This window comes from Cantharellus anzutake, assembly GCF_015039405.1.
Source record: "Cantharellus anzutake strain C23 chromosome Unknown EI90scaffold_27, whole genome shotgun sequence".
NCBI classification, from domain to species: domain Eukaryota; kingdom Fungi; phylum Basidiomycota; class Agaricomycetes; order Cantharellales; family Hydnaceae; genus Cantharellus; species Cantharellus anzutake.
Window position 1 is genome coordinate 321,572 of NW_024066977.1, and position 63,163 is coordinate 384,734.

General features: G+C 50.4%; 14 protein-coding genes across 14 annotated transcripts; 8 read left to right on the forward strand and 6 right to left on the reverse strand.

Annotated features, from left to right (window-relative positions):
- Positions 1-10,023: 10,023 nt before the first annotated feature.
- On the forward strand, positions 10,024-11,904 carry EI90DRAFT_3154990 (NAD-binding protein). Its single transcript, XM_039065964.1, has 6 exons — positions 10,024-10,512; positions 10,588-10,604; positions 10,671-10,703; positions 10,757-10,891; positions 10,980-11,093; positions 11,192-11,904. The coding sequence occupies exons 1-6, from the start codon at positions 10,211-10,213 to the stop codon at positions 11,605-11,607; spliced, it is 1,017 nt and encodes a 338-aa protein (XP_038915457.1). The 5' UTR covers positions 10,024-10,210; the 3' UTR covers positions 11,608-11,904.
- EI90DRAFT_3016812 (uncharacterized protein) lies at positions 11,791-13,580 on the reverse strand (the record flags this gene model as incomplete). The annotated part of the gene is made up of 5 exons (XM_039057036.1): positions 11,791-12,471; positions 12,538-12,761; positions 12,909-13,193; positions 13,312-13,321; positions 13,386-13,580. 5 exons carry the CDS (start codon positions 13,578-13,580, stop codon positions 11,791-11,793), a joined length of 1,395 nt encoding a protein of 464 aa, XP_038915458.1.
- A 131-nt stretch (positions 13,581-13,711) lies between these two features.
- On the forward strand, positions 13,712-14,686 carry EI90DRAFT_3145768 (MRP-like protein; the record flags this gene model as incomplete). The annotated part of the gene is made up of 2 exons (XM_039065340.1): positions 13,712-14,132; positions 14,196-14,686. The coding sequence occupies 2 exons, from the start codon at positions 13,712-13,714 to the stop codon at positions 14,684-14,686; spliced, it is 912 nt and encodes a 303-aa protein (XP_038915459.1).
- On the reverse strand, positions 14,624-15,771 carry EI90DRAFT_3060508 (uncharacterized protein). The gene is given in 6 exon segments (XM_039060495.1): positions 14,624-14,755; positions 14,825-14,908; positions 14,919-15,259; positions 15,324-15,456; positions 15,525-15,634; positions 15,645-15,771. 2 exon segments carry the CDS (start codon positions 15,357-15,359, stop codon positions 14,966-14,968), a joined length of 330 nt encoding a protein of 109 aa, XP_038915460.1. The 5' UTR covers positions 15,360-15,456; positions 15,525-15,634; positions 15,645-15,771; the 3' UTR covers positions 14,624-14,755; positions 14,825-14,908; positions 14,919-14,965.
- On the forward strand, positions 15,418-16,491 carry EI90DRAFT_1184998 (uncharacterized protein). The gene is made up of 5 exons (XM_039051553.1): positions 15,418-15,444; positions 15,574-15,969; positions 16,031-16,094; positions 16,270-16,325; positions 16,407-16,491. The coding sequence occupies exons 2-4, from the start codon at positions 15,728-15,730 to the stop codon at positions 16,291-16,293; spliced, it is 330 nt and encodes a 109-aa protein (XP_038915461.1). The 5' UTR covers positions 15,418-15,444; positions 15,574-15,727; the 3' UTR covers positions 16,294-16,325; positions 16,407-16,491.
- A 614-nt stretch (positions 16,492-17,105) lies between these two features.
- EI90DRAFT_3060516 (uncharacterized protein) lies at positions 17,106-18,161 on the forward strand. Its single transcript, XM_039060496.1, has one exon. The coding sequence runs from the start codon at positions 17,195-17,197 to the stop codon at positions 17,825-17,827; it is 633 nt and encodes a 210-aa protein (XP_038915462.1). The 5' UTR covers positions 17,106-17,194; the 3' UTR covers positions 17,828-18,161.
- A 217-nt stretch (positions 18,162-18,378) lies between these two features.
- EI90DRAFT_1185508 (uncharacterized protein) lies at positions 18,379-18,929 on the forward strand. The gene has a single exon (XM_039051555.1). It carries the CDS (start codon positions 18,513-18,515, stop codon positions 18,795-18,797), a length of 285 nt encoding a protein of 94 aa, XP_038915463.1. The 5' UTR covers positions 18,379-18,512; the 3' UTR covers positions 18,798-18,929.
- EI90DRAFT_1185082 (uncharacterized protein) lies at positions 18,735-20,113 on the forward strand. Its single transcript, XM_039051554.1, has 2 exons — positions 18,735-18,758; positions 18,812-20,113. The coding sequence occupies exon 2, from the start codon at positions 19,062-19,064 to the stop codon at positions 19,794-19,796; it is 735 nt and encodes a 244-aa protein (XP_038915464.1). The 5' UTR covers positions 18,735-18,758; positions 18,812-19,061; the 3' UTR covers positions 19,797-20,113.
- A 124-nt stretch (positions 20,114-20,237) lies between these two features.
- EI90DRAFT_3060519 (uncharacterized protein) lies at positions 20,238-21,143 on the reverse strand. The gene is made up of 2 exons (XM_039060497.1): positions 21,017-21,143; positions 20,238-20,968 (listed from the first exon to the last, which is right to left on the reverse strand). The coding sequence occupies exon 2, from the start codon at positions 20,962-20,964 to the stop codon at positions 20,359-20,361; it is 606 nt and encodes a 201-aa protein (XP_038915465.1). The 5' UTR covers positions 20,965-20,968; positions 21,017-21,143; the 3' UTR covers positions 20,238-20,358.
- A 3,538-nt stretch (positions 21,144-24,681) lies between these two features.
- EI90DRAFT_3280956 (uncharacterized protein) lies at positions 24,682-27,793 on the reverse strand (the record flags this gene model as incomplete). Its single annotated transcript, XM_039066792.1, has 10 exons — positions 27,446-27,793; positions 27,224-27,316; positions 26,892-27,028; positions 26,657-26,806; positions 26,325-26,424; positions 26,099-26,178; positions 25,716-25,808; positions 25,444-25,600; positions 24,836-25,239; positions 24,682-24,795 (listed from the first exon to the last, which is right to left on the reverse strand). The coding sequence occupies exons 1-10, from the start codon at positions 27,465-27,467 to the stop codon at positions 24,682-24,684; spliced, it is 1,350 nt and encodes a 449-aa protein (XP_038915466.1). The 5' UTR covers positions 27,468-27,793.
- Positions 27,794-29,646: 1,853 nt separating this feature from the next.
- On the forward strand, positions 29,647-30,522 carry EI90DRAFT_3060526 (uncharacterized protein). The gene has a single exon (XM_039060498.1). It carries the CDS (start codon positions 29,921-29,923, stop codon positions 30,383-30,385), a length of 465 nt encoding a protein of 154 aa, XP_038915467.1. The 5' UTR covers positions 29,647-29,920; the 3' UTR covers positions 30,386-30,522.
- Positions 30,523-31,665: 1,143 nt separating this feature from the next.
- On the forward strand, positions 31,666-34,316 carry EI90DRAFT_3060528 (uncharacterized protein). Its single transcript, XM_039060499.1, has 4 exons — positions 31,666-31,888; positions 32,227-32,329; positions 33,823-33,853; positions 34,207-34,316. The coding sequence occupies exons 1-4, from the start codon at positions 31,882-31,884 to the stop codon at positions 34,264-34,266; spliced, it is 201 nt and encodes a 66-aa protein (XP_038915468.1). The 5' UTR covers positions 31,666-31,881; the 3' UTR covers positions 34,267-34,316.
- Positions 34,317-34,782: 466 nt separating this feature from the next.
- Positions 34,783-35,294, reverse strand: EI90DRAFT_3060533 (uncharacterized protein). The gene is made up of 2 exons (XM_039060500.1): positions 34,910-35,294; positions 34,783-34,852 (listed from the first exon to the last, which is right to left on the reverse strand). The coding sequence occupies exon 1, from the start codon at positions 35,148-35,150 to the stop codon at positions 34,947-34,949; it is 204 nt and encodes a 67-aa protein (XP_038915469.1). The 5' UTR covers positions 35,151-35,294; the 3' UTR covers positions 34,783-34,852; positions 34,910-34,946.
- Positions 35,295-35,550: 256 nt separating this feature from the next.
- EI90DRAFT_3060534 (uncharacterized protein) lies at positions 35,551-36,308 on the reverse strand (the record flags this gene model as incomplete). Its single annotated transcript, XM_039060501.1, has 1 exon — positions 35,551-36,308. A coding segment is annotated over exon 1 (532 nt), but the record flags the coding sequence as incomplete, so codon positions are not given.
- Positions 36,309-63,163: the final 26,855 nt, after the last annotated feature.

Here is a 63,163-nt window from a genome sequence, read left to right on the forward strand (position 1 = left end):
TAGCTGTCTCACCTATGTGCTCCGTTGAGCCTAGATCATGAGCAGTATTTCCGAAACACCGGACACCCCACCACAACCTCCCCATACTCTTTCCGTCACCTCCGGACCTAGTTCCGCTGGTTGACCCGTTCCCTCCGTCCTCTCTCTCTGAGTTAGGATCCCATCTGTTGACGTTCCCACGTCTCCCCATTGGATAAGTTTGTGCTCAAGTATCTGGCTAATGTCTGCTCACCCTGAGACTCCGTTGAGTAATGGACCTGAGTAAACATTGTCTAGGTATGAGAACACTTCCTTTCCTTCCACCCTCGCCTTCCCCTGTCACCTCCGGACCTTGTTCCGATGGTTGATACCCTTTCTCTGTCTACCTCTACCCTGAGGAAGACTCCTACACCATTGGTAACCTTGTATGCTTCACCAAAGCTTGCTACCGGTTAATATCTAACCTTTGCACATGGTATGCACACATCTCTACTCCACCTACTCTCTTGCCTCCGGGCTCACCTCCGAGAGTTCTCTGGACGATCGCTACCACGATCCTCACCCTCCCACTTCTCCTTGGAAGTATCCCGGAACCCTCCGGTTACTCCACACTCCTCTCTTCCACCTTCCCTATGATGTTCCGCTTCCGCTTCCGGATGATCCGACTTTAGCCTGTAGTGTCGATTAGATGCTGGGACGTCTAATCCTAAGAAGGGGATATGGACTCCGCTTCTATCTACCTCAGCGCTATACATCGGTCTCCACCAGGAGTATTCTCGCGTCGTCCCTACAGACAACCCTAGCTGCTCAAGTTCCCTGAGTTAGCTCTACCTCCGATGCCGAAAAAACCCCACCTCAACATCATACCCAACCTCCTTTTCGCCATCCTGTGCCTCGCACACCCTCGGACCTCCATCATTTCCGACATTCGAGACTTCATCGATGCATAAGACCCATTCAGGTGGGCAACCAACCTCTCCTCCCTGACATCGACTACCCTCGACCCTGTATCCATGATACACCCCCTTCCTCCGACAAACCTTACCTGGACAGTACCCCGAGTGTCTACTCCGGACCTTCGGACCCCCCCTCGCTGTTCCACGGTACCCTTCTCAAGCCTTCGGCTTGTACCCCGAACAACCCCGACTCCCTTACGACCATGGTACCCCACTCTTGTGTTGTAAAAAACCTTGAGTTCCTCCCCTTGCCAGTTCCGAAAGGGATGCCGAGTTTGTTCTCCGACCTCCCACTGTCCTCTGGTTTTGGCCTCCTTAGGTATCTGTCCACTCCGGTACCCATTCCGGGAAGACAAACATGCTGAGTGTTCGTATGAGTTGCTAAGTAAGCACCTCCACTCTTCGCCATAAGCCTCACCACATGGACCTCTACTCCTCCTGAGCGAGCTCCAGACCCACAAGTTCCTCGGAACTCCACGGACTCGTCTCATCTCATCATTCCTCCTGTGACTGAGTTGTACCATGCACGGCACAATCCCATCCTTGAGATTGTTGTCGCAATTGGGAACTCCTTCACTTCGTTCCTTCGGATACATCGGAGCTGACTTCGGTCCTCCTTGTATCATCACATGGACCTTCGGTCCCCCCAACACACTTTGTGAGTCGCCCATCCAGCCTCCATCGTATCACCCCTGGATTCCTCCATTCCTTGAGGACCTCCCAACCCACCAAAGCCTGGTCTTGGAACAGACCTTGCTCCGGACTTTCCACCACGACCCCCGGACCTCGACTCTTAGGAATTCCATGGAAGTCAAGACTGAAACTCTCCTCGAAGACCGCGTCTACATGACCCCTTCACTCACCTTTCAGCTCTTACTCGCCAGACGATGACCTATATCTGTGCGACCCAACCCTTCCTATTACCGCTTCCCTATTCCCGATTGAGTCCTTGCCATCTCCGTACCCGACTCCGCCCCTCCGAGTCTCCCCACTCTCCCTAGTTCCTACTGAAGTCCTGACGGACCTCACTCCTCCCGTCCTTCCTTCGTCGATCGAACACCATCCCCAAAATCCCGAGCTGGTCGTTGTAAGTCTTCCTTGTTCCACTTCACCACGCTCCTCGTGTTCCATCACCACCTTCGTCGGTATTGCAGCAGGTATATCCAGAGACCTATTCTAAGGCCTTCAAGGGTTCAGGCCTAAGAAGGGGATACTGTCATATCCGTGCATACCCGACCCCGACCCGACTTCCGGACCTCCACCCTCTTCACCTCCGGAGTCATAACCTACCGCTGCCTTTCCGATACTCACCTTCGGTCTTGGCAACACACCCCTCCTCTTACCTCTCCGACCCCTTCTCCGTCCGTTCCGATACTCATCTCGGACCGAACACCGCCCTACTCGCCACCCTTCCTACAACTCCGCTCCCCCTCACCACACCTCCACCCTCCCGTCATCCCCTACGCTTTCTCCGTCCGTTCCGATATCCACCTTCGGACCTGACTACTCTTCCTTACCTGTCCCCTCTCTCATTCCTCCGCCACCCTTCCGCCAAGTTACGACCATCCACCGCTGTTCCGTACTTCACACTCGGACACCGTTCGTACCTTACTCCGAGCCTCCGTCATAGTCCATACCTCGGACTTTGACTCCACCTCGGTCTTAGTCCATTGCATTGGTGACCTCATACTACGTGAACACCATTGCCAATATTCCTCGGACTTCCAACCCCGCCTCCGTAACCTCCGTAAGCTCCGCAACCCCCGAGCTTCGCGGACCACCTCCGGCACTCTCGCCGTTTGTAATGTATTTCTCGCAATTCCCCCTCATCCCTATTTGGACTACTGCTTCTTTCTATTCTAGCCAGTTAGTCATCACCCCCACTTCCCCTCATCCTCCTGCCCCTCTGGGCCTCGCCCACTCTACCTCCTTTCGGATGTATCACAGGTCTTGCCCTATGACCTTCGGTACCGCTCCGCTCCCTCTAACCCTTTGTTCCCGTTTGGACGTCTTCGTTCCGATTCGGTCACCCTTTGTTTCTCCTTGTGCTTTGCCCCTTCCTTATATATATCGGCGCTTGTACATACTCGTCTGGTTTCAGTCCGAAATCGACCTGAAATGCCCCCAAGAGACTTCCTGCTCACCTACTGTGAAATTAAGGACCAAATGGACAAACAGCAATGGCACAGCGCTCCGCTTGAGTTGCTGAGGCCAAGGTCCCTCCACGCTAAGTCTCCGATTCCACTCCGGAGTCGTCCGTTTCCGCCCATCTCTAACAGGAGGAGAAACAGGAAGAGAGGAAGAAGAGAAGCGGAGAGAGGTGGATCGATCTACGGAAGTAGTCGGAGGGGGCGGAGGAGAGAGTGGTACATCAGCAACACTATCTACAACGGGTAGAACATTGCCCGAAGGGTCAACATTGAAAGGAGAAAATAGACCATTTGAAAGAGAAAAGGAAACGGGAATGTGGAGGGAGGATAAGTCGGAAATGGAAGACGCGTTTAAACGCACTTCTTTGAGCGCACGGAAGGAAGGATCGCAACCCCCGGTCCGTGCGGAGTCCATGGGGGTGCAGACTAATTTTTTGCTTCTGCGGAAGCGGATCCTTGCTCCTCGGTCTGGGCCGAACGGGCCTTAGAGGCGCGAGAAGAAGATTTTGGGCAATCCTTGACCATATGGCCAGACTGACCGCAGAACATACACAGTTTCTCGTCGAGACGACGCTTACGCTCTTGTGGCGTGAGCTTACCGTTGTCTCCGAGTTTAGACGAGAGGTCCGGTTTAGCGGAGCTGGCCTCAGACTTCTTATTGTCCTTCGGAGGCCTACTACCGGAAGCGGAGTTAAAAGAGGAGGAAGAAGGGACGGGGTCGGAGCGAGAAGCGGCGGTGGGCTTGTCGAAAACGTTGGAGGAAGAGGGTTTTGCGTGACGTGTAACTTCCGATTTACGCTCCCAATAGCGTGCATCGAGAGTTTGGGAAAGGGTGCGAAGCTCAGAGAGAGTAGAGGGTTTACCTACTCTGGCAATATCATCCTTGATACGTTCCGGCAATCCGTTATAGAAGAAACGACGAAGCGCGGCTTCTCCGTAACCGTGAAGTTGGGAGGCGTGTCGATTGAACTCGACGACGTATTTGTTGATGTGGTGCCCATCCTTCATGTCCAGTGTCATCAGTTGAACCTCGGCATCGCCCACAGGATCGTGAGGGCCGAAGTTAGTTTGAAGTTCATTCACGAACTCTTGATAGTTGTTCATCCATCGCGGACGAAGCGTGGAATCCTGGTCGAATAACAGGTCCGGCTCGAACCAATCGAGGGCCATTCCCTTGAGGTAGGACTGCGCAAATATGACTTTAGCGCGGTCGCTAGCGAAAGCGAGGGGACGGTCCTGGAAGTTGAGCTCGCATTGGACCAAGAATACTCGGAGTTCTCGGGGATCCTTTCCGTTGAAGGAGCGGAGCTGGATCACCTTATGTAACCAGTTTCCTACGTCCAATAACGATATTAGAGTTTGTGCTGATTTGCGTACTGACCGTGTTTTGGTTGCCAAATATATGATTGTTCACTGTCTAAACAACAATAAACACCCCCCAACGATCTCACCTGATGTATAGATCGTCTACGGATAAAATTCTATATTGACTTTACTATGATTTCTAGTCAATATTACACCTATATTTACCACTTTTCAGTAGGATGTGATTTTCCTGATAATTTACTGTAGGAAAACTGCTAATAAAATAATTCCGCAATAAATGTTACTCAATACAGGAGTGACCAAACTGCTCTTTCTATCGCTTAGAGTGCGTGCTAGTTATCTAGCAGGTTCAGGATCGCTCACTTTTCTCCTGTGGTGTGATAACCAAGTATTGCTGAGAGATTATTCAATTAAGAAGTCCCTCCACCAAATTCTCACTAATTCTCACTATGACACTTTTGTTCAGCTGTGTCTAACTGACCCTAACTCACGCTTAGAGTGACGTGTTAGTCTTATATTAGCTAACAACTAATATTTGCTTTTATCTTTTGGAGCAAACGAACCAACCACTGGTGAGGAGAATTAAACTTTTATTTCTACCTGAGGTTTGAGAGGGGGCAGAAGCGGTGGCCTTTTATGCTTTTCAGAGGCCTCTCTACTCCCACACCTCGCACTAGTTACATGTGCTACATTTGTATTATAGATAGTTCTAGAATGATATAGGGGGTTGGGCTGTGTAAGCTTAATAATGGACTTAGGACATGACTCAGCAATAAGTAATTCATTTCTTTGTCTTTTGGGCCGATCTCAGCGGGATCTTGTAGCGCTGAAGCTATGCTCTACACCGCCTTAATTACGAACGGTTATCTTTAGAAATGACTCGGCTATAAAGGAACTTTCTAGACTGTTCTCTAATTGACCCCTTGTTGTGAAGCCACATCATTACTAATGTTCTAGAGCCTTCCCAATTAATTAACTGATCCGCGGACTTCTGAATCACTTCATGCTTATGATCCGAGATCCAGATCATCAATCATTCCTTTGTTCCGATTTATTTGGGCTTAAAATCAAAAAGTTTTGATGAATCATGGGAAAATATACAAGATCCGGTTTTTTAGCATTTTCTCCTCTTCTGATGCGATCAAAAACTGTCCGCCCGCGCCGGGAATACTCTATCATATGGTATTCGGTCCGCCAGACTTCCGGGCGCCAATATATTTCCCTTGAGTCACATTACCTTTTGTAAGAATTAGCAAATAAATATATATGAATTATAAGGTGTTTCGCCGTTTGAGCGATATCTCCGTCAGTTTTGAAGCTTTTAGAATGAAACAAAACCGTGGATAAAGTTAAGAAACAGTCCTTCCAGATGGTAAAAAGATTACAGTCAAAAGTTTACTGGTTCCCGAGATATTTACATTTCTTTCCCAATGTTCCTTCTTATTCTGCCATCTATGTGCTATTTCTTGTTGTAGGGATATATTCTTTGAATATTACACCTATGTCAAGTTCTAGGCATGATTGTAGTAGATTAAATCTCATACTACATGGGTGTAGATATTTTATAATGATTTCTAATGTCTGTCCAGTCTCATAAAGATCATGAGATCTGTTAAACGTCTGAACTTGTCACCTGTTCGTTGACTATTCTGATAGATCATTGTTTTATTCTTTGAATATTATTTCTCCTACACCGTCGAACTGTTCGGGTTCGCGGACCTTGGTCCGGAGAGCAGAAGATGGTCGTCGTCGTCGTCGTCCGGTGTGACGAGCCAGACTGGCAATGGCTTGGGCCAATTGTGTAATGGCCACGTTGGAGGTGGGTTCGGGATCGTCGGTGGTTGGGACAGTGGGAATGGGAGGATCAGCAGGAGGAGGGTCGACGAAGTCGGGGACCTCGGAACCGAGTCCAAAGAAGTGGGCGGGATCTATGGGTTGTTCCGTGGTGTCTCCGAAGTCGGAGTCTGCGACTGGTGATCGATTCCTAACGGGGCGCATGATCGGAGTCGATGGGAGGGGGGTTTCAAGGTTAGAAAAGCTTCGAAACTCAACTGGGTTTCTCGCCAATCGACTAGGACCAGGCTGAGAGGGTTCTGGGGAAGGTGAAGCGGAGTTGGGGACTAATGTGCGTAGTTGCGAACGAGTGCGAAGGACTTTTGGTGCCATACAAGACGTGTACTAGTCAGGGAGTAGAAAAATACTGTCAGAGACCAGGGTCGAGACGAAGGAATGTCTCCGTAATGGAGGGCTTCGGCCTCAGCGACTTCTGCCAAGAGCGCTGTGCCTAGTGACATGTCTGTGCCCTAACTTACTGACTGGCAATTAGAACCTAGGGGGTAACTCTAGTTGATTTTTCTACTGGGGTGTAACCTATGTACAAGTGGGATATATATATGGTTACAGCAGGGACGGGTCCGCAATTGGCGGAGCCGAACGGAGCGGAGCTAACGGGGTTTAAGCATTAGCCGACTGAATATTACCGACGAGTCGGTTCGCGGGGTTAGCAGAAAGGCAGGCGTTAACCCAGAAACGGAAAGGAGGGATAGGCCCGAAGGTGGGCTCTGCAGGGCAGGCGAGTGTATTACCCAGCGGAGGTGGGGGTGCGCTAGCGGACGTCGGAGCTGTCCGGAAGTCTTCGGGGCTCCGTACTTAGGGAGGCGTAGGTAATAAATTGAAATGAGGGGGTGGTGACCATCGAGGGATGCCGAGAGGATTGCGGGATACGGGGCTCCGAGGTTAGTGAGGGAGGAGCGGAGTTGGATCGGAGGGATCGGAGGGAACGGAAGTCGATGGCCGGGGATGGATATGACAGGTTTGGCCAGTGCAAAGGCATCAACTACTCGGAGACGTTCGCAACTGTCGTGAAGTCGGCATCCCTCTGCATCTTTCTTGCCATTTGTGCTCGCCATGGGTGGAGAGTGCAACAAATGGACATCAAATCTGCGTACTTAAATGGGACGCTGTCAGAGGATATATACATGAGACAGCTGAAGGGTTACAAGGAAAAGGGGGAGGAGCAGAAAATCGCAAAGCTAAAGAAAGGGCTCTATGGGCTAAAGCAGGCAGGATGCGAGTGGTACGCAACACTGCACAACTTTCTGATTCAAATTGGTCTCCAGCGAACACATGCTGACCACTCAGTTTTCGTGTTTAAACAAGGACAAGCCATCATTATCATCCCTGTTTACATCGACGACAAGCTCCTGGCTGGCAATGATGAGAAATTATTAACCTCCATTCAAGACACTATCGGTGCATGATTCAAAGTCTCAAGCCAAGGAGAGGCTTCATGGATCCTGGGCATTCGACTTCGCCAAGATATATCTTCTGGAACATTGTCAATCGATCAATCTCAGTATATTAAGGACATCCTTGCCCGTTTCAGCATGACTGATTGCACACCTGTCATTACCCCTTTGCCCTCAGGAATTCATTACAAGTCAACTTCAGCAGAAGACCACTCAAAAGTCTCCTCGTACCCATACCTCAAAGCAATTGGGTCCCTAATGTATGCTGCACTGGGGACACGCCCAGACATCTGTGCATCAGTTAGGGCACTGGCCTCATTTGCCTTGACTTTCGGACAAGAACATGTCGATGGAATCAGGCACATCATGAAATATCTCACTGGAACCATTAATCAAGGTATTGTATACATGACAGGAGGGGGAGAACTCATAGGGTATACAGATGCAGATTGGGCAAATGACATGGTCAACCATAAATCCATATCTGGGTATGCTTTTCTTCTCTCAGGAGGAGCGGTCTCGTGGATGTCCAAGCAACAACACAGCATCACCTCATCCTCAACACATGCAGAGTATGTTGCCGCAGCTGAAGCTGCCAAGGAAACGATATGGCTTTGACGATTACTCAAAGAATTGCATGAAGGAATCACTGGACCCACTACCCTACATATTGACAATCACGCTGCCAACCTGCTTGCCTGGAATCCAGTAAATCATGCAGCCACCAAAAGCATAGATGTCTGCTACCACTTCATCAGGGAATGCATCACAGATGGGACAGTTGACCTCAAGCTCATCGGGATGAATGACATGGCCACAGACATCCTTACGAAGTCGCTAGCTAAGGTAAAGCATGAGCGCTTCTGCCTAATGCTAGGGATGGAGTTTGTAGGCTAAAGGAACATGTGGATGTTGGACTGAGGGGGAGTGTTGAAGTTAGCAGTCCAACGCCACAGGCGGTGTAACTGGTCTATCCAACTAAACTCGTGGCTCAGGTCTAGGGGGGGGGTAGGTCTCTCTCTCTAGTCAGGTAGATGTGGTCCTTCGAGTACGGTGCTGATACTCTGTCTAACCTCTAACTAACTGTCTGTACAGTTGTCATGGAAGAGTCCGATACAAATATAAAAGGAAAGTCACATGCGTGAATGAATGAAAATAGTAATGAAAATAAAGAACAAGTCATATCTCCTCAACCACTCCACCAAATCCGACGATCTTGGACTTGTCAGAACCACCTCCACAATCTCTACAACTCCTACTATTACCACGACCCACCAATCCTAGTTCCTGATGCAGTAGGGGGTGAAATGTGTGATAAGTGTTGGTTTGACCTGCACGGACTTGTCCCCACAACAGCGGTCAGGGGCAGTAATCCACCTGGTACATCACTGCCTGTCAGGGTACATACCCTGACTTAGCCCGGACCCGGACCCGCATCTGGACCCGCTCCACTTCCCACACATGCTTCCCACACTGCATGATCTGTGTGCTGCATGCTCCAGTCCCTGGATCCTACCTTCATGTGACTTCCGGGTATCCCCGGAAGTTTTCGCCATATTGGGCCACTGTGGGAAAGTGAGAAGTTAACCTTCTTCTCACTTTCTTACCCACAGCAGTGTTATGCCCTGAGATGGGCTGCTGTTACAGGTTAGCCTGTGGGCCATAGAGAGGGGTCATGGGGACCCGGGGTCCGTCCCCTGACACTGCCAGATTGGAGGAGCTCGGACCGGACAAATTGAGCTTTGGGAGAGGCATTGGGGCGCTCCTGCAACTTGGTACTGGACCACAGAGCGTCCAGTTACCTTTGTAGTTCATTTCCTTTTGTCTCTCGTGTATCACTGTTGCCACTCACGCATGTATTTAAGGGCAAAGCCTGCAGATGCGGATACCCAACTTATCGACAGTATCCGACATCTCAGTGGGGCCCATTAACACCTGTTTCGGGGACATGCATACCCCACAATTGAATTGGTTCTCACGGAGATGAAGGTGGTCAAACGGGTCAATATTTAGTGGAGGTAATACCCTTTTTTTATTCTTCCTTGTATGCGAGTTCTGATTGTATTTACAGTCCGCGCATTAGGTAAAGGAATAATAACTTAGATCTCTCATTCAAGACTGAGTCCGCGCATTAGCTTATTCACTTTAGTCAGCACAGTAATGTTCTTGTATTTTCTTGGTACAATTTCTCTTAATTTCTTGCAACCAATACTTCTTGTATTTACGCCTGTATTTTGTGTCCAATGAAAGGCTTACTACCATCCGTGCGCCAGAGGGTGGTCAGTGATAGCAATGGATGTGCGACTTCTGTTTGAATTGCAAAGACGTCCTAGGACGTTGATGCTAGGGAAATTTGAATTGAAACTGAATTGTTAGGACGTCCTAGGATGTTCCCATACAATAAGAGCCTCTAGGCCCTCATCAAACATCCTGAGAACCCCCCTCTATAGGCCTAGATATTGGTTGTCCAAGGTGATCCCCTCGGCGTGACTTCGCATTCTACAATAACACTCGCGAGAATCCCGAAAGAACACCAGGGTTCCCTGCGTCGATGACGCCTCCTCCAGTTGTACTCGTCACAGGAAGCTCAACAGGTGGAATAGGCGCATCTCTCTCCGAAGCTTTCGCAGCTCGAGGGTGCATCGTTTATGCCACAGCAAGGAGACTAGATTCACTCCAAAGACTGGAACATTCCATCCAAGGTGTCACTGGCGATGATTCCTCAAAGCCGGTCGCCGGGACAGGTGTCGTGAAGAAGTTTCGGTTGGATGTCACTTCTGAGGACAGTGTGCAAGAGGCTGTGAAGGAGATCATCACTGCAGAAGGTAGAATTGATATTTTGGTGAACAATGCGTGAGTAATGATCCTGGTTCGCCTTTCCCCACTGCTGACGGATCTTACAATTGGTTTCATATCATGTTTAAATAGAGGTATACATTGCATAGGTACGTTCTCATCGTTTGCGCGACTATGAAAGTGAATAATTGACATGCTTGCATTAAACCAATAAGGTCCAGTGCTAGATGTCTCAACGAAAGAAGCCGGTGTGTAATCATTACTCATTTTACTGTACTGACCTTGTACTATTCAACAACAGAAGCGGCCTTCCAAACGAACGTCATAAGCGTGATGCGAATGCAAAGTGCTATCGTACCCCATATGGCAACCCAGAGGAGTGGACTTGTCATTAACATAGGCAGCATCACTGCAATAGCCCCAATACCGTTCGCGGGTACGTCAGACTTCTCTCACACCGCGATTGTGGTGTGCCTTCGCTTCCACATTATGGGTGCCTTATTGATGAGAATTCCCCCCCAAAGGTGTTTATGCCGCGACGAAGGCTGCATTACGTTCAATCACCGAGACTTTATATCTCGAATGCAAGCCTTTCAATGTAGATGTAATGCTGATCGAAGCAGGCGGCGTACGAAGCAGTAAGTATATCCCACTGCGCTCCTGCCGTTCGTTCCCCTGTTATCACATCGAATACTAACACACTCTAAACCAATCACGTTTATTATTTTATTATCAGACCTATCCCAAAACGCGGCTCCAAGGTATAACATCCCTGAAAAATCACTTTACAAATCATACCTCTCGAAAATCATCGGCAGGATGCATGCTTCACAATCACCAGGTGCGATGGATACCGACGAGTTCGCCCGAGCCGTCGTATCGAAGGCTCTACCCAAGCGAGAAGTCTATACTCTTGCTGCTGTCACCCCTCTCAATAATGATCCCGGGGCAGCAGCAGGGATCACTACGAACCCCACTGCCGTTGTATTTCCCAAACGATATGGGACTCCAGCAAGATATCTGAGTATTGGATCAAGTGCATTGTCGTTTTGGATCATGAGCTGGTTGCCGAGAGGATTCTTCCTTAATCTACTTTGGAAAAAGGCACAGGCGTTTAGACCTCCACCTGGCGTTGAAGTTCCAGAGCTATAGTGCAGACAGACAACCATCGCTTTTGTTGCCCGTTTCTGTTCAACTCGGGGCGTACCTTGATTTATGTTTAGAACAAAACATTCTACACGAGAGTGGCCAAACCCGTACTTTCCCATTCTCGAGAAAGGAACGATGATGAAGAGTTATTCTGCTTCTACGCTAGCCTCTGAACGCCGCATCTGATCAACGAGTTCCAACCACTCGCCAACATCTTGCCAGAACTGTTTTTGCTTCCGTTCCAAACCATATTGGCATCACACTTCCGTGATTCGTCGACCCTTCAAGATGATACACGTGAAAGATCCCAGGCTTGAAATGAGGTCCCAGACTGGTATCAGCACCGCGAAGTGATGTTGGTGCATGTGAGGTGTGAATAGTGCTGGCAGTTATAGGTTCGTCTAGTAGGGACTTCATCTGAATGGGAGGGGATGGAGGTGGTGACTTATCCGTCGAATGGTGAATACATCGTGAAGTTGAGCATTCACCCGGATGCCATTGACTGAAAAGTGGAACAATACCATCATTTGAGTAATATTTCTCGGATAGGGCGTTTGGTACGCTCGAAGACAAAGGTCCTGAAGTGTAGCCCAGTTCGTCATCGTCATCGTCCTCATCAGAGTCGGATAAGAGAATAAGCGTCGATGACCGAAGTGGGGATAGGTACGGAGTAGATGCGGGAGTAAAGTATCGTGTGGAAGGAGGCGGAGGGTCCGAGCTAGGTGGAAATAAGAAAGCTGGGGTAGGCGAGATAGACGAGAAGTCAAATCGACCAATCAATCTGGCTGAGAAATACAAAGCAGGTGTAGGAAAGAACTTCGATATGTTCGGAGTGTGGAATGGTGTATCCAAGGACTCCCTCTCTGTCTGAAAGACTTGATTGTCAGCCAGGGGCTCAACAGGAGAACTGGGGTAAATAAATGACTGGCTTACCATAGAGGCTGCGTATGACCGAAACCATGTCCGTGATGGGTTTTTCTTGGCGTTTAACCAAAAGAGTTGACTACTCTCTTCAGCCGCTTGGAAAGTGGAATCCCATGAAGCAGTATCTTTGCTCTCCGTCCAACTGGAGCGCTGTATTTGTTCCCAAAGCTCATTGAAAGGGGTTTCAGCAAAAGTCATTTCCCTCGATTCTGCGTGTAAATCTGGAAATAATCCTGAAGGCAAGAGAGGAGAGACATATGCCATAGCATGTATGCTTTTGGCTAGGAATGATCGGACCTACAGTGATCGTTTTTTAGTCCATCTCGCGAATAGGTGCAAAGTCGAGGATTGGACAGAGGCGCTAACCGATAGTCGCGGACCCTCACACGAGGAATCTCTGTTTTCTCCTAGATGATATACTAACTGCGTTCCTCGGAACGGCGTTGATAGGGTGGTGACAGATAAGACCATATCGGCATAGTTGTGCCGGCCGAAGAATCCGGAGCGAAGAAGAGTTATCAGTGTCGTGATAGTTGCTCCTCCCATACTCTGGCCGATAAAATGTAAAGGGAAGTGAGAAGACCAGTCCGGGTAGAGTCCCTTTGGGTGGAATCTTCCGAATCGACGATGTTTGTGTGTGCGAGCGTGCTCCTCTCCATAATCGACTGCATATAAGAATGAAAGTGTGTTAGCGAGCTATCACCGAGACGGCTAGGTCGACGCGCCTGTACCACCCTTCAATGCATAAAATAGCTCGCATGCTCGATCGTGTAACGAACTTACGGGTCCGACGCTGAAGACAGAACGAGATAAGGAAGAAATAGTCTGGGACATTCGGCTCACGATGAGAAAATAACTTTTCTCCTCTTATGTATCCCAAGTTTTTCGCGGTGTGCATTCAAGTACGTTTCGAATTTACCCCAGAGCAAGGCGGAGCCGGCAGTCCAGCTTAGAAAGCCTTCTACGACAACTAGAGGCGCTACATCCGTAGACTCTATCACATTTCCCGCACCTTGCTCCCAAAATGGAAGATTGAGCACCGAGAGAGCCATCGTGGTCGTAGGGGCGGCCTTGCCACCATATGGTCCCGCTGAAGAAACCTGCCTAGCATGCTGGCTCCTTGCGTGCCCCGGGCCGGGCGCAACCGTTGTACTGAATTACATAAATTTGCTTACTCTCCACCATGCAGATCTTAGACAGTCCAGTGGCGCGCAGACTTGCTAGTGTGAAAAATGTCATTATCGTCCTGGCTGGCAAAGGTGGGGTGGGAAAATCATCCGTTTCGACACAGTTGGCCCTCTCACTTTATGCGCACGGTCCAAGCGCTCGGGTGGGAATACTAGATATAGATCTTACTGGGCCGTCTATTCCCCGCATGCTTGGCGTGGATGGGCATAGCGTTCACCAGAGCACGGATGGATGGGTTCCAGTGTATGCCGACGGGCCCGAACGGCGACTTGCTTGTATGAGCGTTGGATTCCTATTGAAAGGAAAAGGAGATTCGGTTGTTTGGCGTGGTCCAAAGAAGAATGCTATGATTCGCCAGTTTCTTAGTGATGTTAAATGGGGAGATCTTGACTACCTTGTCGTAGATACGCCGCCTGGCAAGTATTTTTGTATTTTGAGTCAAAGTTTACTTTCGCTTGATGACTTTGGTGTGCGGGTAGGAACATCGGACGAACATCTATCGCTCATGGAACACCTTGCACCTCTTCATCCCCACCTTTCCTCGATAATCGTGACAACTCCACAGGCTGTCGCTCTAGCGGATGCCTTGAAATGTCTGTCATTCACTCGAAACGTCAACCTGCCCGTCCTAGGCTTGATAGAGAATATGAGTGGATACGTTTGTCCATGCTGCGGGAAAGTGAGCAATGTTTTCAGTACTGGTGGTGGAGAAGCCATGGCACAGCGCGAGTCGCTTAATTTCTTGGGGGCGTTGCCGATTGACACGAATCTGGTTTCTTTACTTGACCATGAAGAAGCTGACTCGAGTTCGACGGAGGAAAGAGAGATCAATGCTAACGCCGAACCCGTTGCTTTTCCCTTACTGGAACGTTACAAAGAAACCGACACGTTTCCACTGTTTCAGACAATGCTTGAGAGGACTTTATTGCGCCTGACTTCTGCTTCGACCGATCAAAATCCACCTCCTTAGCGAAGCTGAAACAACTCTACCTACTCATTCCGAATCACATCACTTTGCTCACGACTCAATCCGTGACGTGTGAGTCGCACTGGCACTTTGATGGCGGGGTTTGACGTCGGTTCTCACTGTTCCCCCTTCCCGTCATAGTTTCACAGACTAACCACCCGGTGTATCAGGTATCATATCTCTGTATCAAATATAATATGAAAGGATGCTTTCCCCCCCTCGCCCCTTACTGCAATGAATCGCAGTTTCCGCATCGTCGGTAGCTTTTTATCTGAAGCGTAATTAAAACCATCCGATACCCGATTTGAGTAAGCAGTGTGATCCGACTACGAGGTCGCGTCTACGGAGGATCGATTGCGAGAACTCCGCGGGCGTTGGGAAGAGACGCGAGGAGGATGCATACGGGTGTGGATCGTTGTCGTCGGCGTCCCGAACGATGCGATAAATTGCAATTGTAGCTTGAGTCCTCGCTTTTGCTTCCGAGTCATAATCCATGACGGGAACACCTGTGAACATGTTAGCCTCGTGGACCCAGTAAATAACGTCTAGCGCCCCCGCTACAGACACCCTGCAACCGTGTGTTCCGTTTCTTTTGGCCTTGGGTGCCTACTTAACCACCCACACCCACCTGTCTCTGCAGAAGCGCCCACCACCGACAACACCACCAACAACTCATAGGGACGCGGGCGAATCACGTTCAGGCAGTTCCCTTTTCTTTGCCATTCAAGCCCTTTTTTCATTACACACGTGTACGACAGGCCGTAAGAATTTTGGTGGGTCTAGTCTTCATTCCTGTGTTCTGTCCTCGTTCCTCCCCAAGCACTCACCAGGTCCCTGGCAGATACTTTAATTCCACTCAATCAAGGACAATATTGTGCAACCATTTCCAGGACTTAGCCCGTGATCGGCCTTTTACCTTGTGGCGTCAACTCGTCTTGTGCCAACCTTACGTTCATCGCGGATTATCATCAGCCCCGAATAACGAACCATCCACCAAATTGCCCTCTCGACGAGCGATCCGCCGTCGGCTTGCCCTAGATAACGATGGGCGACGACCCGCGTTCCTTTGAACACGAACAATATCCAAATAATCCTCAGGAATATCCTACGAATTCGCCATCACGTCCGTACCCAGATGTATACCAGCCTGCTCCGCCCCACCAATCCATACCCCACCATTCATCGGCGCCAGCTGGAAACCAACAACAGCAACATCGTCCATTGGCACAAAATGCACAGCAACAATCTCAGGTCGTTCACCAGCAATCAGACCACCAATCCCTCCAGTACCCGCCTCAGCATCGGGTCCCCCCTCGTCCACACTTAGCCTATATTCCTCATCCCCAGCACTATGGTCCCGAATATCCAATGCACACTAATAATGTCCCCGGCTATGAGGCGGCCCAATCAGGTAAGTTCTTCCTCGTTGTTGATGATGGTTCCTGACAATCAATGATGCATCGTTCTGCGTGCACGGAATCGCGTGCCCTGGAACTCGCTATTGCCGATCGACGCCTCGTGAACGCTTCTTTATGGGGTTCAATGGGTGCCCGCTCTTCGAATTGACTTGTTCGTGCTATCATCAGGTCAGTCGTACGACGTTCAGGTGACTGTCAACCAGTATAGCGCGTACGATGCCCATGCATCTATGAACAGCAATGGGGTCGGTATGCAGAGTGCCGGCGGGCCGCCCACTCCTGGCGCAATGCATTCCCCGTTGCAGTATACTACTGGCTCTTCCTCGTCTCGTGATAGCAGCGCGAGCACTGGAACCTCATCACCTGTGACCCCTAATTCTGCCCATTCTACTCTTGCGTCGCTACCTATCCGAATGGGACCGCCTCGGTCGCACGAGCAGTCACGGCCGCCGGTCTCCCATACTAGAACGACCTCGGACTCATCTCATAGTACTGCTACATCTTCCCATGGTGCTAATCAGAATGGTGGAAGTCTTGTACATAGGACGCCTCGTCATTCTCATACGTCCTCGACTGATGGATCGATGTCTGGACGCAGTACCAGACGAACTAGGCGCTCGAGCACAGCCAGCGCAGGGACTAGCACTGCTAACAGCAACGATAGTGATGACATAGAGAATGAACTATTGGAGACAATCACAGAGTGTGTTCCTATCCTTTTCATCTTCGTAATTGCTGATCATTTCGTCTAGCACTCGTGCTCAGCGTCTTGAAGAAGCACGTTTGCAACGGCAGAATGCTGAGCAGCAGCGGAGGGACCACCTCAGAGAGGGTTATGATAGGCTACAAAATGCATTGCCTAATGCCCGAGAGAAAATGAGTAAAGTTCGCTTGATCGCGCACGGTATATCGCCCCCTCAAATTGTTGATGTATAAGTGGCTTAACAAGGCCACCTTTATAGCCACGCAACACATTCAAGCCATGACTATTACAAACGAGAAATGCCGTGAGCGCGTCATCGCGTTGGAGGCAGAGCGTGATATGCTGCGGCGGTAAGGTTCTGTACTGTTTTCCGCTTGGGCCGTGGCTGATATGCTCTGCAGGCAGAACGAGGAGATATCCCATCAGTTGAGTGGGTTGCCGCCACCTCCTCCACCCTTGGTCTCCTCGATGACTTCCTCACCGCACGGCGGTGTTACGACGAATATCCCTCCCCCTCCGCCTTCCTCACTTCCGACCGCAATCCCGAATATAGGATTGCGAGTAACCCCTTCGGCCAATCTCCCTGTCCCCATCGCAGGAACTGGCCCTCCTGGTCAACAACGCCACAGTCACAGCCAGTCACCATATGTCTCTTACACCGTTCCTCCCTATCACCCACAATCAGGTCCACCCCTTTCGACAAACACTCAACTAGTGCCACCAGGGGATCAAGCTCCTATCGCTGTTCCTGGACAGCAAACTGACCAGCAGGCTCCACAACCCCAACTTCAGCCGGGTCCACAGGAACAACATCCCAGCACCCCTGTGCCGATCTCGATGCCAATGCAGATGCCGGATCCTGCACTGGGTATGCACACCCCGGGGCAGAATGGGTTCACTCAGGAAAATTCGGCAGCAAATGGTAACGGGCAAACTGCGCGCCCCGAGAGCATGAATTCCTCTGGGGGTCAGGCGACACAGGCTGAGAATGGAGGTTTGTCCGAAAGTGGACTTTTCAGTTAATACATGTTATCCGATTGTCTGAATTCGAGGCACCCCGGAGAGGGATTAAAGTACAAATCACTGGTGTTGTCTTCAAGCACGGTTGACTCGTGATCACAATCCTTTTGTTTGCTTGATTTTATTATGGCTTTCTGCTTACCGGGCCCATCTATTATCACTCCTTCCGCGGGGCTACCGTTCACGGTTGTCGGTGAATGCATGATCTCTTTTTGAGTTCTTTGGTTGTCCATTCCTCATTCTTATTCCGACCGTTTGGGTAATTTGGTGCAGGCGACCATAGTTTCGTTCTTCAAATGTGAATTTCTCCCTCTCACTCCTTATCTATAATCTTATGGTGATTCTCTGCTTCCAAGCAAGTTGAACGTGATCACAAACGAGCCCTGACACATTTACAGATTTGCATCCGGTTGCTCTTTGTGTGTAAGTGGAGCAACGCTTGTCCGTCCTACCGTTCTCTCTATCCCTCCACCTGTCTCGTTCCTTCTCCAACGTCCTTGAGCTGAGCTCTTTGGGCCTTGTTCCAACATTTTTGCTCTCGTATGTTACAATTTCCCTTTGTTTACGTTGTCGTTTGACTGATTCCCGTGTTTGTTCACTCGTTCACCACCACTTTCTGGGCGATCGTGGGCTTGTTGAATTTTAGACTCCCTCAGACTCACCAAGGGGCTATTATCGCGTATTAGCCATGACTAAGATTATTCAGAAATCTGCTACGTTCCTTTTGGCGGTTACGCTGGCCGCCATTTTGGTGCCCTCTGTGTTTGCTCATCAGGGATCACACGGTATCAATATTCACCAGCACAACAGGATGATTAAGAAGAGGATTTCAACTAGTGGGGGTGATGTTAGGAAGCGTTCTCCTGATAAAAAAAAGCCGGACGTGCCCCTCCTCACTTTAACCTCGCCTGGAAATCCAACTAGTACTGATTCTGTAAGTTACCTGCATCATCATGCATTGAAGCCTGTCTAATGTCCCTTTTAGAGTGGTGGCAATACCAATACGCCCACCTCTGCGCCGTCTTCCACCACCACTACTTCTACCTCGACCGTCTCTACTCCAAGTTCCACTTCTATTCCTTCAACATCGACCTCATCCACTTCTACTTCTCAGACTTCCACTACGACTTCTAGCTCGACTACTTCTACTACGTCTTCTACTACGTCTTCTACCTCGTCCTCGACCTCATCATCAACAACGACATCAACGACTCAAGCTCCAAGCACTACTCAGGGTATGAGCACCGCAGTGGTTTTCATCTCGGGCTCGAGTACCACTACTACTAGCCAGTCCCCTACAATGACCGCGATTGGTGCTGCCAAGTCGATGACAGTTGCAAAGAGGACGGTCATCGTTCTGGTTGCCATTGCAGGCTCCATCGGCGTGACGTTCGTTATTTGGACCGTCATTCGTAAGTGGAAATTCAGACCTTCGCGTGAATTTGAGGATCGCCTCAATGGCAACATCGACTGGACTCCCTCTGCCTTCGATGATCCTATGGCGGAGAAAATTGCTGCACATCGTCGCAATCCCTCGGCTGGCTCCCATGGCTCATTTGGCTCTAGCGATTTGCACAATAATGGTGCCCGGGCCACGGGCCAGCCTGATCTCAAACGAAGTGGGAGTGGCCGTTCAAACCAGATAGAGACCAATATTCCAGATCTTCCCCCCCATGATCTGCTTCCTCACCATGATTATGCCCCTGGCCCTATACATTCAGATGCACCTGGACCGGTCTACAACGAAATGTCGCGCTCACCTCCTGGAATGTCTCGCCTTGACGGTGCTGGCAATTCCGGATTATCGCGCAGCGCGACTGTATCCTATGGCGAGGATCCTTATGGTGGGTATACCGAATACGATGATCATCCACATGGCGCCGCAAACGTCGCGCCCCACCACGCCTTTGGAGCAGCTCCCGCTGCTCAACCACCTCAGCCCGGATACGGAGTTCAGTACCGTGGATACTAAACATCTTGGGTTGGGAGACTGCCTCTATATTCCTATCTTCGCGATGTCGACGTCAAGTTTACATTACACCGTGTTCTTGTCTTGTGAATTCGTTGTCGGACGCCTTCTTGCCCTTATGTATTTCAAGTTTTATTTCAAATCTTTACTCTCTTTCATGATGCGTTCCCTTTATTCTATCCCTTTGTCATGCTATTGCTCGGGGGGTTGTTGTCTTCCCGGCGTCTCGCTGGTTCAGACGTTGACTCGATGTTATAGGGATAATCCCTTTGTTTGAGACTTAATTTGAATTTATTCTTTGTTTCAGGATCCCGATTCAGCAATTAGTCGGTACTGGTTGCTAGTGAGGATGAGATCTTGGCAATCTCAGTCACTGAATTGGCAAGCAATGGGGGGTCGGCAAATCGACCTCTGCGATCTGAAGCCAGCAATGGCCTGAGGACTGTTTTTATGTCGGCGGGGCTGGATTTCTGCGCCGAATGGAAGCTTCAAGCAAAGAGTAAACCCCGGCAAAATTTGAGCTATGGGAGTAGAATTTACATCACGGAGAACGAGATAACTTGGTTCAGAGCTGGCAAGCCTCTACCTCATTCTCAATATTGGCGACTTCGGCCTTGACATATGCAGCAATCTCCTGCATCCTGTTGAATCCAGCCGGAGACATGAGGTCTAAATCCCACTCCCCCTCCAAGAAGTCAAGTGGCAAAACACAATCCGCACTGGGGCGGTCAACAATGCAAGGTGTAATATCGCCTGTGTCCTTATGGCCACAATAAATGCGAAGGGAAGTACCCAGCAGGCTCAATCCATACAGGCGAGGAATGGGGCAATGGCAAAGCAACTCTTCGTACCATTGGCGTATCTGGGCATCCGCCTTCAGGCGCGTAATAAGTCCGTCGGATCTGTCGTCTTTAATCCCCACAATGAGAACCGGCTCCTGCTGTTGAGTGGTAACCAAATAAAAGACAAAAAAGTCTGTGGGGTCGAGCGGAGCCGTGTCATAGGGGGTGTTGTGCATGGAAACGAAGAGGGAGTACGAATCATCAGCGACAACATGGTGGAGGAGCCTGTTGAAAGGTGCGGGATAGCGACGGTAAGGTGGTAGGATACGAACGGACTCGAACAACTTCAGTATGCTTTCTGGCCAGTTTGCATCAGTGGAGGAAGGCATGGTCCTAAGTTGCATCAGTAACAACACGCCGAACTGCAAGTTAAGGGTATACCAAGTGCGAGGAAGTAGCGTGGTGGGTTCAGAGACCCGCGCTATGTAACTTATCCCTTATTTCACCTAGAAGGGCCAAGCAGGCTAACAGCAGGCGGCGAGGTTGCAGAGCGGCACGCAGTTGGAAACTAGACTGGAAGTAAGTTTAGGATGCCGAAAGTCGCTAAAGCCTTACTTACCGTAAGGACAAGCGGGAAAAGGGCAAGCAGAGGGCGAATGAAACCCGACCCCAGGCCACTGTGGTCATGGGACCCAGGTTAGATCTCTCGGAACCGCGCAGAGTGAGCATCTTGCGGAATCCGGCCCGAGACCGGGTGGGTGACAAGGCGAGGTGAAACAAGCTAGGCCTGTCTCCCTGTCGCCACGACAAAGCAGAGGGAGGTCCCTAGCAGGCTTAAACCATACAAGAGAGGAATCGTGCAAGTCGTGTAGCATCGGATCCGATCGTGTTGTACACTGCGCTCTGGATAAGGCAACGCGTCTCCCAGCGGCTCACTCACAGACGTAAGTTAGAAACGGGAAATGGGGTGTAACTCTCGTGTGAGGAAGTGCAAGTGATTGAACTCCCTCTCCAGTTCATCGGGCTCTTGCGAACAAAGCATCGAATTCAGTGTCGTGAGTTGCACACATAGTAGTACGCCTTGGTCGGACGACCCCGAGGCTCTTCCACTTCTTTCTATCTCCCCAAAGAAGTTGGTTGAGTGTGTTGATCACAAATAGCAGTTACAAGTCGAAGGAGATGTGATCCGAGGGGAAAATGGCTTTGTTGCACTCCCCAGAAATAGGATCGCCCGCTTCACGAAGCCCTTGCTGTCAGAGGGAAGGATGATAATTGAGCCTATGGATCCCACCACGCTATTGTAGTCGATATGGGAAATTCAGGTTCAACACGAGAAGCATGATTGTGATTGCATTGGGAACGAAAGCATAACTAGTTTGCCTAGATAGAGTGCACATATGGAAAAGGAAAGGAAAGAATCAGACAGACAGGGAAACAAACAAACAAACAAACAAACAGTGAGACAAGAGCCCAGAGATGGGGGTATGTTGGAGAACATGCAAGTCCATAGACTTTTTGCCAAGAAGGAAAAGGTCGTGTAAAAGCAAAACAGAACATTTTGATAGAGAGAACCTTATCAACGCGTCAAATAGGACTCTCGAGGCGAGTCCACATAAATCCAACATTAAGCAGTCCCTACACCCTCGGATTTACCATCCACCCCCTTACTATCACCATCGGCTTTTGATGCGGAACGAGGTGACGTCTTCTTCGTGATCGCAGGACTACCCGATCCTGTCTTCGCAGACCTTGGTGGGGAAGAGCTCGAAGCGCTTGAATCCATCAGCATATCACTTGCAGCTTCGGATCTTGCACGATCGCCATCAGCGTTCTCAGTATTCGTCTTTGGTGAAAGTGGAGGGGATAATGTGGCAATGGCAGGTAAAGGAGGATTTGATGTGGTGTTCACAGAAGGACTTCCATTGGACGTACCTACCATTGCCGATCGTACTTGTGACAACTTCGCATCAGATGTAGGTGAAGGTTCCTTCTCGGATGAGGTCGACGAGCGGGTTGGCGAACGCATCTGAGCATCATGTTGGAACCTCGATGCCATCGGGATAGGAGTCAGTCGGGAGGCGGGATGAGGTGGCGGCGAAGAAGATGGTGATCGATTAGAAGCATGAGGATGTGAGACAGATGGGTGAGGTGGCTGCCGCGCATTTAACACTTCGATACGTGTCCGTTTATTTGGCTCATGGGGTGAAGAGGCTCGCTGGCGTTTGGGTGTTGAAACGCGAGTCGGTTGTCCCTCCGTCGGCGATCGCATAGCAGTATCAGATGCATCACTGTGAATGATCGAAGCAATGCTATTCGTCCTGTTAGGCAAACCACGTTCAAGAACATCACTCGTCGCGATCGAAGGTGACTTGATAGGAATTGCAGGTCTCGACGTCGAAAGGCCCACCAGAGCCTCGGCAGCATCATCATAATCTTCATCTACAACACGTCGGGGAAGTTCTGGAGGGGAGTCAGACTGCAAACCAGTCAGTGAGTAATTCGAACGTCTTCCATGACTAAAAGCCTTCGTTACCGATTCTTTGGGAGCAGGTGAAGAAATAACTGCTCGCCCTCTCCGACCACCGCTGTAAGTAGTCGAGTCCTCTCGAGACGCTGCACCCGAGACGGTACTAGACGACGTCGAACCCTCCTTCCCCCTCTTCCCCGCCGACTTGCGATCCCTCCTGTCCCGACTGCTAGGAACTTTTCCTCCTTCTCTCTTGCCCCCGCGGCTCCTCTTCTCCTCCTTTCTCTCGTAGGCTCACCAGACTGAATACTAATCAACGACCCACCATGGGGAGGCTGAGGTGGAGCACTCTGATCCGGACTCGGGGGCTCACTACGATGAGTATCGACCACAGGTCCACCACTACCCGATACAAGTTCTACCCGACGTCGACCTCCATTCAGCGATGCCACCTCAGGAGAAGACACCTCCGGATGACTTCGAGTGGGTTGTGGACTAAAATCAACACGATCACGTTCCGATTCACCCCAAGATCCACCTCGCGATCTGGAACCGTGCGGAGGAACTTGAGATGGACCTTCGTCGAGTCTTGGATCATACCGGCGCGATTGGGGAGGAGGTGGCGGGGGAGGAGCAGCCTGAACTTGTTGGGGAGGCTTCGGGTGGAGATTATGTTGCTGCTGAGCTGAAGGACCAGGATGATGGCGATCATCATATGGAGAAGGGGCCCGGTCCATGCGATGATCCATACGAGTGTCATGTGGAGGCGAGCGATAGGGGTCAGGTGGAGGTGGAGGTTGAGGTTCACGATGTCCACGGGGAGGATACGAAGGTGACGGAGGTCGTCGTCCCTCGGGAACGGGCTGAAAATATGGCGAATCTCGACTATTGCTGTGCGGAGGTCCTCCACGAGGATGCATCGGTGGCGTCTCGCGATGCCGCTCACTGCGGCGGCCCCATCCAGGTTCGGGTCCTCCTGGCGGCTCGCGATCACGTCCCCGCTCACTAGGGGTACTCGAACGAGTGCTATCAGCGTAAGGGTAGTACGGACCCGGATTCACAAGTGTGGAAGGCGGCGGTGGGAGTTGACTTGAGAATTGAAGCCCTCCACGAGTCTGGGCAGAATGAGCCTGCGGTGAGAGCTCCATACGATCGTTACCACGATCCATCCTCTCACGGCCCTGATACATCATTGGTGGTGATCGGTCGGGGGTGTGGCGCCCGGAATGATTACGCGATGACGGGGGATGACCACCAGACCGATGTCCGTTAAGCGGCGCACCGTTGGGTTGCTGCTGCATTTGATTGATGGACATCTGAGCTTGTGGTTGAGGATGATGAAGGGGAATCGTGCCCGTCGAACCAGGACGGACAGGCGGCATAGTCTCACGACGTTCAGCATATGTTCGTTCGAATTCCATAGGCGCAAGGCGCTCCCTCTCAGCATTGGGCCCACCAGTACGATGTGAATGCGGTGGTCGACCACCCATCATGCGGTCCCCATTCTTCTCATCAATGTTCAGAGGCGGAGGACCCCCACGGAACGGATCGCCCTCAGGCCTCATCTGCTGAGGATCAGGCGTGGCCATTCTCCCATTGGCAGGCATTTGTGGCGGAGGAGCTGGTAAATCCCGTCCGTTCATCCCTCTAGCGCCATTCTCGGGATGGCCATTTGGGTGAACAGGTTGAGCATGAGCAGGGTGAGGCCGAGGAGCTGTGGTAGGGGAAGCAACCTGCGCCCCCGAAGGAAGTCCTGTAGGAGGTCCGACGGTAGCGTAAGCAGTGGGATGAACATCTTGAGGTCCAGGAGCAGCAGGAAGGGAGCCTCCCGTTCGCTGAGCCTCCTTGAGCAAGGCCAATCGCTGCTTGATCACCTGGTTGCTTGAATCCAATTCTGCAGCTCGAGAATATGCATCGATAGCATCCGTGATTTGATTGTTGCAACTCTCGTACAAGCTTCCAAGGTCAAACCAGACCTCCGAGATGTACGGATTGATGCGAATCGCACGTGAGTACGCATCAAGGGCATCACGATACTGGTTGATGTTGTAATAGAGCACACCGATGCTGCACCAAAAGGTTGGATTGCGGCCGTCGCGATACACAGCTTGTTGATAGGCTTCATATGCTTTTTGATATTTCTGTCCGGCCATATAGGCCCGGCCAAGGAGGTACCAGCTCTGAGCGTCACTGCCATCTACGGTCAAATGAAATTGAGATAAATCAGCCTCGGTCTTATCGAATTTGGACGGGTAGCGTGGCAGAGATCATCAGATAGAGTTGGGGGGAACGAACACGCCTTGTGCGGCCCCCCACACGCCCTTGCCCAGACACAAAAACCGGCAACTCCCCAATCAGGTGAAAGGGGTGGTGAATCAGGAGTGGGAATGATGCAACTTACCGCTTTCAAGACTTCGGGTCAGGTACTGAATAGCCATTTCCTGGTTTGAGAACGAGGCGTCGGTCTGGTGATACAGCCACCCCAACTGCTGGAGAACCTTGGCATGTGTCGGGCTATCTTGAAGCACACGTTCGTACGCAGCCTTGGCTTTGTCGTACTAGATTGGGAGCAGAGTTACCAAGATCAGCCAACCCCCCGGCAAATAAAGCAGATTACGAAATGGCTGTGTCAGCATCATCACATCGAAAATTGATAGTTGGCCCAGAACTTACCTCGCGTTGCTGCTCATAAACATGACCTATCTGGAAATAAATATCGACAGGGGCCAACGGGCTAGGAGGATTATGAAGGATCCGCTCGAAGCACTGAGGGAAGAGACACGCATATAGCGCAAGTTGGTGAGCGACGTGTCAATTCAAGAGCGAGAATTTGATATTCGGAAACGTGAGAAGCGCCGTGCATTCAATTGAATGAATGATTGAATGGGTGGATGAAGGGATCGTTGTTGTGGGGATGGACAAGAAACGGGAAAAGGCGTGGTTGGCTCGTGGAAGTGGAAGTGAAAGGAAGACGATGGAAGAAGAAATAGCAATGTGTGGGGAACAGGGGGAAGGAAACTGGAAAAAAAAGGGGGGGCAACTGGTTCGAGGCTCACCTCCAGACTCTCCTGATACTTTTGTTGCTGCTTGTATATGATACCAAGACGGAAGTAGATCTCGTCCACTTTTTCGAAGTCTAATAATGATATTGACGTGGGAATATATGAATGCAAAACGTCACTCAATCAAGATCAGAAGAACCAAAAACCCCCAAAGTCCGGAAAAACCAGCAAAAGAACTGGTGCGACCTTTGGAGAGAACCTGATCTGGGTTACCACTCACCCTGATCCATTCGAAGCACGCTCGAAAAGGCTTCCTCTGCATGTTCAAGCGATCCATACCGATCGTACAGAATCCCGATGCCGTACCAAAGTTTCGGATCCTTGGCAGATTTGAAGCAATGTGACACAAAAGGTCCCCCCCCCGAAACGAAGTTTGGAAGAGAAAAAAAAAAGTTCGAAAACGTCAGCAAAGGCTCGTCCCACCAAGTCATCTCAACCCGACGAACCCCCCGGCATCACAAACAACTCGACCCTGAAGCAGTTTAGCCCCCCCAGGCGAGAACTTGTACGCGGCGAAGTCGTCGCGGTCGCAGACAAAAATTGAACCCTTACTTTTGGATTCTCAAGGAAGTATAAGGCTTGCTGATAGGCCATGTATGCTTTCTGTAACTCGTCTTGCATGAGGAAACAATGCCCCATAGCACTCCAAACGTCGCCATTGTTCGGTTCGAGCTCGACCATCCGTTGCCAATGTGCGATCGCCTAGCATAATCATATAAGCCAATCCCCAATTATATTAAAGATGAGAACAGAGGCGCGCAAAGTAGTGTGTTGATATGGACGTCACCTTTGGAAGATCCTCATTTTGGCGAGCAATGGCGGCCACTCGTTCCAGCGCCTCGGTGGATTGAGGGTTATGCCTAAGAGCAGACTCGTAGGCGCGCATAGCATTGTCACTATCACTCATGCGTTCCGCCAATTTACCTTCATCACCATCACCATCATCATCATCATCATCATCATCGTCATCGGCAACACCAACAACAACAATCACAGCATATGATGATGACGATCAAGAAGGGAAAAAAAAGGAAAAGTAATTTAAAGTTGACGTTTTGCGTTTTAATAATGAAGTCAATTAATTCAACTGCCCTGGGAATATGAGATTGGCTTACATACCTATCGCCAACCAAGATTCTTCATTGGCTTTCGAAAGGCGTACGAGAGATTCTGGCATTTGAGGCTGACGCATGTGTGGAACAGGGGGAGCACCTGTGTGAAATGAAAAAAAGAAAGCGTCCGATCATCAGTTGTTATTTTCTCTTCAGATACTCAACAAAGGCGGAAAAGGGAGGGAGAGGGTGTGAAAACGAGGGGTTGTTTTGAATGCTGAGCGCTTACCGACGGCGTGAGGACTGGGCATAGTAGGTGGGTGCGCCGCAGAGCCGTTGGTGGTCCGCGGGAAGGGTGAGGCGGCATAGGAGGGATGGGTTGTGGAGGAACAGGGACTGGTTCTCGGGGTGAGCGTGATGATAATGATGTGAAGCGGGTTGAGTTGTGGGTGGGTGATGGGGAGCGAGCTGCTGTGCAGGTGGAGGGGAAGGAGACGGACGGCGATGACGAGACGCCATGATCAGGTTGTCAAAAGGGAGTTAGGGCAGGGATAAGTTGGTGAGCGGAAAACAGGTTCCGAGACGAGGAGAAGAGAGGAGCTTGGAAGGGACCTCTCCTTGGAGCAAAGGGGGAAAAGGAAAATTAGTTGCAAAGTTATGTTGATTGTCCTTTTATGAGAAGATTGGAATTATTGCCAGGGATTGAATAGGGATCTTGGGTTCTCTTGTGATGGAATTTCGAATTGAGTTGCTTTGCATTCAATTTGGGGTGGATTCGTAAACGGCTCGGAAGACCGTCACGGACCTGGATTGAGTTAGAATTGAATTTGCTGCGATCGGCAAAAATAAAATGGACGGAGGGGGGAAGGTTGGTAAAACGCCATTCAATGGAAAACAATGTATTCAATCAGTTGCCCATTCAGTTTCAATCCACTGAATTCATTTCTCGAATTCAATTCAGTCTCAGCCCCAACTCAATTTCAGGTCTTCTTCCAGCTCCATCTAATTCATCGCGGGATATATTACACACCGGAATTTGAATATCCGCAGGGATTTTACGGTTTGTTCGATACTGAATTGCATATCCTGACTTTCTTAAAATCAAATAGGTGGTGTAAAACTGCCCTTAAGTCAATTCATTCCTCATCCCTTCCTAGGCAAAATGAAATATCTCCGATTCAATGTCAATTCAAATGGGGGTCCCATGAATGACACAAGACTTTTTGTGTCTGTTACCCGTTACGGTGCTTACAACGCCACTTCGGAGTTGCAGGGGACTCGTGTTTCCCCGGCAATAATTCGCAATCAAATAGAGTATATACATATCTATATGCCTCCCATAGACAATCCAATTGGCAATATGCCCATACATAAATTAAACTGAACTACAATAATGTCAACAGCCGCACGTGGTTCTTGTCCGGTCGGGTAACTCGGGCGCTCGGCGGTAACCCTATTCCCCAAGGAACAACCGGCCCCCACTCTGATCCACATGTGCCTTTTTTAACTGTATTGGCTCCACAGGACGAAGACCACTTGCCCATTTCGTCACTGACGCGTGCAAAAAGCTATGTGGGGTTACAGGGGTCTCTGTCGCTGTGCCTTCAAGTAACCCCCCCCCCGCCGCCCGCGAATTCCCGTTTCTGGTTAGGTCTCAAAGGAAGAACATCAACAGAGCACTCATTACTAACATGCGCATACCCTTCAGTCGCAATCCCTTCATCTTCCTTTTTTTTTCATATACATACATTCATTACACGCATATATCATCAGCAGCCCAGCAATCTTGACTTCCCCGGGAAAAACAATTTGGGTCGCACAGCAAGAAGATCGAACTCGCTGGATTTTATGTACGCCGAATAGCAATGTGAACCCCTCTCTTGTAATAGTGTGTGAGTTGAGCTTCCGCTATGTAAAGCACCTTGATTTGGGCGAAGAATGCGTTATCGGGAGCGCCAGGACATACATACATTACATACAATCAATCAATCGAAGACATTTGTGTAGCAATTATGTATATGTAAAAAAAAGGAAGACGAAGCTTCAAAAACCCAACAACATGGAATTCATATGTATCTCTCTCTCTCTCCCCTCCAGTTCTTCCCCTTTCCCTTCAATCTATATCACTTCTCGTCGCACACTCTCAAGGCACGCCTCTATCACGACTTTGCAACCTTATGTATATGTATTGAATCAAACCCAATGTCTAATTCATTTCTGAACCCATTGATTCTATCATCACCGTTTTTTTTTTTTCACTGCCGCTAATTGTAAATTCAAATCAAAGCCCCTCCCCTCGCTTCGCACTGGATGAGGTTATTCCGCTGACTCATCAATCAGCCGCGAAAAGCCCGGCTCCACTCCGCTTCAAACGAATTCCCCCCCTTCCAACCCCCCCTAATCACAAAGAAGGATATACAGCTATTAACTATAAATGATGTCGAAATTATCTCGCGCAAGCGGTTTGCCATATATATATACGTCGGGTGGGTTGTTCTGGATCTAAGAAGAGGTGCTGTTGGCCCTGCTAATTCGCTTGTGGTCGTCATGCTAACCTATGAGAAAACACACACACACGATCCCTTATGTTCTGCAAGGAAATATTTTCCGCGGCCCTTGCGTCCATCTCGGCGTCGCCCCCACCAACTACATATGTAACTCTTCGCTTCCGTTGATCTATCAAAGTCATATACACATATTTATGTACTTCTGCAACTGAAGGCGGCCAGTATTGTAACATGCCAGGACGACATGTCTATGATCGATGGCGGTTCGACCTACGTCCACATATGCGGACCGAATCATGCAACAAGCTGTCAAGTCAAATGTTCATCCATCTCTTTCTGATCTGCTCATCGGCGAAGAGTATGCAAGTACAACTCAGGAATCGAATATGAAGTGGCGCTCCAGTGCCGCAGGCAGAAAAAGGGAAAAAAAAAAAAAAAAACGCCGCGCAAACAAAGAAACAAAAATCTTTTTGCAGGTCAACACGCATCCTTCTCCGCTGATTCGAAGAACACTCTGCAATCGCGCGGAACCCTGTGATTTCCCTTTACATAGAACCATCCCACTCGATCGACTCCACCGGCACCCCTGCACCCCTTGCATGCACGACTGGGCGCGCTCTCCCCCCTTCGCGAATCGTCGAAATCTTTCCCTCAAATATCATATAAGAGCTTGCTTCTTTCGTGTCAGCGAGGATTTCCCAGGCTCACTTGAGAGTTGTTGATCCGCCGATCTTCTCTCGTCGCATCGGCCGATAGGATGTGTGGTTACTCTCGGTACATACACACACTCTCTCCTCTTGGCGCCGTCAATGATGGATGAATCAAAGACATTTTTGAATGGCCAGCGCAAACAATATCAGTAAACGTATATGTACTGTAGATGCAACACACAAGTGCTCTGAAGATTAATTATCAATATATCATGATTAATATTTACGTCCATGACGCTGCCTTCCTATCATCTTAGCGGTGCCCACATGACAAATGGAGTGTGATGGTATAGTACATATCGTCATCATACATACATAACCGCGCCTTGGGTCGCAATCGACTTGCAGATAAATTCCCTAATTATTGGAGATATCACACACACGCGTAATATAGGCTTGCTTCTGATTCCCCTCCCAACCCATCCCATGAACCAACCCGCGGCTTTAAGTATATAGCTGGTCCCTTCCTATTTGCGTATTACAATACGTACCAGCTGTACATAATCGGTTGCACTCTAATCCAGGCTATTATTGCACGGCAAAAACGGCAGAACTGTGTCGATCCAGCATTTTGGATCCCCCACTCGTTTTTCAAGGCTAAGCGCTGACACGCGTGGCACCATGATGAATCCTCTCAAAAGAAAGGCGAACAGAACAAAAGTCCAGCCGAAGGTGCACATATTCGGCCGGGCTTCGATGCGTCTTTAGCCGAACACGTTACGACACATGCAATAGACGTTTTACTTACTTATAACCCACTACATAATGTTACCCGCCAGGAGCAGTACTACATAAGGGTTCCCCAAAGTAAAAACGAGATCCATGCAGGAATGCCATGTCAATGACCCTGATCGTCGTCATCACAAAAGTGCAAGTATGTATGTACATAGTGCCATCACACCCTACAAACCTTGTTGCAATGCAAATGCATTATCGGCACAGCATCGGAGATACCACCCCGATCCAGCCGACAACCGGCTTTTCCTCCCATTCCCCCTTGATTCCCCCCCTTCACCCCTTGCCTTTTCCGTTTCCCCCCCCCTTTTCAGTTTTTCTTGTTGGGAGTCGGTGCCTTCATTTCATTTCTTTTACATATATATGTATTGCATGTAGATAACACACACAGACCCTTTTTCATTATGTACTCCATATATGTATGTATGGATTGTATGTGTACAATTGTACGGCTCCGTTCGAAGCAACACGCGAACATTGAATTCAATATGTAAGTATGTGCAAAAAAAGAGAATATTCTAGATCTCCTTGAAAGGCGAGAGGTGGCTGTGCCATCACTCACTTACTCACTCACGTGTCAGCGTGATCCAGAAAAGCCAGAAGACGCTCGCTCACTGGGATCAGCTTTGAGCATCCCAGCACTGCCTTGTTCTTCCATTCTTGGGGGGTTCCCACTTCTGATTACGGCCTCGTCGAGGAGGAAACGAAAGAGAGAGAGACTTAGAGGAAGGTCGAACTGTTGGTTTTGCTTGGTTTTGAGGCCATTCAACATTATGACTCGTGCGTGTCGTCTTGTCAACTTGATTCTGGGCCTTTGAAACTGCCACCACTTTCTTTCTTTCTTTTTGTTCACTTGTCCCCGCTCGCTAGTACAAAGAATTAGCGGTCAGGGGGGGAAAGGGAATCTCATCATCATCATGTTGATTGATTCCACATTTGCGCTTAGTTCTCTCGCCTTGTCGCCTTGACGGGAGGCGCCCCAGAACCATGATGCATGGGCGTCGCAAAGTCGCTTATCTATCCAGACTCCACCATTCACTCATCTTCATCTTAGTTACTATTCGTTCGTTCGTTAATCAAACAAAACAAAAAAAAAAATTTACATCTTATTCTTCCAGGGGGCAACCAACGAGAACAAGATCGGTTACGAGCTCGGAAGAAAGTGGTTGGACAGAATAAAACGAAACAAAGTGGATCGAATTTGACGAAGAAGAAAGAAGCGTGAGTTTACTTACAACGGCTTTGACTTCCTGTCCATACCTTGCCCCCCTCCCCCCCCTTTTTTTTTTGTTCCCATACACACACATCCATCCTCATAATCGCCTATAACACGAAACGCGCCACTTCTAAGCTCGTTACCTTCCCGCATCAGATTCGCTTCCGATGATCATTCCCATCCCCTCAACCCGCTCCTTCTCACCCTTCCTTCCCTTTTGATCCTTCCTCATGAGAGAACCCAAAAACGAATCCCCCGTCCCCCATCATCGGTGTTGTCTTCGGATTCTAGTCCATGGCATACCAATTCTGCGTCATGGATCCGGTATCGAGGGATCTTTCGCGCTGATTCCTTCCCCTATCTGACAATAATGACGCATGCAACCATTCACTTCATTCACTCCTCACTTCAGTTTCACCTTCATGTCAGAGCCACTGAGTAGGGGTGGCGAATCCCAACCTCCGTTCGTCATCATCATCATCGGCATCATCACGCACACTCACTTCCGACGCCGCCAATAGACTACATGACACACTAGCGCTGGCTAATCTTCCATCATTCCGTTCTATTTATACTACATATCTTTCTTCGGCGGAGATAGGATGAAGGTTTCGAAGATAATATCACCAAGCGTTCATCTCTCCTCCCGCCCCTCCAACCCATTGCCAATTGATCATTTCCTTCACTCTTCATTCGCTCATTCATTCAGCACACATGGGCCATTAAGACCCTGACGTATGGATTGCATACACTCGATGTCTTCCGATCCGATCCTTCCCCCTCTCTTCTCTTTAATTACCGGATTTCTCTTAACCTTCCGAGTCTTTGGTTTCCCAGCCTTTGAACGAGAGCGTTCAGTTTGTTCTGGGGGGGACCTCGACTCATAACGTTATAACCGCGCATTCGCGCATCGAATTCCACTCCCTCTTTCCTCCGATCCCCATGCTTCTATTTATCGTACACCCCGGGCTCCATTATTTCATTCACCCATTGAACAAAGCCGGTTGGTTTACGTTCACGGTTACTCCTTTCACGTTCATTATCACTTCTTTTTTTTTCTCATTTTCTCATTCCCTCGTTTGATCTTGTTCGTCTGTTCTCCGAATGACATTATGCAATTTAGTAATGTCTTAGGGGAGGAGGGAGCGTAATAGAATCGTCATCCAACCTCTCTGTTACTTTCCCATTTCTCTTGGCATTCCATCTTCATTTCCTCGTCGCTTTTAATCTTGGTTTTCAATTAAATTTCTCACGCTGATCATCTTCATGAGCGTTTTGACCGGATCGCCGGGTTGTTGAACTACCTTGACATATTCTGCCTTTTTAATCGACGGCTCTTTCCTTTTCATTTCCATCTTTCCTCCACCAACCCCCAGGCTAAATTTCATTTATTCCGTATTCCGCATTCCTTGCTCGCCTTCCTCTTTCCTCTTTCCCCTCGTCTCGTTTTGCGCGCATTTAAAATGAATACTGACGTGTCCTCTCTGACCTTGTATAGGGATGCAGAGATTATGCGACAGAAACAAGCTGTGAGTACATTGCACTTTCTTTGCTTTCGGCTTTTGGTCTTCACTTGAGACTCCTTTCCCCTCTTTTTTTCCCCCACCCTATCATGTCGCTCCAGTTGACATTATTCTTTTTTTTTCCGTCAACCCGGGGATGAATATTTTTTTCTTGTGGAGTTGGGGTGTGGAAGTGCCGGAGATACCCCGGCGGCTTGGTGTCAAGTTTTCGACAGATCTCACAGATCTTACCAGATCCGATTCCCACCCAAACTTTCGTTGGGCTTCCGTTCAGACGTCCAATCGTCTCTTGAGGCTTCCACTTCGTCTTTATTTTTTCTGAGCTTTGATTGCTTACACCTTCTTTTTGTGCGATTCAGAAAGCACAGACGAAAACTGCTTCGGGATCAGGTAGTGGTGGTGGGGATGAGAAGAAATGATGTGCAATGTTATATTTAGTGTTGATAGGTAGACATGAAATGAAGGTGGTTGGTGCGACATAGCTAATGGAAGGAAGGTGATTGGTGGCAAGGAAGTGCAGATGTGGACCGGTCGAGTGTGGTCTCTGGATCGAGGCGAACGTTTGCGTGGGTCCACCCTACTCCAGTTTCGATGTCACAGCTCTGGGGTAGTCCATTCCTTCTGGCATAAAGACCAAGAAGGAATGTTATCATACGATCTATGGAATACTCGTTGCAGTGCATGACACCGGTTGCCAACCAGAAAATGTTCATAGAGCTAGCTATGTAGTTGGCCGGCATCTCCGCGGTGACATCAACTGACAATCACACGCCTGTGCTTGCGACCATAGTAATACACACCCTTGCCACACCTAGTACGTGCAAGTGTACGTCCCGCAACTGTACACGCATACACAGGTGACAGAAGACACCCCCCCCCCGCTGCATCTGAAATTTGAATTTCATATATCAATAACATATGTGGAAGGAACGTTATTAGCTCGAGAAAAGCCAAGCTAGAAGCGTTTGCAGAAGCTAGAATGGAAGCGCTAGCAATTCGAAGGGGCTGTTCAAAACAATTGATTTCTGATTTCGGTTTCAGGGGTCTTCGGAATGTACTTACCAGTACACATTGTATATATCCGTGTGTGCCAATCATATCAAAGGTTTGACGGCCACCGCATCCATTCTTCATACCACATGCCCACAATATCACATACATTCCAGAATCGGTATCCCGCACCATTTTGATCAAATGATTGAGCAGTGCTTTTTTGCGGGTCTTTACTTAAGCCCATATGCGGTGTGCCCGCTCCGCGGATCGAGTTACTTGGCGCAAGGCCGACCACTGCACATCGACTCATCGAACGTTGCGTGTATGCGTGTCAGCTACTAACCCCGGATCACGATCACTGCTATGCATGATGGCACCTATAATGCCTTGACCCCAATGGCAGTAGAAATCATCTACAGCGGTGATATCTGTCCCCGCGCGTGTGCGCCACAAGGTGCCGCCGGCGGTAGTACCCGAATTTGGACGATGATCACACTTACTACACTTACCTAATCTCTCTTTGCTGATCATTCGGGCGCTTTTGCATATATATGTATGTACATATACATATGCCACGCCTGCATACGCATACATCCCAGTGCGAACATTACCTATGGCTCCAGCCGGCCGGCCGTGCCCGTTACGCAGCTCATGCACATATATCCGACATATTGGTTCCATTACATAGTACATACTAACTATATATACATGGCTACTGTCTGATGCCGGTGTATTAGTATAGGAAGATTTCATAAGGAAGCCCCAGAACTGATACCGGGCCACGCGTGATCACCACTCCTATCAACCGATAACTCCACGGTTCCCGCATGCTCAGCATCGTAAGCCTAGGCTAGAACCCCCACACGACCAGCTCCAACCCCCTCGGAGCACCAATAGTATGGCGCCGCGCTACACCTAATATTAGCCACGAAATGAAATCTGACCAGATTACAAAACGTTCGGAAACCCCCCAAAGCGTATGAAAAAAGAACCCGGTCAAAGTGCTGCGAATTCACACATATATCACATTGTATCACTGTATGCAGGACCATTGGTCTGATAATATGAGAGCGGGGCTCCATTGCCTCTCCTTTCCGGTTTCCTTTCATGCTATCATGTGAAAATGGGCGGAAGGCCATCGATACACGCCATTGTGCCAGCGAGCATGACAAGTGCGAATGAAACGCAACTTTAAAGTGCCTTTTTTGTGTGAGGGGACTCTTGTATGATTCATTTCTTCTTCTAGGACGCACTCTGTGATCCTGTTGTCGCTGGTGCGTGTTCGGCCACGCGGGGTCCCAAAAGGTCTCATCTGCCACGTGTGGATTGATTTGTTGTCCGAATGTATATGTGACGGCGCCATCCGGTCGGAACCGGGTCATTTGGGTTTCTGTGGCTGCAAAAACAACATTGAAACAACCTTAAAAAAGGAGGGCTGTGCAACGAGCGAGTTTGGTATGGTACAGCCGAATATGTTCCTTGTGAAGAGTTAATTTAACATGTAAACTGCAATCCTGACCGAATCGATCTGGAAAAAGCGCTCATTGGGAAGACATGAAAAGATGATTGTATGGCATGAATAGCCATATGACAATGGAGTCTAGTTCCGTGGAACTTACTTTCGTATGCATGTACTACTCTGGCATTACCTATTGTAGCGTGTGCGCCGATGTCGCAGTGAGTCGGGCAATGGCCAGTACATGGTACCGGTGTTGATCATGAGTATCGCGTCCATCGAACAAGGAGATCCAGAATCATGGGAAATCGGGCCGTTGAAACGAAAAGAGGCGCTCGCTGACCGTTTTATGTGTGCAACGTCACACCGCCGCCGCCCTTATGTACTTCGGTTCCGCAGATTGGGTCGACATCTTTCGTATGAATCCATTACGATGTCGATCGTGAGCTTGGGCTTTCCTTTCTATCGTTCGGGGTGTATGGCCGGAAGGCTGATAATTCTAGGGAATACAAAGTCCCTCGGAGTGGCGTGCCCGATCGACGGACTCAGACTATATTGCGCTACGTGCAAGTGCGGACTTACGGTGCAATGATACTTGTTTTGGGGGTGGTATGGCACACGCTTATCCAATTGTGTCCGTTGATCGGGGAGGTATGGGTATACGGAATAGTGTGCCTGGGTGGCGGTGGCGGTTGTGCAAGCGGGATATTGCGGCTCGTTCCTTATGTGCGTGTGTACCGCCATTTCCTCTCGGTCAGAAGCAACAAATGGGATAGTGGATTACGGCACGGCCGGAGCCGGATATAACCGGTCTGTGGCCAGCTACCAGTCGTCGGATATGTAATCATTTTCCCGTGTGCTTATTCGGGGATGGAGGTATATATTTGTGGAGCCGGGTGACCAGTGTTATCGATGTGACCAGGCCAGGGTTCACCGGTGTGGCAGTTTTCAATTGAGCATGGCGCCCACGCGATGGAGATGGGTCGATATCTCCTTACAGTACGCTAGCGAGGCTTGAAGCTGGGTCCATTGTGCGAACCGCACCATGCAGTTGAACGAAAGTCAGCTGCCATCGAGGTGGACAGACTTGTGAAGAGAGGCCGTTCAGTCGTCCAGTGCCCGGACCAGATGTATCAGATACCCTAGTATACCTGCGCGCGGCCAGCTTTTGGACCGGCCACATACTATGATTGAAGGAGCCCGGATAGACACGCCATTGAACTCAGTGTTACCTGAGATGGAAATCGATTGCATATTGTCTAAGTGCTTGCGGATCATTGGCTATTCCTGCTACTCCATAGTGGGTCCTGCAAATTTTTCGCCCAGGACTGAATTTGTTCAACCCAACCCAACTCTAAGTCCCACAATATTGCTTTCCATTCCATGATAGTGACAGTCAGCAATCATTCCAAACTGGCGGAGGTGGTTGTTTTCGGTATTGTCATGAAAGCACAAATGTCGGACTACAGCAACCAGAAAAATGCGCCATTTAATGCACATGGTGTATGTGTTTGTCATTCAACTGTCACTGTCACTGAGTCCTCATCCTCACTGTAGTGCAGTAGGCAGGATAACCTACTATACCCTACACCACCAGAATTTTCGTGGTTTATGTTCCTGCATGTGAAGACCCATGGTGCATAAACAGAATTTATTTCATTTTATAACAAAGTACAATTGTGCATAAGGCATTAGTACTGAATTGTTTCAGCCTAAATTTTACAATTGGCACTACTCATCACTGAGCAAGTCATATCCATACATACACTCTTCCTTCATGAGCTTGCCATATTTGCTGAGTTTTGCAGTGAGGTTGGATTTAGGTTTACCATTGGACTCCTTGTCCTTTGGCATCTTGTTGCTGGGGGTGGGGGGAGGGTCGGTGTCATATCCATACATACCTGATCCTGATTCGACTTCCAGACCCTCCTCTCCACCACCTCTGGAGTCCTACCCTATCCCCATCCACTCCGATCTCCACCTTCGGACCTGACACCACCATCCTCTCCTTCCGACTCTCTCCCAACTAACCCCCACTAAGGTACGACCTCCCACTCCCATCCTGTACCGCGAATTCAGACACCATTCATACCTCCACTCCGAGCTCCTGTCATGGTCCCAACCTCGGACTTTGACTCCAGCTCGGCTTAAGTCCATTGCATTGGTGACCTCACTTCACATAAACACCATTGCCAATATTCCTCGGACTTTCAACCCTGCCTCTGTAGCTCCATTACCTCTGAGCTTCATGGACCTATGTAAGGATTAACCTTACTTCACTATAATTCCGATTATAGTGATATTTATATTATGTTGCATCACTATAATTCCCATTATAGTGATGTGTTTATTTCTTTATTTATTTGTGCGAGATATGTAAATTACATATATATACCTCGAGTAGTTGTAAAGGCCGGTAGCCTTTTACCTCTACCCGTTGAATATACAGCTCATTAAAGCTTATATTTAGACGACCTACTGAGGCCTGAGGCGAATGGGGAACGGAACGTACCGTCCCCAAAATAGTAAGCAAACCTTTCAACCTACCTCAGCACTTTCGCTGTCGGTATTGTATATCTTGCACTTCTCCCTCACCCCTATATGGACTACTGCTTCTTTACATTTAGCCAGTTAGTCATCACCCTCACTTCCCCTCATCCTCCTGCCCCTCTGGGCTTCGCCCTCCTTACCTCCTTTCAGATATACCATAGAGTCTAACCCTTGACCCTCAGTACCATTCCACTTCCATAATTTCCTTTGTCTCTGTTCAGATGCCTTTGTTCCATTTTGGACCCCCATTGTTTTCTCATGCTTTCATCTCTCTATTATATATAGGCGCTTGTACATACTCGATTGACCCTCTGTCAGGGCACACCCACCTGACCCGGGTCCACCTGGCCACACCTCACCCACTGTCCCACTGCCCATCCTTCTCCTTCCTCCTTCCCCCCTCTCTCTTTCCTTCTTTCCTTTATTTCATTCTTCCCATCATTCCCTTCCTGTTTATTCCTTCTATTTACATGGACCACTTTCCCTTGCATCAATGTACTATTGACCCATCTGGCCCAGACACCCCAGATGGCTCCCTGCTGTGCCCAGCACACATGCCTGCAGCGGATGCTCTCGGGATCCCCTGTGGGGACACCCGGATGGCTGCGGCTGCCTCTGAGGATGATGTGGCACCCATCATGTGACTCAAGCCGCATGTACATAAAGTACCTGAAGTGGGAACCGAAGAAGTAACCTTCTTCTCACCTTTTCCACTTCAGTATAAGTGGCCAGGGACTGTTGTCCTGCATCAGGCCTGCCAGCATGCATGCCCACTTTGCACCCCGAGAGGGTCCCTCTGCTGGGTGCTACATCTGGGCCCCCTCCACCCTGGATGCATCCCTGACACCCTCAGTCTAAAATCGACTAGAATGCCCCCCAGAGATTTTTTGCTCACCATGTCTGAAATTAAGGACCAACAGGACAAACAGCAATGGCATAGCGCTCCCCTTGAGTTGCCGAGGCCAAGGTCCCTCCTTGCTAAGTCTCCAGTTCCACTCTGGAATCATCTGCTATCACTGTGCTCTAACATCTTCCATTTTCCTTATGATGTTCTGCTCCCGCTTTCGGATGATCTAACCTTTAGCCTGTTGTGTTGATTAGATGCTGGGACATCTAATCCTAAGAAGGGGATATGGACTCCACATCTAGGTACCCCAGTGCTAAATACACCGGTTGTTAGACACGGGTCCGGGGTCCCCCACCCCCTTCTTGGGAGTCAGCGACAATCTCGACCACTTTAGGGCTGAATGCAGGATTTACCTCTACGTCTGTGTGGCTGGATTCCCCAGCACCCTCTCCCAAGTCCTGTTTGTCCTCTCTTACATGAAGGAAGGGACTGCAGGGGCATGGGCGACACAACGCACCATGGCACTGTTGGCAGCAGGCTCCCCTACACCCACCATGGATGAGTTCAACACGGAACTTGATGCCATGTTCCAGGACCTGAACTGGGAGGCCACAGCCCAGCAGAAGCTAGCAACCATCCAACAGGGGAGCGACTCTGTGGACAGAGTCATCCAGGAGTTCGAAGTACTGGGACCCATCTCACAGCTAGGGGATGTAGGGCTGGTTGACTGCTTCGAGCAGGCAATCAACTCCTGGCTCTGCAAGAGCATCTACTGGCTCTGCCCTATGCCCACCACCTGGGCCGAATGGAAATGTGAGGCCACACTCCTCGACAACCAGTGGCAACGCTTCCAGAGGATGCAGCTGTGCACGCCCTCACCCGGACCCCCTCCCCTACCAATGCCACCCATAACCCTGATGAGCCCGCACCCCAAGGTCTGCCAGACCCAGCGCTTGCACCCCGAAGACCTTTGAACCCTGATGAAGGAGCTGAAGGGCCAAGTGATGAAAAGATCAGAAGCAAAGGAAAAGGAGCCGGGGTCGGACTTGAAAGGATGCTCAAAAAGCCAACCCATGAAGGACGCACGCCAGACACATGCAGAGGGCAGCCCATGCAGATGCCATGATGTACGTGAGTCACCACCAGCACCAAAACTCCACCGGGTCATTGCAAAGAAAAAGAGGAGGGATGCACCCTCAGCCCACAGAGATGAGGGAACCACAGAAGCGGCCCCAGAAGTGGCAGTCTCCCCACCTGCTATCTACATTCTCTCCAAACACTCCCCAAGATCTCTCAGCCTCGCTGTGAAGCTGACTGCCCTTACCTCCCTCGCATCTGTATCCGTATCAGCCCTCCTGGACTCGGGAGCCACCAGGAACTTCATAAGCCCTGAGTTCATCCGGAAGCACCACCTGGAGACAACCCCCCTCCCCCAGCCCATTCCTGTCCATAATGTCGACGGAACCCCAAATGAGAATGGAGCTATAACTGAGGAGCTAGAAGCCCTCTTGACTTTTGGGCGATATACAGAGCGAGCCCGCTTCATGGTCGCAAATCTCGGGCGACAATCCCTCATCATAGGACACTCGTGGCTACTGCACCACAACCCGGAGGTGGATTGGGTACAACAGAAGGTCGTCATGTCCCGCTGTCCACCTTCCTGCAGACAGCCATGAATACAGGATGACCAGGACCCTGCACTGGAGCCTGGGGATGGGATCTACGCTGTGATCATCCCCCCAAGCTGGGGCCATGACCTGAGAGCCACCACAACCCCCTCGCAGTGGATGGCCCAAGAGGCCTGCAACCCGGAGGCTGAGCCCACATCGTTCGAGATGCTGGTACCAGAGCACTACCAGGACTTCCAGGATGTGTTCTCCAAAGAGGCCTTTGACCAGTTGCCCCCCCGGAAGCCCTGGGACCACGCTATAGACCTGGTACTGGATGCCAAACTGCCCAGAGGAAAAACCTTCCCACTCTTGTGCCTGGAACAGAAAGAGCTGGACAAGTTCTTATGCAAGAACCTGCAGAACAGGCGGATATGGCTGTCCAAATCCCTGATGGGAGTGCCAGTCTTCTTCGTCAAGAAGAAGGACGGTGTCATATCCATACAATCCCGACCTCTGCTCCGGGCTCCCGGAACTCCGAACTCCGACTTCCGGAGCCTGTCAGAGACCAGATTTAAGACGAAGGAATGTCTCCGTAACGGAGGGCTTTGGCCTCAGCGACTTCTGCCAGGAGCGCTGTGCCTAGTGACACGTCCGTGCCCTAACTTACTGACTGGCACCTAGAACCTAGTGGGGGTAACTCTAGTTGATTTATCTGCTGGGGCGTAACCTATGTACAAGTAGTGTATATATATGGTTACAGCGGAGACGGTTCCGCAATTGGCGGAGCCGGACGGAGTGGAGCTAACGGGGTTAAGACATTAGCCGACTGAATATTACCGACGAGTCGGTTCGCGGGTTAGCGGAAAGGCAGGCGTTAACCCAGAAACGGAAAGGAGGGATAGGCCCGAAGGTGGACTCTGCAGGGCAGGCGAGTGTATTGCCCAGCGGAGGCGGGAGTGCGCTAGCGGACGTCGGAGCTGTCCGGAAGTCTTCGGGCTCCGTACTTAGGGAGGCGTAGGTAATAAATTGAAATGAGGGGTGGTGACCATCGAGGGGTACCGGGAGGTTTGCGGAATACGGGGGCTCCGAAGTTGGTGAGGGGGAGCGGAGTTAGAACGGAGGGGGCGGAGAGCCCGGAAGTCGATGGCCGGGAATGGATATGACAGAGCCCTACTTCCCTTCCGTCACCTTCTCCTTGCCGACTCCCAAGAGGTTATCCCACCTCTGGCTTGGACACCACCTTCAGTCCGACTCCGGAACATTCCGGGTCCGACCCCAACCTCAACACCTTCCAGACGAGTATGCAAAACCTATGCTCCCAACTCCGGACCTCCGGTCTTAGCTCCGACCTTGGACTTTGACCCCACCTCCACTTATACCCATTGTATTGGTTAGCTCATTCCATTTAATTACGTTTGCCAATATTCCGGAGTTTAACCTCCAAGTTCGGACTTTCCGGACTTACTCCGGACCTTGCAACTATTGCATTGTCCATTTCAATTCCGCTATTCTCCCTCATTCCTATTTGGGCTGCTGCTTCCTTCTATTCAGTCAGCTAGCCATTCCCGACTCCCATCCTCCTTCCATCCTCCTTGGGCCTTGGCCCTTCATTCCTCCTTTGGGAAACACCATTGAGTCAAACACTTGACCCTCGGTGTTGTTCCTCTTTCCATCTCCCTTTGTCTCCTTTTGTCCTACCCTTGTTCCTTTTGATTCCAGACCCCTCCTTATATACAATGTACCTAGTAACTTGTAACCTCAGTCCGAAATCGACATGAATTCCCCCAAGAGACTTTCCCTCTGCTAGAGCCGAAATTAGGGACCCCTAGGACAACCAGCAATGGCACAGCGCTCCGCCTGAGTCGCTGAGGCCGAGGTCCTTCCATGCTAAGTCTCCAATTCCACTCCGGAGTCGTCCGAATCCGCACGTTCTAACAGACGGGTTGTTACACCTGGTCCAGGACTACAGGAAGCTGAACGAGATCATGGTAAAGAACTCATACCCACTCCCACTCATCTCAGACGTCCTCACCTGCCTCCGCAATGCCAAGTACTTCTCAGCCTTGGACCTACGCTGGGGGTTTAACAATGTCCGGATCAAGGATGGAGACGAGTGGAAGGTGGCATTTGTGACTAACTGAGGGCTGTTTGAGCCCATGGTGATGTTCTTTGGCCTATGTAACTCCCCTGCAACCTTCCAGACCATGATGAACAACATCCTCAGGGATTTCATCGGCTGGGAGGTTGTCATCTGTTACATGGATGACATCCTTATCTTCACAGCCACCCTGGAAGAACATTGGAGGATCGTCCGAGAGGTCCTGGAGATGCTGAGGAGAAGGAAGCTCTTCCTTAAGCCAGAAAAGTGTAAGTTCGAGTGAACCCGGATCGAGTACCTCAGTCTCATTATCTCAGAGGGTAACATTGCGATGGACCCGGTAAAGATCCAGGGAGTCCTCGACTGGCTGGCCCCAACCAAGGTGAAGGAGGTACAATCCTTCTTAGGATTCATAAACTTCTACTGCTGGTTCATCAGAGATTTCTCTGAGAAGGCGTGCCCCCTCCACAGGCTGACCTGGAAGACCCAGGCCTGGAGCTGGGGCCCAAGCGAAGACGATGCCTTCTGTGCCCTCAAAGAGGCTGTTACCACTGCCCCTGTCCTCTCTTTCCCCACTGACCACGGCTGCTTCAGGCTCGAGTGTGATGCATCCAACTTCGCAACAGGTGCAGTGCTCTCCCAATTCCAACCGGATGGAGAATTCCACCCAGTAGCGTTCATGTCCAAAAGTTTCACGGACATAGAGCGCAACTATGAAGTGTACAATAAGGAGATGCTTGCAATCGTCCGAGCCCTCGAGGAGTGGCAACACTTTGTGGAAGGTGCTGAGGAGAAAGTTGAGATCTACACTGACCACCGTAACCTAAGCTACTTCCAGACAGCCCAGAGGCTGAATCGATGACAGGCTCGATGGTCCCTCTTCCTCTCCCGCTTCCATTTCACCCTCGTCCACCGTCCAGGGAAGCTCATGGGGAAACCGGATGCACTCTCCTGCTGTGATGACCACCCAAAGGGAAGAGACAACAATGAGGGGCTGACACTCCTCCAACCAGCCTGGTTTGAGGCCTGTGCAACAGAGGCAGTCTCAGTGGAGGGTGAAGAAGCAGATATTCTGGAGGGGATATGAGAAGTGAAGGACCATGACAAGTGGGTGGTGAAGGCCATGAGGGAATTAGGAGAAGGGACACTGAGGTCAGAAGAGTGGGAGAGACAGGGAGAGTTGGTCCTCTACCGAGGTAGGGTGTATGTTCCTAAGGACCTGCAACTCCGCCATGATCTGGTACGGCTACATCACAACACGTGGGTGATGGGACATCCAGGACAATGGAAAACCCTGGAACTCATCTCTCATGACTACTGGTGGCCTCGGATGGCAGAGTATGTCGGGCGATATGTACGTACGTACGTGGATGTGACACCTGTAACCATGTCAAATCCTTCCCCACATGGAAGGTGGGGAAACTCACCCCAAATAAAGTCCCCACCCATCGCTGGCAGGTGATCTCAGTAGACATGGTGGGAGAGCTCCCAGAGTCAAAAGGTTATAATGCCATCTTGGTTGTGGTGGACTGCCTGTCCAAATGTATCCACGGGATCCCCACTGTGACATCTGTGGACTCGGCAGGTATTGCCCAGCTCTTCCTGGAGCACGTCTGGAAGCACCATGGGCTCCCCAAGAAGATCCTCAGCGACAGAGGGAGCACCTTCATCTCGCGCTTCTCAAAAGAACTCGCAGATCTCCTGGGGGTCAAGCTGACCCCTTAAGTGCCCTACCACCCCCAGACTGATGGACAGATGGAGCAGGTCAACCAGGAAATTGAAGCATATCTCCAGGTGTTCATCAACCACCACCAGGACGACTGGGCAGACTGGCTCCCACTGGCAGAGTTTGCTCTCAGGGCAGACCTGCCCGACCCGGCTCCACCCGCCCTCACCCGGTACCCCCCCACCTCCACCCCTCACTTTTCAGCATTGTTTCTCACTTCATGTTTTTCCCTTTTGTCTTTCTGTTCTTTTGCTCTCTTGCCCCTTCTTCTATCTTTATCCACATGGACAACATTTCCCCTTATCTATGTATTATTGACCTGCCCGCGACACGTGCATGACACACCCAGCCCCAGACGACCTGGACGGCCTCACGGTGCAACCCAGCACGCGCACGTGCAGCACTCACCCTCGGGATCCCCCATGGGGACACCCGGATGACTGCGGCTGTATGTGGGGTGACGTGGCGAACCTCATGTGACCCAAGCCGCATGTACATAAAAGTACCTGGGGTGGGAACCGAAGAAGTAACCTTCTTCTCACGATTCCCACTTCAGGTAAGTAGCATAGTTTCTCTTTTAATAACAACTCACGATTCCCACTTCAGTCTGAGTGGCCAGGGATCGTTGTCCCGGATCGGGCCCATCACTACGCATGCCCGCTCTACACCCCACGACGGCCTCAGCGCCGGGCATTACACCCGGGCCCCCTCGACCCCGGACGCATCCCTGACATTTGCCTACAGCAACCATGTCCACTCATCCACCCATCGAACCCCCTTTGAGCTTGACACCAGGCAGCATCCCAGGATGGGGACAGAACCCACATGTATGTCTGAGGTAGAAGCTGCTGACGCTTTCTCATCCAGAGTGATGAAGATGCAGGAGGAGGCGAAGGCAGCCCTGGAGCATGCAGCAGATGAGATGGCCTGCTACTACAACCAGGGCTGAGAGGCAGCCCCCAAGTACCAAGAGGGTGACTGAGTCTGGCTTAGCACCCAAAACTACACGACTGACTGCCCGACCAAGAAGCTGGACCATAAGTGGCTAGGCCCCTTCAAGGTCGTCAAAGTTGTCTTCCTGGCTGCTGTCAAGCTCCAGCTCACTGCACGGCAGAAGGGAGTACACCCAGTCATGTCCATGATGAATATAAGACCCCACCACCCAGATGAGATTGCAGAGCGACCCCCTGACCCCCACCCAGGCCCAGAACTCATAGATGGAGAGGAGGAATATGAAGTGGAGAAATGGTTACGCCGGAAGCTCTGGTATTTAGTAAAGTTCGCTGGCTGGCTGAACTTAGAGAATGAATGGCTCCCTCAAGACCAACTAATCCATGCCCCTGACCGGATCGAGGAGTTCCACCAAACACACCCCCACGCCCCAGGAAGGGAGAGGACAAACCCCCTGGCTGCTTCGAGGTGAAGCGGCTTAAGGAGGGGGTGATGTCAGGGCACACCCGCCCGACCCGGCTCCACCTGCCCTCACCCGGTTCCCCACTTATCCTTATTCCTCACCCTCCATCACTATTCTTCATTCCTTGTTCTTCATTCCTTTCACTCTCTGTTCTATTTCTATCTACATGGATGACCTTTCTCCATCTCTATGTATTATTGACCCGCCTGTGATGTGCACACAACACACCTAGCCCCGGACGACCCAGACAGCTTCACGGTGCAACCCAGCATGCGTGTGCACAGCACACATCCTCAGGATCCCTCATGGGGACACCTGGGTGACTGCGGCTGTATGCAGGGTGACATGGCAAACCTCATGTGACCCAAGCCACATGTACATAAATGTACCTGGAGTGGGAACCAAAGAAGTAACCTTCTTCTCACTATTCCCACTTCAGGTAAGTAGCATAGTTTCCCTTTTTAATAACAACTCACTATTCCCACTTCAGTCTAAGTAGCCAGGGACCATCGTCCTGCATCTGGCCCATCAGTACACACACCTGCTCCACACCTTGAAAGAGCCTCAGTCTGCTACATCCAGGCCCCCTCGACCCTGGATGCGTCCCTGACAGATCTGTACTTTGGGAGATTGTGAAACTGGTTTTTGGCCCAAAATGGAAATGACAAGCTGTACTGATGTCAGGGCAATAGCCCTGAACCCCGAGCCATATGTAATTATGAGGTACATATAGTCACATGGGTAAGCGGTAACTTCTGTAAACCGCTTGCACACACTGTAATTGTCATATCCGTGCATACCTGACCCCGATCTGACTTCCGGACCTCCACCCTCTTCACCTCTGGAGTCATAACCTACCGCTGCCGTTCCGATACTCACCTTCGGTCTTGGCAACACACCCCTCCTCTTACCTCTCCGACCCTTTCTCCGTCCGTTCCGATACTCATCTCGGACCGAACATCCCCCCACTTGCCACCCTTCCTACAACTCCGCTCCCCCTCACAACACCTCCACCCTCCCGTCATCCCCCTACGCTTCCCCCATCCGCTCTGATACTCACCTTCGGACCTGACTACTCTCCTTTCCGCCACTCCTTCTCCCCTTACCTGTCCCCTCTCTCCTCCCTCCGTTACTCCTCCACCACCCTTCCGCCAAGTTACGACCTTCCACCGCTGTCCCGTACTTCGCACTCGGACACCACTCGTACCTTACTCCGAGCCTCCGTCATAGTCCCCACCTCGGACTTTGACTCCACCTCGGCCTTAGTCCATTGCATTGGTGACCTCATACTACGTAAACACCATTGCCAATATTCCTCGGACTTCCAACCCCACCTCCGTAAGCTCCGTAAGCTCCGCAACCCCCGAGCTTCGCGGACCGCCTTCGGCACTCTCGCCGCCTGTAATGTATTTCTCGCATTTTCCCTTCATCCCTATTTGGACTACTGCTTCTTTCTATTCTAGCCAGTTAGTCATCATTCCCACTTCCCCTCATCCTCCTGCCCCTCTGGGCCTCGCCCTCTCTACCTCCTTTCGGACGTATCACAGGTCTTGCCCTATGACCTTCGGTACCGCTCCACCCCCTCTACCCTTTGTTCCCGTTTGGACGTCTTTGTTCCGATTCGGTCACCCTTTGTTCTCTTTGTGCTTTTGCCCCTTCCATTATATATATCGGCGCTTGTACATACTCGTTTTGGTTTCAGTCCGAAATCGACCTGAAATGCCCCCAAGAGACTTCCTGCTCACCTACTGTGAAATTAAGGACCAAATGGACAAACAGCAATGGCACAGTGCTCCGCTTGAGTCGCTGAGGCCAAGGTCCCTCCACGCTAAGTCTCCGATTCCACTCCAGAGTCGTCCGTTTCCACCCATTCTAACAGTAATATACACACCATCATATCACTTACAGCTCTGTGTGCTGAGCTACCCCACTGAGACCTCACACTTTTTTAAGTGTATGAGGTGTGTTTTACAACACAACCCACAAAGACAATCAAATCGCAATAACAACTTGACTCAGTAGCACCGATGGTGCCTAAACATGCCCACAAGGGCAAGGTCATGTCTGCAGTGACAAGAAAGAAAAACGAGCAGTTTATAAAGAAACTGCAATCTCCCATCATGGGAGATTCAAAGCAACAGCCATCGTCAGATCACAGTCAAGAGCCCGATGTTTCCATTTCCTTATGTCATGTGATGTTCTTTCCTTATTTGTTTATCGGACTCTTCTGTGACCCGCTGTATAGTTAGCTAGAGAGTTATCAGCACCAGACTCAACTGGACCAATATAGCCATTCAGACCTGACCCTCAGTGAGATTCCTATCCCCCCTCCTTCCTGTCTCAAGTCTAGTTGGATAGACCCGTTACAATGTCTGGTTCAACGACATCTTCACCAGCACAAGCTCAGTGGAGAACCACAATAAAGCATTATTGTGGTTGTTTACTCGCCTCAAGGGGCAAAGTTCTATATAAGCCAGAAGAAATTCCAGCCATTCACTCCAATCCTAGACATTCTAGGAAGCCGTGTGGATGAACAAGGCATCCACGCTCAAGTGGACAAAATGGAGAAAATCCACAACTGGCGAGAGCCAGTAGACCACACAGGAGTCCTATGATTCCTGGAAATGGTAGAATATCTATCGATATTCATGCTGAACGTCAGTGGCTACACAAGGCCACTGCAAACAATCTGCTCCAACAAGCAGACATTCAGGTGGACACCACTCCACCAGAAATGCTTTGACGAGATTAAATGTCTCACATGCAGGGCTCCGATACTGAAGCCTGTCCAGTGGAATCCACTGGAAAACCTCGAAGAGAGGAGTAAACTCCACATCTGGGTCATAACAGATGCATGCCCAGCGGGCATGGGTGCACTAATTGGACAAGGTGAAAAGTGGCAAACCTGCTGCCTGGCTGCATTCATGTCCAAGAAGTTTACCAACACACAATGTAGGTACTTCGCCTACGGACTCGAGGCACTCATGAGATGGCAAGATGATCTCATGGGAGGCCATGAATTCACAGTAATCACGGATCACAAAGCTTTGGAATATTTCAAAGCTGTTAGAACTAGGCGAGGGCAGACGATTCCGGAGGGGAACCGGAGACTTAGCAAGGAGGGACCTTGGCCTCAGCAACTCATGCGGAGCACTGTGCCATTGCTGTTTGTCCATTTGGTCCTTAATTTCATAGGCATTGAGCAGGAAGTCTCTAGGGGGCATTTCAGGTCGATTTTAGACTAAGGGCCTAAAACGAGTATGTACAAGCACTGGTATATAATGGAGAGGGCAAAAGCACGAGGAAACAAAGAGGGTCTGAATTGGAACAAAGGCATCCGAATGGGACAAAGGGAAAACGAAAGCGGAGCGGCACCGAAGGTCATAGGTTTAGAACCTGTGGTACATCCGAAAGGAGATAGGGAGGGTGAAGCCCAGAGGGGCAGGAGGATGAGGTGAAGTGGGGAGGATGACTAACTGGCTAGAATGGGAAGAAGCAGCAGTCCAAATAAGGATGAGGGGAAAGCGTGAAAGTGTCAGGGGACGACTCCCGGGTCCCCATGACCCTCCCCTATGGTCCACAGCCTACTGGTGTAACCAGCCCTATCCAGGGCACAACCTACTGTGGGTAAGAAGATGAGAAGGAAGCTAACTTCTCATCTTCCCACAGTGGTCACCATATCAGGAAAACTTCCGGGGATACCCGGAAGTCACATGAAGGGGTAGGAACCGGGCCCGGAGCATGTGGCGTGCGGAGCATGCGCACGTGTGGGAAGCGTGGCAGGTGGAAGCCGGTCCGGACATGGGTCCGGGTCCGGGCTAGTCAGGGTGTGTGCCCTGACAGAAAGGTACATTACAAATGGCGGAAGTGCCGGGTATGATCTGTGGAGCTCAGAGGTTGCAGAGGTTACAGAGGTTACAGAGGCAGGGTTGAAAGTCCAAGGAATGTTGGCAATGGTGTTTACGTAGTATGAGGTCACCAATGCAATGGACTTAAGCCGAGGTGGAGTCAAAGTCCGAGGTCGGAACTATGACAGAATCTCAGAGCGAAGGTACAAGTGGTGTCCAAGTATGGGGTATGGGACAGCGGTGGAAGGTCATAACTTGCTGGAGGTTTGGCAGAAGAGGGTCAGAGGGAGGAGAGAGAAGAGAGGAGCGGGGAGAGGAGTGGAGGAGAGGAGTGGAGGAGAGGAGTGGAGGAGAGGAGTGGAGGAGAGGAGTGGAGGAGAGGAGTGGAGGAGAGGAGTGGAGGAGAGGAAAGGTGTCAGGTCCGAAGGTGAGTATCGGAGTGGATGGGAGAAGGGTAGGAAAGTGATGGAAGGGTGGAGGTGTTGTGAGGAGTAAGAGGAGGAGTAAGAGGAGGAGGAAGAGGAGGAGGGTGTCGAGAGGAGTGGTGTCAGGTCCGAGGTGAGTATCGGAGTGGACGGAGATAAGGTAGGAGATGGATGGAAGGGTGGAGGTGGCATGAGGGGTGAGAGGAGGAGTGGTGTCAGGTCTGAAGGTGAATATCGGAACAGACGGCGGTAGGGTAGGACTCCGGAGGTGGTGAAGATGGGGGTCCGGGAGTCGGATCGGGATCGGGTATGTACAGATATGACAAAAGCGAAAAACCACAACTCAGGTAGACACCTGAGATGGCAAGCCTTCTTTGCAAGCTTTAATTGCGAAATAAAATACGTGGAGGGCCACAAGAACAAAGTGGCAGATGCACTTTCATGGTACTATGACTTGTCAACTGACGAGGATCTGCATTTCGATGACTATGTGTCAGTGGATATCCATCTGGATAAAAATGCAGAAGACATCATCCCTGACAGAGTTGAGGAGTATGAAGAACTGCTGCTAAGCAGTACTCTGAGTAAAAACTCAGAGAAAAAGAGACTCACAACAATACGTGTGAGAAATACCCTAGAGGAAGCTCTAGGGGGGAGCACCCAAAACCTGGAAGAAATCATAATTCCAGAAGAGAACCTTTGAAAACAATTCGAAGGAAAAGACCTCACTGAGGCAATAAAATCTGGATACTGTCAGAGACCAGATCGAGACGAAGGAATGTCTCCATGGCAGAGGGCTTCGGCCTCAGCGACTTATGCCAGGAGCGCTGTGCCAAGTTACATGTCTGTGCCCTAATTTTACTTACTGGCAACGAGAACTAAAGGGGGTCAACTCTAGTCGATTTTATTACTGAGGTGTAACCTATGTACAAGTTGAGTATATATAGTTACAATGAGGGCAGGCCCGTAAATGGTGGGGCCGAGTGGAGCGGAGCTAACAGAGTTAAACATTAGCCGATTGAATATTACCGACAAGTCAGGTTACAGGGTTAGCGGGATGGTAGGCGATAACCCAGAAATGGAAAGGAGGGATAGGCCTGAAGGTGGGCTTGCAGGGCAAGCGAGTGAATTGCCCAGCGGAGGTGGGAGTGTGCTAGCGGACGTTGTAGGCGGGCACAGCCAGTACTGCACAAACGAACCGAATATCGCGATTTCCCCATCCCAGCACATCCCCATTTCACGAAACACATCACACACGTCCTCATATACCATTTCTACTCTTCCATGATTTTTTCTTATTTTTCCAGACACATTCCCAGTCCTCACAGACCAAATTCCCACGCCCACCCAGCAGCGCGGCCACACTCAGACTGGATTTCATTTATCTCAGCAACCACTGCACCGATTTGGACGATATTGGTACCGTTGGAAACGCGTCATTTAGGAGTATTAGGATCCATAATTAGCGAGAGTTGATTGGCGATGGATAGAGTTGGATATTTTTTTGGCTGGAAATCATTTATTGCTTTATTATTTTCTTGATTATTGTTTTCCCTCTCATTTTCCGATATTGATTGTTGCCCATATGATCCACCTAAGCACATCGGGCACATCGGATATTTTTTATCATTTTTATTTGATCATTTCTCATATATACTTGTACATGAGGATGTATCTACCTTTTCCCTTGGACTAGAAACCACCGAGTTTGCCCCTCCCAAGCTAGTAGGGAGTAGTATGACACAGAAGAACATCAGTAAGAAGACCTCTAGATCAGTCCTCACCTTAGTGTCACCCAGAGAGGTGGGGTGAGAGGTTGATTAGAGTACACCACGCACCGCACCACACCGGACCATTACTATTACCCCTTTTCCCTGACCTGTTGGATACCTATCCAGTCCCCGTCCTTTCCTGTTTTCCTAGTGGGTTAGATCTCTAGCCCGCTTACAACATCAGAGCTGTCCGGAAGCCTTCGGGGCTCCATACTTAGGGAGGCGTAGGTAATATATTGAAAAGAGGGGGTGGTGACCATTGAGGGAAGCGGAGGTGATTGCGGAATACGGGAGCTCTGAGGTTAGTGAAGAAGGAGCAGAGGTAGTCCGGAGAGTTTGGAGGTAGTGGAAGTCGATGGCCATGTATGGATATGACAGTATCCCCTTCTTAGGCCTGAACCCTTGAAGGCCCAGAATTTAGTAAGGTGAGGGGAGCTGTACTTACAGAAGAAAGAAAGAAGGAAGAAAAAATGAAAAATGAAAGCGGAAGTGAGGAGTGGAGAGGAAGGGAGAGATGGGAGAGGAGTCGAGGTTCCTAAGGGGCTTTGGGACCAGGCTTGTCTGGGTACCGAGAGTGGAATGCTTCGACGAGGTCGGAGGCGTGATCGAGTTCACCAGCAAGGAGCCATTGTGTCTCCTCGTCGGTCCCTTCATAGCCTAGCCACTTGACCAGGTAGAGCAACTTGTTGCGTCTACATCAGTCGATCTTGGAGTCGAGTATCTCTTCGATCTCGAACTCCATCTCGCCTTCGATTTCTATGGGAGGTGGAGGTGGCTGGTGGCAGATGTTTGGGACGGAGGGTTCGATCTGCGAGACATGGAATACCGGGTGAATGGCTCACATGTTTTCCGGCAGGCGGAGAGTGAGGGAGTGGGTTCTTACATGGGCAATGATCTCGAATGGTCCGAGGTTTTGCTTGGAGAGCTTTTTGGAAGGTCAGGTGGAGTGGAAATACTTGGCCTTTACATAGACTGAAGTTCCTACCTTGAAAGCTGGGGCAGGACTCTGACAGGAGTCTGCCAGGCCCTGATAACGGATCTGAGTGAGGTGAATTTCCTCGTGGAGGAAGTGATGGAGGGAGTCGAGATCTACAGAGTACTCCTGGGCGTGTACCGATGTTAGGTCTTGCTCTGGGTGAACGGTGATGTTCGGATGGTAGCCTTTGTTGGCGAAGAACGGAGAGATGCCTGTGGTGGCATTCGGAGTGTTGTTGTATGCGAACTCTGCGAGAGGTAGGAGTTCGGACCAATTGTCCTGCTGGTAGTTACTGTAGATGTGCAGGTACTGCTCGAGCGTCTGGTTCATCCATTCGGTCTGTCCATCTCCTTCCAGATGATAACCGGAGGTGAAGTGGAGGCGGATGTCGAGGGCCTTACCAAGTGAATGGAAGAAATGAGAAATGAACTCCAGACCCCTGTTGGAGGTGACGTGGGAAGGAACTCTGTGCTTGGAGAACACATGGAGGAGGAAGAGCTTGGCCAGTTCTGGAGAGGTGATGGTATTGTGGGTAGGAATGAAAATGCACTGTTTGGACAGGCGGTCCATGACGACCAAGTTGGAAGTGAATCCAGAAGATGTTAGAACTGGGTGAGGGCGGACGATTCCGGAGGGGAATCACAGACTTAGCAAGGAGGGACCTTGGCCTCAGCGACTCAAGCGGAGCGCTGTGCCATTGCTGTTTGTCCATTTGGTCCTTAATTCATAGGCAGCGAGCAGGAAGTCTCTAGGGGGCATTTCAGGTCGATTTTAGACTAAAGGCCTAAAACGAGTATGTACAAGCACTGATATATATAATGGAGAGGGCGAAAGCACAAGGAAACAAAGGGGGTCCGAATCGGAATGAAGGCATCCGAATGGGAACAAAGGGATGACAGAAGCGGAGCGGTACCGAGGGTCATAGGGCAGAACCTGTGGTACATCCGAAAGGAGGTAAGGAGGGCGAAGCCCAGAGGGGCAGGAGGATGAGGGGAAATGGGGATGATGACTAACTGGCTAGAATGGGAAGAAGCAGCAGTCCAAATAGGGATGAGGGGAAAATGCAAAAGATACATTACAAGCGGTGAAAGTGCTGAAGATGATCCGTGGAGCTCGGAGGTTGCGGAGCTTACAGAGGTTATGGAGGCAGGGTTGAAAGTCCGAGGAATATTGGCAGTGGTGTTTATGTAGTATGAGGTCACCAATGCAATGGACTAAAGCTGAGGTGGAGTCAAAGTCCGAGGTAGGAACTATGATGGAGTCTCGGAGCGAAGGTACGAGCGGTGGCCAAGTATGGGGTACGGGACAGCAGCAAAAGGTTGTAACTTGGCAGAGGGTCGGCGGAAGAGGGTCAGAGGGAAGAGAGAGGAGAGAGGAAAGGGGTGAGGAGTGGAGGAGAGGAAAGGTGTCAGGTCCGAAGGTGAGTATTGGAGCGGATGGGAGAAGGGTAGGAGAGTGACAGAAGGGTGGAGGTGTCGTGAGGAGGAGTAGGAGGAGTGAGAGGAGTGATGTTTGGTCCGAGATGAGTATCGGAGCGAACGGAGATAGGGTAGGAGAAGGATGGGAGGGTGGAGGTGTCATGAGGAGGAGTAGGAGGAGGAGTGAGAGGACTGATGTTTGGTCCGAGATGAATATCGGAGTGAACGGAGATAGGGTAGGAGAGAGACAGGAGGGTGGAGGTGGCATGAGGGGTGAGGGGTGGTGTGGTGTCAGGTGTGGTGTCAGGACCGAAGGTGAATATCGGAATGGACAACGGTAGGGTAGGATTCCGGAGGTGGTGAAGATGGAGGTCCGGGAGTCGGTTTGGGATCAAGTATGTACAGATATGACAGAAGAGGAGGGTAGCTGTTCAATGAAATCCATGGAGATGGAGTTCCAAGGATGTTCAGGGATGGGGAGTTGTTTGAGTAAGCCATAAGGCTTATGATGGGGGACTTTGGCACGGGCACAAGAAGTACAGGAGGAGATGTAGCTCTTGACAAAGTTACGGATGCCCGGCCTGGTATACTCACGATGTACTAGATCCAGAGTCTGGTTTTGACCGAAGTGTCCAGAAAGTTGGTGGTTGTGTTTGTCTTGCAAAACGTGGAGACAAAGATCGTTGGAATCTGGAACGTAGATGTGGTTGTCCAGCCTTAACAGGCCTCCGGCATCAATGGACCAGCAGGAATTGGGGAGGTTGGGAGAAGCGAGATGAGAAGAGATTGTGGTATCGGAGGAGAGGGAGGCTAGAATGTCTTGATGGAGAGCCTCTGTGTCAACGAGTACGGCTGCTCGGATTACTGTGGCAGCTAGGAACGTGGCTCGTAAGGATGCAGTGAGCTGCTCCGAAGTGAAGACCGGTCGGAAGTTCTGCAGATTGACGCGAGCATAGTCCATATCCCCTTCTTTGGGATAGACGTCCCAGCGTCTAGTCAACGCATCTGGTTTTACTCCGAGTCTTCCAGGACGGAATCGGACAGTCAAGTGGAACTGGGAGAGGAACTCTGACCAGCGGGCTTGCCACCAGGTCAAGAGTTTGGTGGTGGAAAAATACTTGAGGTTCTTGTGGTTGGTAACGACGTTGATTAGAGTTCCTGAACCTTCAAAGTAGTGATGCCACGATCGAAACGCATTGTGGATGGCTGTTAGAACGTGCGGATTCAGACGACTCTGGAGTGGAATCGGAGACTTAGCGTGGAAGGACCTTGGCCTCAGCGACTCAGGCGGAGCACTGTGCCATTGCTGGTTGTCCTGGGGGTCCCTAATTTCGGATCTAGCAGAGGGAAAGTCTCTTGGGGGGAATTCAGGTCGATTTCGGACTGAGGTTACAAGTTACTATGTACATTGTATATAAGGAGGGGTCCGGAATCAAAAGGAACAAGGGTAGGATGAAAGGAGACAAAGGGAGATGGAAAGAGGAACAACACCGAGGGTCGAGGGTTTGACTCAATGGCGTTTCTCAAAGGAGGAATGAAGGGCCAAGGCCCAAGGAGGAAGGAAGGAGGATGGGAGTCGGGAATGGCTAGCTGACTGAATAGAAGGAAGCAGCAGCCCAAATAGGAATGAGGGAGAATAGCGGAATTGAAATGGACAATGCAATAGTTGCAAGGTCCGGAGTAAGTCCGGAAAGTCCGAACTTGGAAGTTAAACTCCGGAATATTGGCAAATGTAATTAAATGGAATGAGCTAACCAATACAATGGGTATAAGCGGAGGTGGGGTCAAAGTCCGAGGTCAGAGCTAAGACCGGAGGTTCCGGAGATGGAGATGCCAACGGGATTCCGGAGCGGAGGTCCGGAGTCGGGAACATAGGTGTTGCATGCTCATCTGGAAGGTGTCGAGGTTGAGGTCGGACCCGGAATGTTCCGGAGTCGGACCGAAGGTGGTGTTGGAGCCAGAGGTGGGGTAACCTCTTGGAAGTCGGCAAGGAGGAGGTGACGGAAGGGGTGATGTTCGGTCTGAGATGAGTATCGGAGCAGACGGAGATAGGGTAGGAGAAGGATGGGAGGGTGGAGGTGGCATGAGGGGTGAGGGGAGGTGTGGTGTCAGGTCCAAAGGTGAATATTGGAACAGACAGCGGTAGGGTAGGACTCTGGAAGTCAGGTTCGGAGTTCCAGGAGCCTGGAGTGGAGGTCAGGATTGCACGGATATGACAATGGCGAGCAGTTCCTTATCATGGGTGTCATAATTGAGCTCCAGCACCGAGAGTGTTCTAGAGCGGAAAGCGACAGGGCGAATCTCTCCGTCATCACAACAGATGGACAGGATTCCGGAGATTGTGTAATCGGAGGCGTCGGTTTCTACAATGAGGGGGGTGTCGGTTAACCAATGTGTCAGGATAGGAGTGGAAGTGAAGGCTTCTTTCAAGGTGTTGAAAGTGGAGCAACAGTCGTCAGAGAATAACCAGGGGGCTCCTTTACGTGTAAGGTGCATCAAGGGGACCACAATGTCAGAGTATTGGTGGATGAAACACTGATAGAAGTTAGCGAAGCCAAGGAAGGACTGGACATCCTTGACTTTATGGGGCTTGGGCCAATCTTGGACGGCTTTAACCTTCTCGATGGACATGGTGAGTCCGGAGGGAGAAAGGCAGTATCCAAGATATTCCGTAGTGTCCGTATGAAATTCGCATTTCTTCAGATTGGCATATAGGCCGTGTTTGCGGAGTCTCCTAAGAACTTCTCGGACATGCTCCTGATGTGAAGCCATGTCTTCCGAGTAGGTAAGGATGTCGTCTAGGTAGACTACCACAGAAACGTCCAAGAGGTCGGCAAAGATCGTGTTAATGAATCGCTGGAAGGCCGCAGGTGCATTCGTGAGACTGAATGGCATGACAAGCCACTCGTAGGAACCATAGCACATGTGGAAGGAAGTCTTCCATTTGTCGCCTGCTGCAATGCGAACCAGGTGGTAGGCATGCTGGAGGTCGAGTCTGGTATAGACCATGGCATGGCTAGGTGCATCAAGGAGGTCTGAGATGTGGGGAAGTGGGTAGCGATCCTTTCTGGTGATCTTGTTCAGCCCTCGGAAGTCAATGCAAAGATGGAGGGATCTGTCCTTCTTGTGGACGAAGAGGACCAGTGCCGTGTGAGCGGAAGTAGCGGGACAAATAAACCCGGAGGCTAGGTGTTCATCTAAGAATGCCTGGAGAGCCTCGAGTTCCGAAGTAGAGAGAGAGTACATAGTACCCAAGGGTGGTGAAGTGCCTTCCTCAAGGTTGATCTTCAGGTTGTGCTCATGGTGCGGTGCCAGCATCGAGGCTTTGCTCTTACTGAACACATCTGCGAACTCGTGGTACTCTTTCGGAACGGCTGAGAGGTCAATGGAGTCGGTGTGGAATGAGGCAGCCCTCAAGTGGCAGTCCTCGGAAGGGATGGTTAGGCTGAAGGATACCGATCCTTCAAGTCGATAAGCCTTCGCGAATGCAGAATGGCTAACGAACTCGATAGATGGTAATGGAGGAATGGGAGCCTGGGGCTGAGGTGCTGGCGGAACATCAGATGGTTGGATGTCGGACGACAGCAGTGGTACTGGAGACAATGGGGGAGAGCTCGGAGTAACTGTCTTGGTAGGTTCGGAAGTTTGGAACGTAATACTGCTTGAGACCCAGTCAATCAATGGATTGTAGTGGGTAACCCAGTTGTGTCCTAGGACTAGGGAACATGATCCATCCAGCGATGTGACAAAGAAAGTCGTGGGAGTGATGTTTCTGGAAGCGAAGTGGAGGGGAATATCAACAGCACGGGTTATGATTGAGTTAGTGCTACCGTCAAAAAGGCATAGTTGTAGGGGTTTAATCTGATACGTCTTCAGGGCCAACTTCTTTACAAATGTGTCGTCAATGAAGCAGTCCAAAGACCCAGAGTCTATGAGTGCGGGTATGTTCTCATAGGTGTGGAAGAGTTTATTTTTTGTCCTATCATCGGATGGAGAAGAAGAAGAAGAGAAAGAAGAGAAGCGGAGGGAGGTGGAACGATCTACGGAAGTAGTTGGAGGGGGAGGAGGAGAGAGTGGTACATCAACCGAAGGGTCAACATTGAGAGGAGAAAGTAGACCATTTGAAAGAGAAAAAGAAACGGGAATATGGAGGGAGGATAAGTCAGAGATGGAAGATGCATTTAAATGCACTTCTTTGAGCACACGGAGGGAAGAATCACAACCCCCGGTCCGTGCAGAGTCCACGGGGGTGCGGACTAATTTTTTGTCTCTGCAGGAGTGGATTGTTAGACACTGGTCGGGGTCGGCACCGAAGGTCGCCGTTGGGGGCCGCTATAGGCTGTGATGGCCATGATGCCACAGACAAGGCCCAAGGGTAGGGCATTTGGCCTCAGCAACTCTAAAGGAGCGCTGTGCCCCCTAGCTGTCTCTTGGCCCTCATTTCAGACTTACTGGGGTTGCCTTGTTGGGGTCAGGACTTAGAGGTCGTGGTCAAATCGATATTAGAGCTAAGGTACAATAAAGTAGCATACAGGATATATATATGGGGAAAGAATGAATGGAAGCGGACCCGGGCCGAAGGGTCCGGAAGCAAAAGGGGACAAAGAGCGGGGTTGGCTGCACAGTGGCCGGCAATGACCGAGGGTCAAAACAAACAATAACAGATAAATAATGGAAGGAGTGTAGGGCTGCGATAGCGGCGATGGTATCGTAGCGGTGCTGGACTCGGAGTTGGGCCGGAGTCGGGCACAGGAATGGTAGCAGCCCTGTAGGGGCCAAGTGGGCAGGGTAGAGGAGTCACGCTGGGCATGGTGCCGGAGGCGGACTTGGGGCAGGGAGGTTGGTGTGGCTGTGGGGGAGTCGGCCAGGTGCAGGGGAGCCTAGGGGCAAGCAGGGGAGTGAGCAGGGAGTCCTCAGGGAGGATAGGGCTGAGGTCAGGGCTCGCGCTCATGCTCATGTAGCGGGAATGGGCTCAGGCGGCATCAGGATGGGCAGCTAATGGGCCGGAATGCACGGCTGTGACACAGATCCTTGCTCCTCGGTCTGGGCTGTATGGGCCTTAGATGCGCTTGGGACAGTCCTTGACCATGTGGCCAGACTGACTGCAGAACATACAAAGTTTCTCATTGAGACGATGCTTACGCTCTTGTGGCATGAGCTTGCCGTTGTCTCCAAGTTTTGACGAAAGGTCCGGCTTAGTGGAGCTGGCCTCGGACTTCTTATTGTCCTTCGGAGGCTTGCTACTGGAAGTGGAGTTGAAAGAGGAGGAAGGAATGGGGTCGGAACGAGAAGCGGCGGTGGACTTGTCGAAAACGTTAGAGGAGGAGGGTTTAGCATGACGTGTCAATTCGGATTTACGCTCCCAATAGCGCACATCGAAAGTTTGTGACAAGGTGCGAAGTTCTGAAAGAGTAGAAGGTTTACCTACTCTGGCAATATCGTCCTTGATATGTTCCGGCAATCCGTTATAGAAAAAATGACGGAGCGTGGCTGTCATATCCATACAATCCTGACCTCCGCTCCGGGCTCCTGGAACTCCGAACTCCGACTTCCGGAGCCCTACTTCCCTTCCATCACTTTCTCCTTGCTGACTCCCAAGAGGTTATCCCACCTCCGGCTCGGACACCACCTTCAGTCCGACTCCGGAACATTCCGGGTCCGACCCCAACCTCGACACCTTCCAGACGAGTACGCAAAACCTATGCTCCCGACTCCGGACCTCCGCTCCGGTATCCTGTTCACGTCTCGTCTCCGGAACCTCCGGTCTTAGTTCCGACCTCGGACTTTGACCCCACCTCCGCTTATACCCATTGTATTGGTTAGCTCATTCCATTTAATTACCTTTGCCAATATTCCGGAGTTTAACCTCCGAGTTCGGACTTTCCGGACTTACTCCGGACCTTGCAACTATTGCATTGTCCATTTCAATTCCGCTATTCTCCCTCATTCCTATTTGGGCTGCTGCTTCCTTTCTATTCAGTCAGCTGGCCATTCCCGACTCCCATCCTCCTTCCTTCCTTCTTGGGTCTTGGCCCTTCATTCCTCCTTTGGGAAACACCATTGAGTCAAACACTTGACCCTCGGTGTTGTTCCTCTTTCCATCTCCCTTTGTCTCCTTTTGTCTTACCCTTGTTCCTTTTGATTCCGGACCCCTCCTTATATACAATGTACCTAGTAACTTGTAACCTCAGTCCGAAATCGACCTGAAATGCCCCCAAGAGACTTCCTGCTCACCTACTGTGAAATTAAGGACCAAATGGACAAACAGCAATGGCACAGCGCTCCGCTTGAGTCGCTGAGGCCAAGGTCCCTCCACGCTAAGTCTCCAATTCCACTCCGGAGTCGTCCGTTCCCGCTCGGTTCTAACAGTGGCTTCCCCATAACCATGAAGTTGAGAGGCGTGTCGGTTGAACTTGACGATGTACTTATTGATGTGGTGCCCATCCTTCATGTCCAGGGTCCTTAGTTGAACTTCGGCATCGCCCACAGGATCGTGAGGACTGAAGTTGGTCTGAAGTTTGTTGACGAACTCTTGATAGTTATTCATCCATTGCAGACAAAGCGTGGAATTTTGATCGAATAATAGATCCGGCTCGAACCAATCAAGGGCCATTCCCTTGAGGTAGGACTGTGCGAAGATGACCTTGGTGCAGTCGCTAGCAAAAGCGAGGGGATGGTCCTGGAAGTTCAGTTCGCATTGGACCAGAAATACTCGGAGTTCTCGGGGATCCTTTCCGTTGAACTGTTCGGGCTCACGGACCTTGGTCCGGAGAGTGGAGGATGGTGGTGGTGGTGGACATCCGGTGTGACGAGCCAAACTGGTGATGGCTTGGGCTAGTTGTGTAATAGCCACGTTGGGGATGGGTTCAGCATCATCAGCGGTTGGGACAGTGGGGATAGGAGCATCAGCAGGAGGAGGGTCGACGAAATCGGGGACCTCAGAACCGAGTCCAAAGAAGTGAACGGGGTCTATGGGCTGTTCCGTGGTGTCTCTGAAGTCGGAATCTGCAACTGGTGATCGATTTCTAACAGGACACATGATCGGAGTCGATGGGAGAGGGGTTTCTAGATTAGAGAAGCTACGAAACTCAACTGGGTTTCTTGCCAAACAACTAGGACCAGGCTGCGAGGGTTCTGGGGATGGTGAGGCAGAGTTGGGGACTAATGTGCATAGTTGCGAACGAGTGCGAGGGGCTTTGGGTGCCATACAAGACGTTGTAACGGGTCTATCAATCTAGACTCGTGGCTCAGGTCTAAGGGGGGTAGGTCTCTCTCTATCTCAGGTAGGTATGGTCCTTGAGTATGGTGCTGATACTCTCCGTCTAACCTCTAACTAACTGTCTGTACAGCAGGTCCCAGAAGAGTCCGATACAAATATAAAAGGAAAGTCACATGCGTGAATGAATGAAAATAGTAAGGAAAATAAAGAAAAGGTCATATCTCCTCAACCACTCCACCAAATCCGACGATCTTGGACTCGTCAGAACCACCTCTACAGTATCTACAACTCCTACTATTACCACGACTCACCAATCCTAGTCCCTGATGCAGTAGGGGGTGAAATGCATGATAAGGGTTGGTTTGACATGCATGGACTTGTCCCCACAACAACGTGTACTAGTCAGGGAGTAATAAAATACTGTCAGAGACCAGATCGAGATGAAGGAATGTCTCCGTGGTGGAGGGCTTTGGCCTCAGTGACTTATGCCAGGAGCGCTGTGCCAAGTTACACGTCCATGCCCTAATTTTACTTACTGGCAATGAGAACTAAAGGGGGTCAACTCTAGTCGATTTTATTACTGAGGTGTAACCTATGTACGAGTTGAGTATATATAGTTACAACAAGGGCAGGCCCGTAAATGGCGGGGCTGAGCGGAGCAGAGCTAACGGAGTTAAACATTAGCCAATTGAATATTACCGACAAGTCGGGTTACGGGGTTAGTGGGATGGTAGGCGATAACCCAGAAACAGAAAGGAGGGATAGGCCCAAAGGTGGGCTTGCAGGGCAAGCGAGTGAATTGCCCAGCAGAGGCAGGAGTGCGCTAGCAGACGTCGGAGCTGTCCGGAAGCCTTCGGGGCTCCGTACTTAGGGAGGCATAGGTAATATTGAAAAGAGGGGGTGGTGACCATCGAGGGGAGTGGAGGTGATTGCAGAATATGGGAGCTCCGAGGTTAGTGAAGAA

Bases quoted from the DNA above. Each gene is read 5' to 3' on its own strand.
- EI90DRAFT_3060533 (XM_039060500.1), bottom strand. From the start codon at position 35,150: ATGAGTCGATGTGCAGTGGTCGGCCTTGCGCCAAGTAACTCGATCCGC.
- EI90DRAFT_1185082 (XM_039051554.1), top strand. From the start codon at position 19,062: ATGAGCACCGCAGTGGTTTTCATCTCGGGCTCGAGTACCACTACTACT.
- EI90DRAFT_3060526 (XM_039060498.1), top strand. From the start codon at position 29,921: ATGGCGGTTCGACCTACGTCCACATATGCGGACCGAATCATGCAACAA.
- EI90DRAFT_3060516 (XM_039060496.1), top strand. From the start codon at position 17,195: ATGCTCTGCAGGCAGAACGAGGAGATATCCCATCAGTTGAGTGGGTTG.
- EI90DRAFT_1184998 (XM_039051553.1), top strand. From the start codon at position 15,728: ATGGGCGACGACCCGCGTTCCTTTGAACACGAACAATATCCAAATAAT. The intron at 15,970-16,030 runs GTACCCGCCTCA...CCTCATCCCCAG, and splicing joins TCAGACCACCAATCCCTCCA to CACTATGGTCCCGAATATCC. The intron at 16,095-16,269 runs GTAAGTTCTTCC...TGCTATCATCAG, and splicing joins CTATGAGGCGGCCCAATCAG to GTCAGTCGTACGACGTTCAG.
- EI90DRAFT_3060519 (XM_039060497.1), bottom strand. From the start codon at position 20,964: ATGCCTTCCTCCACTGATGCAAACTGGCCAGAAAGCATACTGAAGTTG.
- EI90DRAFT_1185508 (XM_039051555.1), top strand. From the start codon at position 18,513: ATGACTAAGATTATTCAGAAATCTGCTACGTTCCTTTTGGCGGTTACG.
- EI90DRAFT_3060528 (XM_039060499.1), top strand. The intron at 32,330-33,822 runs GTGAGTTTACTT...GACCTTGTATAG, and splicing joins TTGACGAAGAAGAAAGAAGC to GGATGCAGAGATTATGCGAC. The intron at 33,854-34,206 runs GTGAGTACATTG...TGTGCGATTCAG, and splicing joins TTATGCGACAGAAACAAGCT to AAAGCACAGACGAAAACTGC.
- EI90DRAFT_3154990 (XM_039065964.1), top strand. From the start codon at position 10,211: ATGACGCCTCCTCCAGTTGTACTCGTCACAGGAAGCTCAACAGGTGGA. The intron at 10,704-10,756 runs GTGTGTAATCAT...ATTCAACAACAG, and splicing joins TGTCTCAACGAAAGAAGCCG to AAGCGGCCTTCCAAACGAAC. The intron at 11,094-11,191 runs GTAAGTATATCC...TTTTATTATCAG, and splicing joins AGCAGGCGGCGTACGAAGCA to ACCTATCCCAAAACGCGGCT.
- EI90DRAFT_3060508 (XM_039060495.1), bottom strand. From the start codon at position 15,359: ATGAGTTGTTGGTGGTGTTGTCGGTGGTGGGCGCTT. The intron at 15,260-15,323 runs CTGCAGAGACAG...AACGGAACACAC, and splicing joins GTTGTCGGTGGTGGGCGCTT to GGTTGCAGGGTGTCTGTAGC.